General features: G+C 45.6%; 5 protein-coding genes across 5 annotated transcripts; 3 read left to right on the top strand and 2 right to left on the bottom strand.

Annotated features, from left to right (window-relative positions):
- Positions 1 to 20711: 20711 nt before the first annotated feature.
- Positions 20712 to 21338, bottom strand: LOC147963111 (uncharacterized). The gene has a single exon (XM_087529468.1). It carries the CDS (start codon positions 21336 to 21338, stop codon positions 20712 to 20714), a length of 627 nt encoding a protein of 208 aa, XP_087385594.1.
- Positions 21339 to 30585: 9247 nt separating this feature from the next.
- LOC125516331 (uncharacterized) lies at positions 30586 to 31196 on the top strand. The gene is made up of 2 exons (XM_087526780.1): positions 30586 to 30857; positions 30995 to 31196. The coding sequence occupies exons 1-2, from the start codon at positions 30586 to 30588 to the stop codon at positions 31194 to 31196; spliced, it is 474 nt and encodes a 157-aa protein (XP_087382906.1).
- A 2561-nt stretch (positions 31197 to 33757) lies between these two features.
- LOC147963110 (protein FAR1-RELATED SEQUENCE 5-like) lies at positions 33758 to 39500 on the bottom strand. The gene is made up of 6 exons (XM_087529467.1): positions 39343 to 39500; positions 36311 to 36465; positions 36099 to 36212; positions 35930 to 35992; positions 35473 to 35590; positions 33758 to 35201 (listed from the first exon to the last, which is right to left on the bottom strand). Exons 1-6 carry the CDS (start codon positions 39498 to 39500, stop codon positions 33758 to 33760), a joined length of 2052 nt encoding a protein of 683 aa, XP_087385593.1.
- A 787-nt stretch (positions 39501 to 40287) lies between these two features.
- Positions 40288 to 41163, top strand: LOC147963109 (uncharacterized). Its single transcript, XM_087526717.1, has 2 exons — positions 40288 to 40494; positions 40612 to 41163. The coding sequence occupies exons 1-2, from the start codon at positions 40288 to 40290 to the stop codon at positions 41161 to 41163; spliced, it is 759 nt and encodes a 252-aa protein (XP_087382843.1).
- Positions 41164 to 42161: 998 nt separating this feature from the next.
- Positions 42162 to 42803, top strand: LOC147963108 (uncharacterized). Its single transcript, XM_087527899.1, has 2 exons — positions 42162 to 42264; positions 42352 to 42803. The coding sequence occupies exons 1-2, from the start codon at positions 42174 to 42176 to the stop codon at positions 42801 to 42803; spliced, it is 543 nt and encodes a 180-aa protein (XP_087384025.1). The 5' UTR covers positions 42162 to 42173.
- The last annotated feature ends 28726 nt before the right edge of the window (positions 42804 to 71529 follow it).

The following is a 71529-nucleotide window of genomic DNA, read 5'->3' as shown; positions in this document are numbered from 1 at the left end:
GGTTGAGAATGACCTGCTTGATAAAGGGGTCGAACCAGAGAAATTGAACTGGCCAGACCGTTGCCGGACTTGGTTCTTCGGGGTTGGCGGAACCTTGGACCCTGTAACAGGGAAGTGCATTTGGACGAACGAGCAACTGCGAATACCCGTCATGAAGCTTCAGGACTATATCGCTGCAACGCAGTAAGGGACGTTCGTTCCAGACAGTGATAACGACGAGCTCACAATGGCCCTCGGGAATCCTGAGCACCCTGGACGGACATGAGGCATGCTAGGCTCCGTTCCATGGAAGGCTGGTTTTCCGGACACAGGCGGTTACAAATGCCAGGAGAGGAGGAGGAACGTGGAGCATACCCAAATGCAGAAGCTGCACGCAAGGGTACAAGTGCTAGAGGAACAAGAAGCAGTTCACAGCAAGTGACCTACCGAAGCTACCCCGCCATCTCAGCGGAGAAGCAGCGTGGCTTCCACCGAGCTGCTTTAGCTGGAGCCTGTCTTCACGGCTCCTGCTAGCTACTCCGTGGATGCTATCACGGATTCTCAACATTTCCACCTTATGACGCAATGGCAGAAGTTCAAAGTTAAGGCAGCTGTCGGCTCTGTTCGACCTCCTGAACCCGGCGCATCTTTTCACTACCGTCCAATTCCAGAAGGATATGCTAGGGTGACGGTGGATGAAATAACGGAGGGATTTGAGGTGCTCGAGCTTGACCACCCTACCGGTGAAGGGGAGACTCGGCTGGGTTCTGCTCTGAAGACTCCATGCCTATTGCGGATGGAGCTCATCAACCTTCCGAACTGGACGCCTTCGCCGCCTCCTCCTCCTCCTCCGGCGAGTCAGGGCACTCTGCCTCCTCCTCCGGTGAGTGATCGGGGCACTTTGCCTCCTTCTCCGACGTGTGGCGGCACTCCGCCTCCTTCTCCGCCTGTGCCGGCGCGCCCGAGCAGCCAGCCTCCTCCTTCTCCGCCTCGTTAGCAAGGGCGGAAGAGACACGCTGCCGCTCTTGCTGCTCCGGTGCATCGTAGTCCTTCTCCTCCGCCTCATAAGCAAGGAAAGAAGACGGCCGCAGCCGCTCCGTCTGCTCCGGCGTCTAGCAGTACAGCCAGAGGCGGGAGGCAATACAGATTCGGTCCATCTCTCAAGCCTCTAGAGAAGTTACCATACAAGAGGACCGTGGAGGAAAACACGAAGATCGTGGAAGCCGAAGTGAGGGACTTCTTGGAAGCGGTGAAAGCAAAGAAACATCCACCTCCGGAGGAGAAGATAGATCCGGTGAAAGCAAAGCGCACTATCACTACCCTGAAGAAACCACCACCGTCTCCGCTGAAAAACAACTATGAGCGCATTACTGAAAAGTCATATATCGAATCAGAGTGGTCGGGAAGTACTATCATTGATCGAAGGTTAGCAGAACGACGAGCTAGGAAAAAAATTCCTCGCTCGGCCAACAAGCGAACCAATCGTGCCCCCCCGCTTAAGGTGTCTAGCGATATCGCCGTTAATGATCCGAGGATGGTGCCTGGTTATACCAATCCTGGTGATTACCTGCCCGATGATGCACATTATGATATAATAGAGGTGGACGAACACAAATACCAGTACGGGAAGCCTCTCATCAGAGATGGAAGTCCTCCTCTAACAACGATGATGCGAAGATTCCATGATTGGTACATGAAAACCTGCAGAGAGTCAGAGGGGAAGGATACCTTGAGGTTGAGAGTTAAAGAGGAGCAAGACCTCGTTGGAATTGCACTGTTGACTGTTCCATTTGAGGAGTTCTTCCAGTGGTTCAATCAAAAGGCCCTTGATAAATTAATGGTCACTTGCTACTGTCTGTAAGTACTACTTCTGTCATTAAGTCTCTATATATAGCTCAGCTCTTTCATTGCATGTATATATGATTATCCTCACTATATTTTGTAGATTGAAGATCGTCGAATGCAGAAAAGCAGAAATCTATGATATTGGGTTCATTAACACAAATATCATAGATGAATTTACGGTTAAATTTCAAGCCAAAGAAACCGAGGCCAACTTGCTCACATCGTTGCTAATAAATCAAAACAAAGATAAAATACTCTTTCCTTACAAATTCGAATGAGTGTTACTGTCTTGTGCATATTCGGTTTCCCTTATTACTCAAGGTTATAGTAATGTAATTGATGAGTTATGCATGCGTGCACAACTTCCACTATATTCTCCTAGAGATTAAGCTTGAGCAGGGACTAGTAACCGTTTTAGTTCCGAGACGAAAAGATCCCGAGACCTATGCGGACATGACTAAAATGCTCAAGAAGTAAGTTCAATCGATCATTATCGCACCATATCGGCAACTTTTTGTTCATTTCCTGATATCAAGTAATTGTTTTCTTTGTCTCGCAGGGTTTGGAAACTATTCACCGCAGAAGCTCCAGGACTGCCGGGGGGCCTGCGATTTACATACCCAAAAGTAAGTACTACTAGCTAGCTAGTTCCGTGCATCTCCCATTGATTCTAGATACTTTCATCAATGTCATTTATAATGCTTCATCATCAGTTTGATTGACCTCTATTTCTCATAAAGTGCTTGTGGCAGGAACCCGGGAATGATTTCTGTGGATACTACATCTGCGAGTTTATCTACAATGAGACTTGCAAAAATAAGCGGGGCTACTCTAAAAGACAATTTTGATGTGCGTAAGCAATAATATTCACAATTTCATTTTATTACACCATCATTTATGTTGAGTTTCATTTATATATATGTATTGACCCCCTTCTTCAAATTAGACGTGGCAGATGCTGGATGAACTCCTACCACAAGATCGCATGAAAGCAATTCAAGAGGAATTGGAGGGATTCTTTCTTGATCACGTCATCAATGAAGCTGGAAAATACCATGTGAAAGTTGAGTTCAGATGTTAGGGGACTGTAAGAGATCTTATATTGTATATATATGTAGCCAGTAGCATCGGATAGATATACGAAAACTTGTTGCTCGACCAATCTGTCGGAGAAGGAGAGGTCGATATCATTTCTCTCTGTGTGCATATGTTCATGACGAACTTCTATACTTAATGGTTTCCTTCATTAATTTTCTTACTAGCTATAGCGTGTCGAGTACTCTCTATACGTATAGTGCATAGCGTCGACCAAGCACGGATATAAGAGAGGACACTTCTCTCTATTAGCTAGCTAACACAATATATGAAACACCTATAAATTAACCCTACAAAACCCCCAACCCCCCCCCCCTTCAAAAAAAAACAAAAACCCTAGCCACTGAACTGCTAATGCGTGGTAGCATGTTGGTCCCGGTTGCTGCTACCAATCGGGACAAAAGGCCCCCCCTGCCAGGGCAAGCCGCAGCAGCCACGTGGAGCCTCATCTGTCCCAGTTGGTGTAAGAACCGGGACTAAAGGTTTAGGGCTTTAGTACCGACCCTTTAGTACCGGTTCCCCAACCGGGAAAAATGGGCCTTACTAATTGGGACAAATGGCCCTTTTTCTACTAGTGTTCTATCATTCTGAAATTCATTCATACAATCTTGTCATACCACTAACATACTGAAATTCATACAATCCTGTCAAAGTATATTGATTACTAAGTACTAGCAATCCTCAAAATCACGCACGAACATATCACACATGCATTACTTCAGAGTTCAGACAGAAGCGCTGGCGGAGCTCCTGCCTCCGAGCAGTCGACGACGCGATGGGGCTCTTGACGGGGCGATCCGACCGGCAGACACATCTCTCTTTATTTATAACAAGGCAAACATTGTGATTTTTGTGCTCATATATGTTGCATCATAGTTGCAAGCTCCTCACAAAGTGCCAGTAATGCTCTCTTGCATGATCTGAGTTGAGAGATTGCTTGGAAGGATCTTGGTGACTTACATTTTTTCCTAGGTATTGAAGTTAATAATACTAAAGATGGTATAGTGTTGAATCAAGGAAAATATGCCACTGAACTTCTAACTCACATGGGAATGAAGGATTGCAAACCTTCACCCACACCATTGTCTTCTTTAGAATAACTTTCAACATATGAAGGAGAACCACATAATGAGGAGGAGAGCACAAAATATACAAGTGTTGTTGGAGCCCTGCAATACTTGACTTTGACACGACCAGACAAGTCATTTTCTCTAAACAAGGTTTGTCAATATCTGCATGCTCCTACCTCCACTCATTGGACATATGTAAAAAGGATTATACGATACATTAAACACATTGTGAGTTTGGGGCTTCAGTTCAGACGTTCTAATTCTACATTTGTTAGTGCCTTCTCTGATGCTGACTGTGCAGGATGTAGTGATGACAGAAAGTCAACTGAAGGATTTGCAGTGTTCTTTGGTTCAAATCTTATTTCTTAGAGTGCTGGAAAACAAGCTATGGTGTCGAGATCAAGTACAGAGGCCGAGTACAAGTCACTAGCTAATGCAACAGCTCAAATTATTTGGTTGTGAATCATTGCTTCATGAGATAGGAATCAAGCAATATCGTCCATCCTGTTTATGGTGTGACAATTTTGGAGCAACTTATTTTTCTGCTAATGCAGTGTTTCATGGCAGAATCAAACACATTGAGATTAATTTTTATTTTGTAGGTGAAAGAGTTGTAGAGAAGAAGTAGGACATACGGTTCATTCCATCCAAGGATCAAGTGGCAGATGGGTTCACTAAATCCTAGCCAGTCAAGCCTTTTGAAGAATTCAAGAGAAATCTCAACATAAGATAGTTTAGATTAAGGGAAGGTGTTAGAGTTTAAGTCATATACTTCATGTAATCTTAACTACCCTCCCGTATCGTTCTCTGTCTCTCTCTGTAAACGAACCAGGATCGGTCTCTACCATCGATCTTTCTTGTACACTACTGCACAGGTTGTTTTGCCCTCGATATAATAAACACACGGGGTTCTCCAAGGAGAGTAACAACGCTTCCCAACATCCTCTTACAACATAGTCATACGAGACACTTACAAATGATACAAAATAAAGGAAAAAAAAGCACCGCCGGCTGCCAGCCCCTGAATCTCGCCCAACTATGGAGGAACAAGCCTGCAGCGCTACGGTTGCGGACCAAGGGCTGGACAGCCAAGGCAGGACTTTCAAAGCAGCGTCGATGCGGGCCATAGGACAGCGCAATGCATGAGCATGGGAGCTGCAAGATGTGGCACACCACACACTATTAGGAAAAACCCTAGCGGAAAGTAGTGGCTACTCTCGGGTGTAGTACACCCGAGCAGGGGCGGAGCCAGGCTAACACTGCGCCCCGGGCCTGCTTCGTCGCTACAGTGTTAAACAGTGTCCAAACAGTGCAAAATCACTACAGTTAACAAAGAAACAAAACTTCACGCCCCAGGCACAGGCCCCCCCGGCCTGGGTCCTGTCTCCGCCACTGCACCCGAGATAGCAAAAGATTGAAAAAATGTGATCAACCATTGTCCAAAAAATCTAAACTTTTGGGACATAAAACATTATCAGATGTGTGAGGTCCTTGCAAAATTTCATCTAAATATAACATCTGAGGAGCTCTCACCAAAAATAACAAAATCACTGCTCAAACAATGCACAAAACTTTCAGCAGCGATTTTGTTTTTTTCGGTGAGAGCTCCTCGGATGTTATTTTTCGATGAAACTTGACAAGAACCTCAAACATATGATAAAGTTTGATGTAGCAAAATTTCAGATTTTTTGGATTTCGTTTGATAAACTTTTTTCAAAGTTTTTGCTAACTCTGGTGTAGTACTCCCGAGAGTAGAAAATCCAGTCTCAAACCCTAGCTGTAGCACGACCTAACTTTTAGTAGTACCAGGGTCTGATCCCGCGTTACTGCTACTCCTACGTAGCAGCAATGTGGGTCTAACCTGCGCAACTGCTACACCAGCGTTGTTGATATTCACCGTCCCCGCGCTACTGCTAATATTTCCTGTGTTTTCTTCTTCTACGTATTTACTCTGTATTTGTATATATTTTATACAATAGTCTCATCATATCATACACATAGTATATATATACCCCATTAACTATTTTTAAACAGTAGCAATTAAGAGGTTCTGAAAGAAACACGAAGTAGATCAAAGTGGATGGATTTACAAAAGCACGAACCAAACAGCTCCCAAGTTGTAAAGCGTAAGCTTATATATATAGTACTACATTACTTCTACCATACTGAAATTCATACAATCTTGTCATGATACTATAGCATACTGAAATTCATACAATCCTGTCAAAGTATATTAATTACTAAGTACTAGCAATCCTCAAACTCACGCACGAACACGTCACACATGCATTACTTCAGACAGAAGCGTTGGTGGAGCTCCTCGTCTCCACGGGCGTCGAGTCGGCCTCCGAGCAGTCGACAAGGCGATGGGGCTCTTGACGGGGCGATCCGACCAGCAGTGGGAGTTCCGCCGTTGCTTCCTTGGGCGCGTCATCGTGCAGGTGCAGGTCTTCTACTGGGAAGCGGAGGACGTCCGCCATCGCCATGGAAGCGAAGAGACGCATGTTGAAGAACGACATCTCCTGGGAAGATGGATCGATTGGCTACTTGGCTTTGGTCGACTGGGCCCTCGTTTCGTTTCTTGCACGCTGTCAATGGATACGGTGCCTATCGAGCCTGCCCTGCCGTCATATATATATAGTGGGGAGTGCCAGGCATAGGGGAATCCGAAGTCGACAGGGAGAACGGGACGATCGAACCAACATGATCCGGATCTGATCTGAACTCCGAATCCGAAACGGTTCCAACGGCGCGCGGAGAAGCAAACGCGAACGATCGATGTCGATATGATGACGGAAGGAATAATTCCTGATGGGCCACAACAGCCCTTGACTTGAACAGCAGCATGCGTACGCGAAACCAAGGCCCGACCCCGCTGCCAAAATCCGTACAGGTCTCCTGCCTCACGTCTGCCTAAACGTCTGGGCAAAATGGGTGAATGACCACTCGGAATGACCGTGGGGATGGCCCTACAAAACGTCTCATACAAACTAACTCTAATTCGGCCATTTGGTGCATTGAACTTGAAGAGCAGCAGGAAGAAGCTCCTTTTTGGCCTGGGCATACAGGAATCCGAACTCGACAGGAAGAACGGGACGATCAAACCAACTTGACCCGGATCTGATCTGAACTCCGAATTGGAAACATCACCAGGCGGTTCCTACAGAGGCCCAGGCGCGAACGATCGATGTCGATATTGACGGAAGGAATATCTTTCAGTTCACAAACCACCTAGGGTTCGTCCCAATAGACCTATGGTTCACCACCGGGGCTCGGGAGGAAAAGCATGGACGTCAGGCTCAGGCGGGATTGGGACGAAGAGCATATGGGGACTAGGGCGGGAGAAAAATACATTCGAGTTGGAGCTTCAAAGGAAGAGCAAGGGCACCGGTGCTCGGGAGGAGACGAAGCAGCGACGAGGCGCCGGGCTTGGGACGAAGACGGCGATGACTTGAGGTCACCGACTGCAGGCGACATCGACAGGGTGCTCGAGCGGAAGAGTGGTGTAAGATAGTGCGGAAATGGGCGGCCGGGCAGGACGATAAGACCAGCTTAGTAGTAGCGAGGGTCAAGACACCCACGCTATTGCTCAACTACCCCACGCTAAGTGTGGCCCACCTGCTGGCCCCCTGTATATACGGTAGCAGCGCATGTTTGTTAGCCTACGCTACTGTTACTATTTTATTTGTAGCGCGAGTTTTTCCCCAACGCTGCTACTATTGCTAGCCCCGGAACGTACGATGGGGATAACTTAGCGGTAGTGTGGGCATATAGGGTCGGCGTTACTGCTAAATCCTACCTGCAACGCGGTCTACTGGCCCGCGCTATTGCTAATTAATAGTAGCGATGGCTGACAACCCCTCGCTACTACTACTATTCTACCTTTTTTTTCCCTGGTAGTGGCATGGGAGTAAGAGCTGGAGCAGTCAAGCATAAGGCTAGAGCACGAGAATACGGCCGGTCAGCAGGAGCAAGGGAGCCATGGGATACAGGAGGATTGAGTAACCTAGCATGAGGCGAGCACATGAGGAAAGATCAGCTGAACAATCAAGAGGCGGGCGCATGGGGACGGAAGCAGTTGGACAATCAAGAGCGTTCTGAAATTCTTCTTTTTTGATGGGAAATACGGGGAGTTTTATTCAGCAAAGGCTCCGGCAGTATCTGCCAAGAGACTAGGTACAAGAAAGCTAGGTTTCGACTCTAACCAGCAGTCCGTCACATCTAGAGTGCTCGCTTGCCTAGCACACAGATGGGCGGAGGTGTTTGCTGATCTAGAAACATGCTGAACAACAAAAGAAGTAAAAGACAAGGCATGCTCCCCTATTTCATCTAAGATAGGCGCCACTACTGTCCGAGAAGATTGACGAAAATTCCAGAAGTTGACAAGGTCTTGGCAGTCAGTTTCCATGATGATTTTGGAGAAACCTCGCAGCTTTGCAAACAGGACAGCGTCTCGCAAAGCGAGAGCTTCAGCAATTAGCGGATATGAGATCCCATTGTATGGTTTACACCAAGCTGCCAAGAACGCAGAACGAGTTCCCGCGACTCTCCACCGCCACCCCGACGAGCATCCATAGCTATGCTACCATCGGTATTAATCTTCACCCAGTTCTCATCCGGGGGACGCCAGCCATGGCCAGGTAGAATCCGAGCATGCCCACGTGGAATATCAAGTAAAGCAAGTGCATCGCGGGTCATGATCATGGACTGAACAGGGTTGGTAGCTCCTTTGTCATGTGTGATGTTATTGCGGGAGGTCCAGATAGCCCACATGATGGAGACCAACTTTGCCCTTTCCGATTCAGAGAAGCGAGGATCACATAAAATGTCCTTCTTCCAAGTAAGAGGATGTAGGTCCGGTCGTTTGATTTGCAACCACTCTGGCACCTCATCCGAGAATTTCCTTGCATGAGAACAGTGCATGAGAGCATGCATCAAGGTCTCATCAGTGTGCATGCATAACTTGCATGTGCTTTCAGTAGATATGTGGCGATGCTTTAGCAAGGATTCAACTGGTAGAATTCCTCGCAGCACTCGCCACCAAAACACTTGTCTCTTGGGCATTACTTGGAGTTTCCACAACCGAGACCACAACTGTTTTTCTGTCTCTGAGGTTTCCGTATGCGTCCCTTCCTCTAGAGCTTTATGCTCGTTCTGATTCACAAGAGAGCGATACGCAGATTTTACAGTGTAGGTCCCAGACTTCTCAAACGCCCAGGCCAATATATCTTCATGTCCACCCGTTCTGATCGGTATATTTAGGATTGCATCTGCATCAGGGGGAATGAATATTTGTCTGATAACATCGACTTTCCACATACCAATATCATTATCAATTAAGTCTGACACCAAACTTACTTGTGCATTACCGATTCTAGTAGGTATCATGGCCACAGTACTGGGAATCCACTTATCCTCCCATATGGAAATCGTCGTTCCAATACCAACATGCTTTATCAGACCGGTCTGCAGGGCTTTCCTTCCCTCGATAACTGCTCGCCTAGTAGCTGAGGAACTTTTAGGCGCTGTAGCTTGCATAAAATCGGTGAACGGAAAGTATCTCCCTTTCAGTACCCGAGCACACAGAGAATTAGGTGCTGTCATCAACCTCTAGCCATGCTTGCCTAACAAAGCTAGGTTGAACAGTTCTAGGTCCCGGAATCCCATTCCTCCACTGATTTTCGGTTGTGACATTGCATCCCAGGCCAACCAATTCATAGATCGGCGATCTAAGGATGAACTCCACCAGTATTTTGCCATAAGCGACACCAAGCTTTTACACACCTTCTTCGTCAATTTGAAACAGGACATGCTAAAGGTTGGTATAGCTTGTGCCACAGTTTTTAATCTAACTTCTCTTCCCGCACAAGAAATCATGCGTTCTGAGCCTCCTTGGAGCTTGCTACGGATTCTCTCTCGAATATGATTAAAAGTGCCACTCGTATTCCGCCCCACTGCAGTGGGAAGACCCAGATATCGTTCGCTGAATGCCTCAACCGAGATATTCAGAAGTTGCTTTAGCCTTTGACGGGTTGTAGCAGGAGTATTCGGGCTAAAATAAATTGAACTATTTTCCTTGTTTATTGCTTAACCCGAACATTCCCCATAAATCTGCAAAATATCATTCAGCCGGTGGCCACTCTGTTCCAATGCTTGCATAAAAATTAAGCTGTCATCCGCGAAGAGTAAGTGGTTTATCCACGGCGACCGATAACTCACTCGAATCCCTCTATCCACTTGAGCCCCCCCATAATTATTCAGCAAGGACGTAAACCCCTCGGCACACAAGAGGAAGAGGTATGGCGATATAGGATCACCTTGCCTTAAACCACATGAAGGGGTGAAGAAAGGCAGCAGTTCGCCATTAACCCGAATAGAAAATCTCATTGATGTCACACACTTCAGGACCAATCTCACGAACTCTGCACCGAAACCCAGTCTCAACATGATTGACTTGAGATAGTGCCATTCCACCCGGTCGTACGCCTTCATCATGTCTAATTTCACTGCACACACTGCATTTGCCCCCTTCTTCCGTCTCCTCATAGCATGCACACTTTCATGTGCAATTAACACATTGTCAGTGATTAGGCGGCCAGGGACAAAAGCACTCCGTTCATCACCAATAACCTCGTCCAAACACTGTCTTGTACGGTTAGCAATAGCCTTGGCAGCTATTTTGTACAAAACCGGACACAAAGAAATAGGACGGTATTGTGATATTTTTTGTGGAAACTGTACCTTTGGGATCAGCGTAATGGAAGTATCATTCATACCCTCTGGTAGTTATCCTCCATTCAAGAAATCCAGCACAGCCGGAACAATGTCATCTTTCAAGAAATGCCAGTGACGTTGGAAAAAACCCGCCGTAAACCCATCCACTCCTAGGTGTTTCGACGGAGCCATTTGAAAGAGAGCGTGTCTGACTTCCTCTTCGGTGTAAGGTTTTTCTAGCTCATCATTCATGGCATCTGTCACCCGGTGAGGGACATGCTGTAATAATTCGTCAGGTGGATGAAACCCTCTTGACGAATATAAAGCTTGATAAAAGGCTAGAACCTCCGCCTGATCCTCTTCTGCAGAACTGCATTTTGAGCCATCCGCACGTTCCAGCCCCTCAACTTTGTTCATGCGTTTACGTTGTGAGGCCTGGCCCTGGAAGTAGCCCGTGTTTCTGTCCCCCTGTCGTAACCATGTGACTCGGGACCTCTGACGAATCCAAATCTCTTCTTGCTGGAGTGCAAGTTTCAGCTGTTTAGTGACCTTTTTTTCTTCATCGGACGGTCCCCTTCCAACTGACCGCTCCCGCAGCCATGTAAGCTTCTCACGCAGTTTGCGGATTTTATGCGCCAAGCAACCAAACTCTCGTGCTCCCCAGGATGATAAGTCTTCTTGTAGTTGCTGCAACGCTTGGTTAACCCCTTGCAAACCATGAACTCCAGCACATCTGTTCCATTTATCAAGAACTAGCTTGTCATAGTCGACATGCGTTTGCCAAACGTCTTCGTACCGAAACTTCCGAGGCCCTCTCATTCGATTTTCCCCAAGTCGCTCCCGGAGATCCGCCATGACGAAACAGTGGTCGGACTCCGTAGCCACAATGTGTCGCACTTTGATGTTTTCAAACATGCTCATCAAAGCTGCATTGCCAAAAGCTCTGTCAATTCTGGCTTTGACATTTGACCCCCCTGATTGTCTATTATCCCATGTATATTCAACTCCTGTCCAACCCAAATCAGTAAGCATACATTCATCCGTGACTTCCCGGAAGGCACGCATCTGCCACTCAGGACGTGGTGTTCTCGAGAAGTGTTCAGAACCAAACAATGTTTCATTAAAATCTCCGATGCACATCCAGGCATCATGCTGAATTGCATAAAGTGTTCTCATGAATCTCCAACTATGGTGTCTATCCTCAACCCGTGGAGCTCCATAGAAACCGGTTACTCTCCATTCCTTAGCTAAGTTATTCTTGCTCCGCACCATAACATCAATATGGCCGGCACTGTAGTTCTTTAACTCCACATCAAAATCAGCTGTCCAGAACAAGCCAATCCCTCCGCTGAGTCCCACACTGTTAACTGCGAAACAGCCCGCAAAACCCAATAAATTATGTAGGCTTTCCACTCTTGCTGCTGCTATCTTTGTCTCCATAACGAAAAGGAGACCGGACACTTCTTGCTTCACAATACTGCAAAGCTCGCGAACTGCCCCGGGGTTCCCAAGCCCCCGGCAGTTCCAGCTCAAACAACTCATTGACCCGGGTAGGGTTGTCTAGCAGCCTCTGCCAAATTCTCGAGCCTAGCTGGATTCGAAACAGGACGCCACCTTCAAGGTGCCATCACTATTTTGGGTGGCCAAGTGTGGGTTCCCTCTCTATTGAGAGGAGTCTGTAATTCAGCAATGAAAAATTGACATGAATGACTAAGAAACAATACCGAAATACAAAATTGTCTAAGAAACAACACTAAACCTTAAAAGCTGAACAACTTTCAATCCCGACTCCCCTCAAACTAGTTTATTGTAAACCGTTTCACCCACCCGGTCAGCATCCACATTAATCGCTACTTCAACAGCCAAAAAATTCATTAACAAAAATAGATTTTTTTTTCTTCTAAAAATGCTAAATGATCACTACTAGACTAATCATTCTTTGAAAATTTCATAGTTCTTGTCAAAATAGATTAAAACACAATATAAAAATACATATTCAGGTCCTTTTTTTTCCAATTTTTGACGAAAAGATGGAAGAGTCTACAAAATCGAATAGTTTTATAAAATGAACACTACCATGTTGATCATTCTAAGAAATTTCAAAGTTTTACTAGAGAGATTAAGAAAATATAAGGACAATAAATATATATTACAACCTTTTTGGGTAATATTTTGACTAAAAAAATGGAAGTGTCCACTAAAAATTGATAAAATTCTCTAAAATGAAAACTAGAATTCTGATCATTTTTAGGAAACCAAAATCCAAACATATTAAAAAATACAATCAAAATACACAGTCAAGGCCTTTTTTAGTAACTAGATGATGCCCGCACATTGTTGCGGGCATATTTTGCAACATTTCAATGAGGTTCTAGTTATATGGAACATGAATATTTGAAATAATATTTGTTGAAAGTATATAACAATTAATTTGTAAACATCATAAATAGAATGGAATTTTACATGAATGCATGTTTACATGTTGAAGTGGATTTTTAATATGCATAGTCGCATGTTGAGGTGAGCCATTTTCTATGAATGTTGAATGATGAGGTGGCATGCTTGCATGTTGAACGAAATAACACTACCATGTTGATCATTCTGAGAAAGCTTCAAACTTTATTGCTAAAGAGATTAAGAAAATAGAAGGAAAATACATATCTAGTATAACTTTTTTAGGTCATATTTGACATAATAATGGAAGTTTCCATTAAAACACTACTGGAATTAGCTTATTTGCCGTCTGCCAGTTCTTTGCCGTCTACTGCCTGATGACAAAGAAGGTCTTCGCCATCAGATAAGAGAAAGCTGATGTCAAAGAATGAGCGGACGATGAAGACCATGTTTGCCGTCAGCCTGCTCTTTGTCGTCTCGTAGCAGACGGCATAGAAGCTTTGTCGTCTACAAGCGGACGACAAAGAGGGAGGGTGGAGGACTACCTAGGATGACCTAACGGCCACTTTTTTGCCGTCTGCTAGCAGACGACAAAGAAAGTGGCCGTTTTGACGGCCGTTTCCCCCCGGCCCCACCCCACTGGGTAGGCTCTTTGTCGTCTGCTAGCAGACGACAAAGAGCTGTGACCTAAGTGAAATAGGGCCGGCGCCCGCGCCCCACCCCTTTCTCCCTCCCACCTCTCTCTCTCTCCCGGCCCGCTGCCCCCCGCCACCCCGGTGCCTCGCTGCCCCGCCGCCACACCCCTCCACCCTGGTGCCTCGCTGCCCCGCCCCGCCCCTGCCGCCCCGGCGCCCCACAAACCGATACAGTTTTGGATCGGGCCGTGCCCTAGACCTCGGCCAACACGTCGCCTGGGATCGATCGACAGAGCGGCCATCACTGTCGCTGTCACAGAGGAGGGAGGGAGGGGGGCGTTCGTGCTCGCGTCCGGTTCAAGGGAGAAGGGAGGAGTTGTGACGAGAGACCCTCGCCGGCCGGCATGCAAAACGCCGTGCTGGCGTTCCCCGCGCCGTCCGGCGGAGGTGCGGGCAGAGACGGCAGGGTCGGGGGCGGGGGCGGGGGCGGGGGCGTCGTGATGGTGAAGCGAGCGGCCCTAGTGGCGTGCCTGACCTGGCCGCTCTGCTGCCGCCTGCTCCACGACGCCGCCACCATCACCGAGTGCCTCCACACCTATGAATTCCCCCCACCGCCACCATAACACAGCCTCTGAAATCTGCATCCTTCCTCGCATACTTGCCTCCATGGCCGTGAATCCGTGATGATTTGGGTTGGGTCGCACGTCCGTTTGATGTAAAATCGTGGGAGGATCGGGACGACCAGCCTACATGGATGGCAGCTTTTTGTATGTGTGCCTAAATGTGTATGCTGGTAATTTGTTGATTAGAGAATGTGAAATTGGTTTGGTTGGTCTCTGAGTATAGAGGACCCTTTTAGTGTTGAAATTTCGATCTTGGTTACGGGCTTACAGTTTGCTGCCAATTTCTTCTGTGTTCACACCTTGTGTGCATCCAATACAACCAGGGGGTGAATCAGCTTTAGTTATAGAAACATATATCATGCGTTTTTTTAGAGATTTGATCTGGATAAGTGGATACTACTGAAACAATAACAATATCTAATATTCAGTTGATTGTCTTTTGCAGGAATAAAAATATCTAATATCCTATTTGTAGAATCTGCAGCGTCACTCAAAACTCTGAATCACACTGGCCTCCGCACAAAGTTTCAGGGAAACAAAATCTACAAGTCTTGCCGATTTATACTTGAATGTGCGTGTCGATTCCTGGTCATATCAAGGATAACTTTCATGGATATTTGATGGCATTTACACATACACCATTATTATTCTATCATAGCCTACATGGAATTAAAGTTTATCCCTTTGGGAAGAAGAATAGGGATGATAGTAGGATATATTTATGATGTTAGAACTACTAATCTTAAAATTGTTAACTGCCTTTAATAAGAACCCACACCTTCGCTATGGAAAAAATATATTTGTTACCTCGTAGTAATAAAAATGGTGTGCTTTAAACATGGTTGCTACAAAACACATGAGCGGAGATTGAGCTGAGACACACACACACACACACACACACACACACACACATATATATATACATATATATACAGGGTCGCGCTATTCGTCACCCTGGATGAGGAATTCTTATTCCTCACCCCAGTCCACCCCTACGCCACACTAATCCAAAGCATGTGAAGTAAACATACGTCATTGGACAAGAAAGCAGACCCGCAAGAAGTACCGTGAGGTAATTTTATGGGGAGGAGGTGGCGACCAGACCAGCGCCCACTACAGCCAACACAAAAGCGTCAATGTAAATTTACCTCACACAGTTACGGTCATGGATCAACACGCTTGCCCACGATGTGCCTCCAGCCGTCGATGCAAGTAGGGCAGATAGGTTATGCCCATGCACTTACGGAATGCACTGATTACAAATCGATAAACACCTTTTCCAAAATGACAGCTAGCTTGGACTTACAAAGCTAGAAACGTAGTTTACGTCCATGGGTCAGGAAGTTCATCTTACGAAAAACTGGACCCGCTTATGTTAGTATAATATACTACTATTAAATTTCAGGTCTGCTCAATACACATAGAGACCGTGTTCCTGATATTGGGCGTATTTTATACCAGGTCTCCTACCAACATACCAGGTCTCTTTGCAAAATAAAAGACCCACCTCGCCTTGTAAAAAAAAAGATATCCCTTGTTATTGGTGGTTCAATAAGACATTCGAAAGCTAGTAGAATATTCTTCTCCAAGGGGCAACAACTTGTTGAGATGGAATAAATGTTACTAGTAAATATGGCAAAATCAAAGTTAATGCCAACAAGTTTCTTGTCAAAAAATTCACATCAAAGGGATGCATGTTGCGCGGTTATAGAGGTTATAGTGGCAATACACATGAGTGGCTCCATTCTCAATGCTAAAATGCATTCAGTTGATAAGGATTCCCCAAAAGTCGGGGCAATATGTGAAATTACATCAGTATACTTGCAAACATAGACAGATCACACACATTGTAATTTTGCTAATGGAGAGACCTTCAGCTCTGATCCCGAAGTTAATATTCCTCCGTAACAATGTAGTTATGCCCAACCTTTCCGGTCACACACACACACACACACACACACACACACACACACACATGGATCAGGGACTGATTACATGCCACAATTACAACATGAGCACGAACTTCAGCAAACAAACAGGGCGAAAGACAGAAAATGTGTTGACTGCTTAACCTGTATAGAAGACATTTGTACTACAGTAATGTCCCTACGATCTACATACTAAAAATATAGCAAACATCCTGGCAATTGGATTATAAAACAGAACAACGAAGACACTGGAGTATATACTTCCAATCAAACTCAATTATCAACGAAATCGAGCCACTAATTTAAATGGGCAAAAAAGGATTTGATTATGGTAACCAATCCGAACACAAGGTAATGGTGGCTCCCTGCTTGAGGTCGGTGAAACATTGGGCATGCCATTTATACGGCCCTCTCCATCTGAAAGGGAGAACGGCGAGACAACCACCAAGAAAGTCAAAGTGTGACTGGGATATGGAGGATACTTCTTCCCAGAAACCATATGGTAGGTACCAGACACTGTGCGATAGGCAGAAACGGCTTACCTCGTATGAGGGGACGTGTTACGTGTTATATAGCAGGGGCGCAATAACCTTGAAGCGCATACAATCGGTTGGAGAGAATCCAAGTTACATCTTGAGGAAGAAGAAAGGGAGGAGATAGACCTAGCTAGTTACAACAGATAAGAATCCGGCTAACTACCTCCTAACTAACTATCACGCATATCTCAGATCTCTCCTGTCACGTTATAACGTACATGCGCCATATATATGTATTGTGTTTGACACACTCCCTTAATCACAACTTGGACAAGTTGAGATTATGTTTGAAGTCTTCAAAGCTTCGTACAGGCAAGGCCTTTGTGAAACCATTTGCAACTTGATCTCTGGAATGCACAAAGCGAATGTCAAGTTGTTTCTGAGCAACCTTTTCTCTGACAAAGTGGAAATCAATCTCTATATGCTTTGTTCTTGCATGAAAAACTGGATTGGCAGAAAGATAGGTGGCACCAAGATTGTCACACCATAAACATGGAGCTTGTGTACTCTTAACACCGAGCTCCTTTAACATAGACGGAACCCATATTATTTCTGCTGTAGCATTTGCTAATGCTTTATACTCTGCTTTTGTACTTGATCTAGAGACAGTAGCTTGTTTACGTGCACACCATGAAATCAGGTTAGGTCCAAAAAATATTGCAAACCCACCAGTTGATCGTCTGTCATCTAGGCAGCCTGCCCAGTCAGAATCAGAAAAAGCACTGACAAGACTGGAGGATGATTTGTTGAAGTTCAACCCAATGCTCAAGGTGTTTTTGATGTATCTGACTATACGTTTGGCAGCTGTCAGATGAACAGTAGTTGGTGCATGAAGAAACTGACATACTTTGTTAACAGCAAAAGAAATATCAGGCCTAGTAAGAGTAAGATATTGCAATGCTCCTACTAAACTTCTGTATTTTGTACTGTCCTCTTAATTCAAGAGTGTTCCTTCTGTAAGAGATAATTTTTCTGAGCTGAATAAGGGAGTAGGTGAGGGTTTACAACCTTGCAGACCAGCCTTTTTAACCAAATCAGTTGCATACTTTTCTTGAGAGAGATGAAGTCCTTCTTTGTGTCTCTTCACCTCAATTCCAAGAAAATAGTGCAAGTCTCCAAGATCCTTCAAGGCAAAATCTGCACCTAAATCTTTCAACAGTCCTGTAATGGCTTCATTAGATGAGCTTGTTACAATAATATCATCAACATAGATGAGAACAAAGATGCAAGTATTGGACTTGTTGTAGATAAACAATGAGGTGTCAGATTTTGATGGAACAAACCCAAGTGTCTGCATTTCATGGCAAAGGCGAGAATACCATGCCCTTGGAGCTTGCTTCAACCCATATAGTGCCTTGTCCAATTTGCACACATATGAGGGAACACTTTTGCTTTCAAACCCAGGTGGTTGTTTCATGAACACTTCCTCTTCCAGAACACCATGAAGAAACGCGTTCTGAACATCTAACTGTCTAAGACTCCAGCCTCTAGAGATAGCTATAGATAAAACAAGACGGATGGTAGCAGCTTTTACAACTGGACTGAAAGTGTCGTCATAGTCTATACCATACCGTTGTTTGAAACCCTTTGCAACGAGCCTGGCCTTATAACGATCAATGGTTCCATCAGATTTTCTTTTAATTCTGAATACCCACTTGCAATCAATTAAATTCTTACCATGCTGTGGAGGAACCAAGTGCCATGTTTTGTTTTTCTTTAGAGCCATGTACTCTTCATGCATAGCTTTTATCCATTTGTCATCACCAAGTGCTTCTTCTACTGTATTCGGTTCACCTGGTTCTTCTGTGGAACAAATCATGCCATACTTAGTCATGTGTTTGTAATTAACGGGTTTTGTCACACCTTTTTGTAGTCGAGTGCGTCTCGGAGATGAGGAAGGTAAATCTGTAGCTGCAGAAGATCCAGCATGCTGCACAGGAGATCCCGAGACCAAATCAGCATTGGAGTCAGCGGACGCGAGGCCAGTCTGATCTTATGTGGCCAGCGTTCGCGACTCAGCCCTTGCGATGGCCGTAGAAGATCCCGGCCGCTCATCATGAGCCGATGATTGCAGATCAGAGTGGAGTTCCGCGCCAGTCGGCTGGGTGGTGTGCGTAGGAATATCTGCGCCGGATCCCGCGCCCGCGCTGGGCCCCGCTTCGGTGGAGCGTGTCGGAGGCCGCCGCTTGTAGCACACGGGCTGGCCACGGAAACACGCACCGCTCGGGCCAGCGGCTGCATGCCACGTGTCTTCCGTGGGTTCGGAGCCGGCGCGTGTGCCCGCAGTAGCTGTGCCCTCGCCTGCGGCAGCGGATCCCGAGGGAAATCCTGCAGCTGCTGATCCCGGGGAGAATCTGATGTCCTGACGCGGAACAGATCCCGAGGAGAATCTGTCTCCTGGTTCGGAACACATGAAATAAGGCCCGATTTTTTCACCATTTGGGCCGTTTTCAACTTCATTTTCTTCGCTGTTTCCTCCTGTTTCATCAGCACATACTTCATGTTCACCATTAGTAAGGTTAGTCAACAATGGATCATTAATATTGTTCCCCCCATGATCAAAACCAGTGAGGTGAGGTGGCAAAAGAAGAATTTCTTTTCGAAGTAGTGCGCCGGCATTTGGATGAAGATCAGCAAAGGGAAATTTGGTTTCGTCAAAAACCACATCTCTAGAGATATAGACACGGCCAGTAGAGACTTCAAGGCATTTTACACCCTTGTGTTGGGCACTATAGCCAAGAAACACACATTGTGTGGACCGAAACATGAGTTTGTGGTTATTATAAGGACGGAGATTTGGCCAACATGCACATCCAAAAACGCGAAGAGATTTATAATCTGGTTTGGTGTGGAGAAGCCTTTCAACAGGAGTTTCATTGTTGATGACGTGACTAGGGAGCATATTGATTATGTGAACAGACGTGAGGAAAGCTTCATCCCAAAATTTGAGAGGCATAGAAGCTCCGGCTAGAAGAGCAAGCCCAACCTCAACTATGTGGCGGTGCTTGCGTTCGGCCGAGCCATTTTGTTGGTGAGCGTGAGGGCATGACACGTGATGTGAAATACCGAGAGTTTGGAAGAAGGAATTGAGTTTCTCGTATTCCCCTCCCCAATTAGATTGTACGACAATGATTTTGCTGTCAAACTTGTGTTCAACAAGAGCTTGAAAGTTTTGGAAAACTTGAAAAACCTCGGATCGTTTCTTGAGAAGATAGATCCAAGAGAATTTGCTATAGTCATCAATAAAGCTAACATAGTATGTGTGTCTACCAACAGAACTGGGGGCCGGACCCCAAACATCAGAAAAGATTAATTGCAATGGTTTTGTGGAGACACTAGTGGATATAGGATAAGGTAACTGATGACTTTTAGCTCTTTGACAGGAATCACAAATTGTTTCATCATGACGCTCACCAACAAACGGGAGCTTATTCTTCCTAAGTAATCTCTCAACTAAAGAAAAAGAAGCATGTCCTAATCGATTGTGCCACCGTGTTGACGAGACCTTGACAACACCATAGACTTGTTTATTGAACCTCCTACGCTCTGGAATCAACGGGTAAAGCCCTCGAACACATCTACCTCGATAGAGGATTTTCTTTGTTGCCTGATCCTTGATCAAAAAGAAATAGGGATGAAATTCGAGAAACACATGATTATCAATGGCAATTCTATGAACGGAAAGGAGGTTTTTGTTGGCACTAGGGACATGCAAAATTTTCTTAAGATGGATGCTACGTTTAGGGGTACTAAATATTGAATGACCAATGTGACGTATTTTCATACCTTCTCCACTGGTTGTTTGGATCTGATCTTTTCCACGGTATTTTTCCTTCATTGTGACTTTTTCAAGTTCACTTGTGATATGGTTTGTGGCGCCGCTATCGACATACTAATTGGTGACAACCCCGTAGGAGCCTTCTGCAACCGCGGCAATTCTGTCCTCATCTTGAGAATCATCGTCATCCTCCTCGTAGCGGTACCAGCAGTCTTTGGCTGTGTGGCCCACCTTGCCACAAATCTGACAGTGCGGAGCGTCCGGGCGAGTCCTGCCAGAGCCACCACCGCGATGCCCCCTGCTGCCAGATCGCCCGCCGCTGCCGCTGTGTCCACCACCTCCTGACCTCCCCTTGCCACGAGAGGAGCCACGCGAACGAGAGCTACCACCACGCCCACGAGACGCGGCGTTGGCAGAGGACTTGAAACCGCCACCGGAGCCGCCATGGAACTGCGTCATGCGCTGATCGAAGTTGCTGAGCATGGAGAAGAGTTCATCGAGGGAGGCAGGCGTGACGAGGGCGTCCAGAGCCGAGACCAGGGGCTGGTAGTCCTGATCAAGGCCATGGAGGATATAGGAGATGAGTTCATCGTCTTGAATCGGCTTGCCGGCCGCTGCCAGTTCATCGGCCAGTCCGCGCATAGTGGCGAAGTAGGATGCAACGGACTGGTGCCCCTTCTGGGCGTTGATGAGGGAAGTGCGGATGTTGTTGACGCGGCTTAGGGACTGAGACGAGTACATGTTCGCCAGCGTTGTCCAGAGCACCTGCGCCGTGGTGACCGTGGTCACCGCACCTCTTTGGAGAGGTTGGCCAACAGGTAGCCGAGCACCTGTTGATCCTCCCTGACCCAGATAGGGTGGAGAGGGTTGGGCGTGAGTGTCTCCTTGCCGTCCTTGTCCTTGGTGGAGAGGATCTTGGCTGGTTCCGGCAAGGTGCCGTCGACGAGGCCGAAGACACCGGTGCCACGCAGTTGCGGCGTGATCTGCGTGCGCCACAGCACGTAGTTCGTGCGGGACAACTTCTCGGTGACCTGGCCATTGAGGCTAGGTTGGAAGGCGCCGGAGGAGGAGGAGGAAGACATGGCTAGGCACGATTGGAATCGGTAGGGTTTTAGATTGGAAGAGAGAGAGCTCTGATTACCATGTGCGATAGGCAGAAACGTCTTACCTCGTATGAGGGGACGTGTTACGTGTTATATAGCAGGGGCGCAATAACCCTGAAGCACATACAATCGGTTGGAGAGAATCCAAGTTACATCTTGAGGAAGAAGAAAGGGAGGAGATAGACCTAGCTAGTTACAACAGATAAGAATCCGGCTAACTACCTCCTAGCTAACTATCACACATATCTCAGATCTCTCCTGTCACGTTATAACGTACATGCGCCATATATATGTATTGTGTTTGACAGACACAATAAATAAATGAAAAAATAGAAGCTACTATTCAACAAAAAAATCTCGGCCTAACTTCTGTGATAACAAGTTCAGTTTGAATGTGAAATTTTAGCCGACAACAGTAAGAAACATTAATATGAACAGCTGAGGAACATATCCCTCCAGAAATATCATCAAATAAGATTACTAAAATGATTATCGCAGTTACAGTTATGTCACTTGGTCTTCCCTACCTGAAGTCATTATCTGAGGCTACAAGGAGATGGTTGCAGGAGGCACTTAGATAAAGACAATGTCTTCCCTCCGACCAACACGGAATCCGCTGCCTTCAGTCCGTCCTCGTTTTGCCATTGTACTTCCTACCATGCACCGATTATCCATGACTGGCTGACAAGCGACAAATCAGCAGGAGCACCACACAGAAGTACATCTGATTCATCAGGAAGCTACTTTTCTGTTTGAGAAAACCATGTGATAAACTCATAAACATGTTAACTCACTTGTACAGCTGCTCACACATAGGACATGATAACTATCACATATAAACCTCCAAAACTAGCAACAACTTTGTCCAGCGTCTATTGCCAAAATAGAAGCTTCTCTTCTAGATCGTGCAATAAATGCAACTAAAATATAGAGAGTAATTTGCGCTGATTGAAGTGCACACGTACCATAGTATAAAATCCATTGCAGCCTCCTGCTCCACTTGTGCCGCTATCTATAAATCGAATAAACCTCCTAGTAAGCAATTCAACAAGCACGGCATGAGCACAAAACAGAAATGAATATATAGTTCAGTAATTCTACGAATTAATCAAATAGTGGAATCCTAATCATATTTTTTAAATACAAATAGATCAAACAAATAAGGACATTGCTGGAGTTATAGGAGGTTAAAAAAGAAACGGAAATGTTAACGCCCACACGTGTGGGCGTTCACCACCCCGACCACACGCAAGCATCACCGTTGGCAGGTGTGTGCACGAATCTTGGAACAAACCAGGTGGTTTTTTGTGCCACGTAGGATGAGGCGCGTGTGCGGTGTGCGAGTAGGTTCGCCCGCACGTTGGTTGCCATCCCGCGGTCAGCGGTTGCCATCTGAGTCATGCGGTGGAACTGCAATGCGCCCGCACGCCACGCTTCGACTGCGGTCGACGTCGCACGCCTCTGCCCCCTCCCCCTCACGCTCCCATTTACTCTTCTGCACCGCAGTTACTGGCAGAACCCACTCGCATTTCCAACTATCGAAGGAGAAGGAGAGGGGAGAAGGCGACGGTGAAGGCAGAAGAATCGACGGTGCTCGGGACCGTCGGTGGTGCTCGCCGGAACGGAGCGGCTCGCCGGAGCGCCTGCGGGTTGAAGGTACTGCTCGATGCACCCCTCGCAATCCCTTCCTGCATTTCCTCCCCTTCCCTCCCTGTTCGATTCCTCGATCGAGATTTGTAGAGATTCAGGCGATTCGTCGATGCGTCGGCGTTCCCGCCGGCGCCAAAGTCGTCTGCTAGACGTTTTTGGTTGCATTGGCCAGTTTCGTCGTGGCCGCAGCGGCGGCATCGTCGGCGTGGTTCTGCTTGTTCGGAGGCACGCACTAGTTTTTGCATATGGATTGAGCAGGTGTCTTCCGAGTAGTTTTTGATGCGCGTTGGTTCGATTTTGTGTTTTGCAGTGAGTTCGTGGGAGAATTTCGAGGGTGAATTTGAAGTCGAAGTAGTTGCCATTGAACCCTAGATCTAGTTAGTTTGGTTTTTGAAAATGCAGAATGAGGCGAACTTGATAGTTACATTAACTATCATGATTGCGCGACCACTTACTCCCTGAACATATTTGATAGTTGCCACAAACGTGTTTCCCCTTGCGGCAACAAATTACTGAAAACGACTGTGTTAGTTGCCACATGTTAGCTTTCGCACATGGCAACTAATTTTGCTGAAGTAATGCGATACTTGCCACACACACGCTCTTCCATGTGGCAACTAATTCTGCTAAACTAATGTGATATTTACCAAACACACGCTCTTTTTTCCGTGTGGCAACTAAGATTGCTGAATTCCTGTGTTAGGTGCCACAACCATTCTATTTTCATTGCGGCTAGTGTGTTTTCTGAATGTTATGTGACCGCAACCACGGTGTGACAGTTGCCACAATTGGTAGTCAGTGGGCATTCAAGAACCAAGTGCCATTGCGGCCAGTGTGTTTTCTGAATGTTATGTGACAGCAACCACGGTGTGACAGTTGCCACAATCGGTAGTCAGTGGGCATTCAAGAGCCAAGTGCACTGGATGGCAACCACTGCGCACTTAAAGTGTGCTTGTTGCCATCTAGGTAGTATATTCATATGGCAAATAGAGTACGAACACACTGCCTGTTGCCATTCTGCATATAAGACAGTGTGGCAAATAGAGTGTGAACAGACTGCCTGCTGCCATTTCTGCATATAAGACAGTGTGGAAAACTGTCTGCACAATGTGGCAACCGAATTTGCATATCAAATGTTTCAGATGCCATACGTATGCGTTGCATGTGGCAAGTGTTTTTGCTGACCCCCTTGCATTTACGTTTTCCACCATGACAATTTGGTATGTTCCCATCTCAGTAGAATGGCTCGTGGCGATCGTCAAAACGATGATGATGATTTCATGGATCCACCACAGCGTAATCGGGCAACTGGGCGGAGAAAGGAGGGTGATGAGGTAAATGTTCACACACACCCCCCTTCTTCCTGATGTATGTTAATGGTTGACACCTTTGATCCCGCAATCGTCTGGCACGAACTAAAATTTCATTACATTGCAAAATGCGGCAACAACTGATATCCTGTTTTTGTTTGTAAAAACATGGCAACAACTGATCACTTTATGTCTGTTTTTTTGCAGAAGAAGAAACGTATTTGCAACAGAGCCTCCCAAGAACGACTGACTGCGTTGACCGACAAATTCAGCGACGATCAGAAGGGGGCCGCTGCAGAGATGGGTATGCAGTCTATGATGGCTGTCCGGTGCACAACCTTGTCAACCCTGTATGCGATTGGCTTGGTGAGATCTACGACCCCGCCTCCGGAGAATTCGTGATTCCGGGACGCGGAAGACTACCGCTGAATGAGGAATCCGTGTTCTGCATGTTGGGTGTGCCCTGTGGACATATCAAAGTCCCGTACGAGGTCAACAACGAGATCGAGGAAGCGCTGTTCCCCCGTTTGTTTCCTGGGTTGGAATCCATGCTGAACACGACTGCAGTGGCAGATTCGTTGGAGGCCATGACGACGCACGGAGATGTTTTCAAGATGAAGCTACTCATGTACCTCATCTCAGCCGTTTTCGCGCCGACCACTTCTCTTCGCCCAAGCAACAAATGCTTCCCCATCCTGGTGAATGATCTATCTTTACTACATTATTTTTCCTTCAATTTTTTTGCTCCGATGTCATGTGCAAGCTAGTCACTGACAGTTTTTTTGTTGTTTTTTCCATTGGAATTCTGACGCGGCAACTCCTTGTCCTGAATTTTATGCGGTGCAGGAGAAACTGAAAGATGTGAAGAACATGAACTGGTGTAAGTTCATTGCCGACTTCCTGCATGATGCATTTGCAAGCAAGGTGTACCAGAAGGGTTGTCGACTGCATTTAATGGTATTTTTTTACCGGTCCTTTATGTGAACACTATTTTTTAACACATCTTTATTCATGCATGTCAACATGATCATAACAAGATGGCAACTGCCATGTTGATTATGTGGCAACTGCCATCATGACTATATGGCAACTGCCATCGTACTGTGATGGCAACTGCCAACATGACAACATGGCAACTGCCATCATACTATGATGGCAACTGCCATCACTCTATGATGGCAACTAACACATGCAGATGGCATATTTTTCGTAAAATACCATATATTTTATCCTGTTATTTGTCGCAAAATACCATGACCGCAACTGATTTTTCTTTCTTTTTAAAACTGTTGTACATCAGCTCATGTACGTCGACTGCCTTGATCTGTCCACCGTGGACTTCACTGGGACAGGAGGCCCGCCGCCTGCGCACAAGTTTGTTTTTTCTGCATGGACTATCGATGCTGTCAAGGCTGTGCTTGCTGCAGACAGGGTAACTGATAGGAAATATGGTAAACTGCAGGTTAGTTCTGCTTTTTTTTTGCAACACATGAACTGCTAGTCAGTGTTCATCATTCTCTCTCGTATATCATTGCTACTTTTTTTTCTTTCTCCCCAGCTGATGGCCAAGCATTCTATAGACTACAGCGTGTTTGGGGGGCCTCAAAACTTTGAAAAGTGGATGGACGTGCACTCAGCTCCATCTTGTCCTTCAGAGGTAATCAAAAGATCTACATATATGGTTTGTCGTGGAGTATTTTTCGATGTCGTGCAAGTGATTGCAATACAGGGTTGTCATTGACGCCTCTTTGTTTTGTGTACAGGCGAGGGCACCTGTTGAGCAGCTAATAGGGCAGTTTGCATCTGGAATGACTGGCTTGCTCGGGAAGTTGGTTGAGGGGTGGACGTCCCTCAGTGGCTCTGACGGCGACGCGGTTGCGAGGCAATTCACTTCATTCGTCCCAGAACGTACACACCGGCCAACCGGTTGCCGTGGCCGGTATGACTACAACAGTTCCCAGGAGCCCGCTAACACACAAGATGAACTAGGTGGAGACGCTGGTCTCAGCAAGGATGACGATGATGTCATGGATAATGTGCAAGAGGACACCGATGATGATGAACACGCTGAAGTTCGCGCAGGTGGTAACAAGGGCAAGGATGCAACAGATGTCCCCCAACCGGATAAAGTCAAACAACACACGGCTGTGAGAGGCGAAGGGGTTTTGCCATCAAAGAGGGGGATGGCTCCAGAGGGTGCTGGGCAAGTTTCTGCTGGCAAGAGGTCTAGGACCGACCCTGTAGCTGCCAGGAAGAGGTTCGACTTTCATCTTAGCTTTTTGCTTTGTCTATTTTCTTCGAACAGACTCATCCTCTTTTTTGCACTTGTGTTCTGTCAAACGCGGCAACGAGATTGCTGACTGACAATTGCCACCTCTTTTTTTTGACCTCGATCTCATACGTGCAGCGAGCCGACAGCTGGTGGACGAGCAATTACGAAGAAATAGGCGCCAACGCCAACCCGTGTTTCTGCTCGGTTGAACAAAGGTGCCCCCATTGCCGGTGATACCACTTCCACCAGGACATCTCCTTGCACGACGACAACCAACACCGGGGATCCTGTCGTGTTGCCAGACCTGAGGAAGGCAGTCAGGAAGTAGGTTTCTTCATCCGCTTTCATTGACATAGCGCTATATTTTTTGATTTTCCAATGCATTCATTTAGCTTGTCACATTGTCTTCTGTCATCGCCCCCCACGTGGCAACCGCTGTTTTACCAAATGATATTTTATTTACTTTCTAAACGTGTGGCAACTTCTATTTTTGTTTTTCACATGGCAAGTGGAATGTAGGCCAAATGGTAACTTTAATGTACCTTATGGCAACTGCCATCTTTTTACCGTTGTGAGCTCATCCCACGCCTAGGTTTGAAATTGCATTCATGGCAGATCAGACATTTTTATCATTCTTTCAAGGTTGCTAACATGGCAACTGCTGCTGGATGGCAACTGCTAGTTATGACACATGGCAACTGATGTTCCCCTTACATGGCAACTGCCAGCTTTTCCACCTGTTTTTCCATTTTCTTAAGATTTCTACCATGGCAAACATAATTTTGTTTCATTTTTAAATACTTTTTTCATGCGCTTCATTTTTTTGCAGGGTGAAGAAGACTACTACGCGTGGGTCCAAGCATATCAGTAAGGACCCGCTCGAACGCATGCATTCAAAGTTGTCAACAGGGGGCAACTCAGATGTACAGGAGGCACCAGTCGATAATACTGCTGCTGCACCGTTGACCACTCCCACCAACTCTGATGCAAGTGGCAGACCATCTCCGCCGGCTGCAGATGTGCAGCCTACAACAATAGGCATCCGTACATCGGGGAGTGACGAGTCGGTATCTGCCAGGACAGCTGAAATACTGCCAACCCTTCTGGCAATGAAGGATGCTGCTGTGAGTCATGCCACCCCATCAGCAAGCGTTGAAGTGGACGCTCCCGAGACGAACCTAGGCAAGGAAGATTCCCGCTCATCTGACACTGATTCCAAGCGCGTGCGCGGTGGCACTCCTGTGTCCACGACGGAAGCGGTCGAGGCGGCAGTTCACAAGGACATGCCATCTACAGGTGAGAGTCCTGGCACAACAGCTCCAGCTCCTGGCGGTGCAGATACTGCTAAGGCGACTGTTTCGCGTGTTGGTCTACCACCTAGGCGTCGTAGCCCCCGCAAGCAACCAACAGACATACCGAACGCACCGACAGTAGCCAGGAGTAGGAGAGACGAGTCTGGTTTTGTTCCTGCGTCCACACTGTTCCCGCCACCTGCCAAAAGCAATGTGACGGAGAAACCTGAAGACCGGAGCACAACTGATGCAGGTGTCAAGCCGGGCACGAGCGACGCAGGTGAACACCCGGAGCAGACTGCGCCTTTTCCTGCAGTGGAAATCCCCAGCATAAATCTGCGCACTTGCAGGCTCCCAGTCAACATCGGTGTCCCCTACAGCCCAAACAAGAAGATTGTCATGAAAGCTACGGTTGATACCACTGACAACACGCCCCGCCCTGCAAATAAGGACGATCATTCTGCAGCGGCCGATTCAGATATGTTTGTTGATCTTTCACCCTTGGATTCTGCCCCGCAAGTCGTTCGTGGTCCAGCCAGCAGGAATGAGAGGCACCCAATGGCCTTTACCCCATCGAGTTTCAACCTTAGCATCAGTCAAGATCAACCGGTTGTGCAAGATCCTATGCCAGTTGCCTTTGCATTCCCAGGAGGCATGCCTGCAATGATGGCGCAGCCAATGGTCGAGGGCAGGAAGGTTGTCAAGTTCGCAGAGCCGATTGTGGCAGGTACACTTGCCATGTCCATATGATTTTTCTTGCACACGTCTGTGTAGTTTCACTGTTGTCCCAATCATATTTTTTGTTTTGGGGGGTTCTCACTTGTGATGGCAACTGACATGCGATGACATGGCAACTGGATTTGATGCACCGTGTCACCTACTTTTTTTCTGCCATGCTGCATTTTACATTTGGGCAACCATGTGGCAACTGAAGTTGATTCAATATGGCAACCGTAGTCTCCGTAACATGGCAAACACAGTGCATCACACATGGCAACTGGAATTGATTCAACACCATGTCACCTGCATTTTTTTTGTTTCCATGCTGCATTTTTTCATAAAGCAATCACATGGCAAGTGCAGTTGACACAACATGGCAACTGTAGTTGCTGTGACATGGCAACTACATTCCAACTACATGGCAACTGTAGTTGCTATGACATGGTCACTACAGCTGGACCACACATGGCAACTGCCCCACTTTTTCCTACCTACAACTCACATCATGCACCCCATCTTTTCTCAGAATCCATCTGCTTTTGATTTCCTAGGTATCCTAACCCACTTTTTTTATCACTGCAGCCACACCCGAGGAGATTTCACCGTCTCTTGAAGAAACTTACCGCATGCTTGAGGAGGCAGCATTGCAGAGGAAGTCCTCACGAGGGCAAGGGCAATCAAGTTCCAACGTGCCTGCAGACACGGTATCTGAGGATACCATTAGGAGTGCCACTCCTGGTTCTGTGAGGCAGCAGAGGGTAGTGCACCCACCTCCCGCGGAAGACTACGAGCCCGAATTCAGGGCCACTAAAGAACAGACCCAGCTGTACGATATCGTCAAGCGGTTTGGAAATGCGAGGTCCAGCGACAAGCACATGAAGGAGCTGAAAGCGTAAACGACCACACCCCATAACATCTCATTTTGCTTTGCTCCTTTTTTACCATTCACATCCTTCGTACTTTCTATGTTATATTGTTTTAGTTCTTTCATAATTTTTTTTACTTAGTAGGCATGATCCTTCCATGTTATATTGTTTTCATACAGCTCATGTTTGGACAAAACCAAAGTCATTCAATGCGGAGCGACGTACGTCGACCTTGGTGATCTTGCTGAGTCCGTGAGGCCAAACGGCAAAATTTCGACGAACGTAGTTGCATGCGAGATTGACTACATCAACAACCACACCGATGTGTGCGCTGACAAGACAATCATGCATTACAGTGTGACCTGCAAAATATGGGACGGTGACTTCCACCACAAAATCCTGAGGAAGAACTTTGCCCAACACGGTGATTTCAAGCTCACAATGAAGAAATATGTGAGTACTCCTTCAATGTCTGCACTTTTTTTTCACAAGGTGTGCTTTTTGTTGCCATCACCTGCAGTTGTGTTTTACGTGGCAGCTGTTTTCATGTGGCAACAGCTGCCGTGCACACTGACTTATTTGATTTTTGCATGCCGCGCAAACTATGTGGCAACTTGACAGTAAAATACATGGCATACTTTTGTTCACACATGGACGGCAACTTTATTTCAACTACCCCCACCCATAACCAGAGTTTTTCTACATGATTCTAATTCCTTTGTCCCTCTGTTGTTCTTTACGTGAACGCTGATTCTCATTTTCCTCACTTTTTTAAATGCAGGTCATGTTCCCCATGTTCCAGGAGCTTTCACCACATGACCCACACGACAAGTGTGGTCACCACTACGTGATCTGTCTTGACCTGAAGAACCAACGTGTTGAGGTGCTTGATTCAATCCGTTCGGAAGATGATGCAGACCTCACCACGCATGCTGAATTCTTCATTAAGAACCTTAAAGAGACATGGCACCGTCACTATGAACACTCAAAGGTCCAGATCAGTCATTTCCCGACTGAGTATGTGGCGACTACAAAGCAAGGGAACACGTAATTCCTTCCTCCCTTTTCGTCTGCCATTTTACATCAATCCAATTCCTGTTTTGTTTGTCAGATCTGAAATTGAAGTCTGTCTTTTGTTACGTCTGAGCTCTTTGCGTGGTCATGTTACTCTTTTCCTCGTGCAGAACGGACTGTGGCTTTCACGCGCTAGAGTACCTTGCGAAGTGGGAAGGCAGAATTGTCCCCGCTATCACAGCTGCAACGGTCATTGAACTCCGGAAAATCCACACATGGAACTGGTTGACGAATGAAGATTTCAACAAGCGGTCGGGAGCACGTGAGTTTGTGCAGGAAGCTGTCAAGAAAGTCACCAAGAAGTACAAGTGATCACGTGGCGTTACAGACTGGACGCACACCTTACATTCTGTTGCCGAGGAATGTAAGGTATTATCTCGTTGTTTATCGTTGAAAACTATGTCTGTGTGCTATGTTGTGGCTACAACCCCGCGTAGGCTACTATGTAGTGGTGGTGTGCGAGTGACATTTGAATAGTTTCATGTAATATATGTGTGGACGTGAACCTACTTTTAGGCTTACAATGGTTTCGTCGTTTCTAGCACCGGTTTGATGCTTTGAACGCGTCTACGTTGTTTTAAAAACGATGGCAAATGTAGTTCATCAGACATGGGTAGTGGAAGTCATTGTCGTTTTACATTTTTGGCTGTTTTGCTTCTTCATTTTCATCGGTAACTGCACGGGGGTAGGTTGATCATGCAGCCACAACATTTTTGCTGGAGTTTATGCACGTTACGCTGTTTTCCAACTTGTTTCCCATACACTTGCACACAACACACTACGTGCCCGTAAACCACGTCATTTTTGTCATGTGAATACATGCCATGCAGAGTCATCATGAATACCATGGCATATGTCCAGTACATCTAACATGGCAGATACAGTACAAACAACATGGCAGCTCCAGCATAATTAACATGGCAACTACAGCACAACTAAGATGGCAGATCCAGTACAATTAACATGGCAGATCCACTACAACTAGCATGGCATATTCAGTACAAAACAGCATGGCATATTTAGCATAAATTAGCATGGCATGTTTAGTATCAAAAATCATGGCAGACTAACTACACATAACATGGCAAATTAAATGCATACATCATGGCAGATTAAGTACCCATAACATGGCAACTGCATTTAACCATTCAATGAATTTTCCCTTGGACTTCTGATGCCCCTGAAGAGTTATTCCCCCAATTGTTTCAAAAAAGAATTCTCAACATCTAGGGTACAAAACAAAATGTCCAGAACGCCACAATTTTTGCTCATGGATTGGCTGCCCCTTTCTTCGTTTTCTTGTGTTTTGCTTGGATCTCCAATCCCGACTTGTACCTTATCTCTCTTGGACGACCCTTTGTGATGGAACGGGGTGGGTTCCTGACCTGGGTCTGTGTGCTTGCTGTTCCAGATCCTATCTCTGAGTTTTCAGACGACGGCCCCGTGGATGAAGGCACGCTTGATGTGCGGGGGAACCGGTGTAAGGCTTCCTCGGCTTTCCTCTTCTTGATCTCATCAAGCTCTCTTTTTAGTGCTTTCCTGTGTTTTTCTGCGACTCGCTGTGTCATCACTCTTGCACGCTTCATCAATTAGCTCAGCATAGTTCTTTGTCAGCACAACGTGCCTCACGGCTTCCATGGTTGACTCTGGTCTCTCGTCATGCACAGCCAGAACTGCGTGTGTTGTTTGCGGCGCCAACGCATCGTCAGCGTCCCAAGTCCATCGCCGCCTTATGAAATGTCGGGGCATCCGTGTCACAGCGTTCACGTCCATTGCTTTTAGTATGTGACAGCACACAATGTCGTCCCGTTCGAACTTGCAGCATAGGCAGTAGAACTTGCAGCATTCCGGGTCTTCAGGTTCTGAATCTGACATGCCCAAAATAGAACACACCTTGAACTTACGTTCGTCCACCTGGAAAGCCGTGAACATGCTGGCACGCTTTATTTCTTCCTGGAATCTGCATTTTTTGTGTGTTTTCTGTTAAACTATTGTGGGCTTTTTTCTTGTAGCACCTTATGTTGTCATGGAAAATAGATATACATTTTGTTTGAACATGGCAAACGTAATTCATTGAACATGGCAAATATAGTATGTTGAACATGGCAAATGCAGTACGCTATACATGGCAAATGCAGTACAATAGACATGGCAACTGCATTTTCAACAAACATGGCAGATGCATCTTATTTAAACATGGCAACTGCATTTTGTTAAACATGGCAACTAGAGTTTATTAAACATGGCAATTGCATTTCAGCAAACATGGCAGTTGCATTTTAGTAAACATGGCAATTACATTTCAATAGACATGGCAACAACATAACATTTTCCATTTGACACTAGCATTTGCACACCAACATGTCCAGTGGAAGTACATTGCATTAAACATGGCAACTGCATTTCATTGAACATTGAAACTGCATCCGGGTAAGCATGACAAACAGATTTTCTATTGAATATGACAACTGCATCTGAGTAAGCATGGCAAACAGTACTTTATTAAACATGGCAACCGCAAAATCATGGCAACTGCATCGCACTCTATAAGGCACATACTGACTTGGTGCTTTTTCTGCAAATAAGACTGTAACGCAACTGACTTACTTGTTAAAGATCTTGTTGGTGTATATCTTGCTCATTTGCCTCTCCATCGGTAAGTACGTTAGCAATTTTGGCTGCTTTAGCGCGGTGTTCGCTTCTTGCTGCAGCTCAGATCCCAGAATTTTTTGTTGCAAAGCTGTGTACTGCTTGGCAAACTATAGCAATGAGTTGCCAGGACTGACGTACCGCTTCAAAACAGCATTGAATCCCTCGCTGCGCTGCATAGTCTGTAGAAAGGGGAAGAAGCACTGCATGAAGTAGGCCGGCACCTAGTACATTCGCTTCTCCCACAGGCTTACAAGAGTCTCGTTGTCTTGGACTTGATGTGTTTCAGTCATGGCCATCCAGCTCCTTTCAAACTCCTCCACCGTCAAGCTGTGGTCCACGCACAGTTCGAATGCCTTGTGCAGCTCTAGATGGTCAGCAAAGAACGGTCCTAGCGTCTCCTCAGCCTTCTTTATAATGTGCCACCTACAGTGCCTGTGCACTGCCAACGGAAAGACCTCCTCTATGCCTGCACGCATGCTGAAATCCTGGTCCGTTATTATGTTCATCGGAGCAAGTCCATCCATGCACTCCAAGAAGGTCTTGAACAGCCAAACGTACCCATCCGTGTCTTCGTTCCGGACGAGCCCGCAGCCGAACTGCAACGACTCATTGTGGTTATTTATCCCTATGAACGGAGCGCACGGCATCTTGTACATGTTGGTGAGGTACGTCGCGTCGAATGAAATGCAATCTCGGAAATGTTTGTAAGCTCTCCTTGCAGCACCATCCACCCAATACATGTTCCTGACACGGTCCTCATCGTCCAACCTTATCCTGTAGAAGAAATCTGCATCTTCTTTGGCTTTCTCATCGAAGTAGGCAATTGTGGCCTCTATGTCTGCCAACTTGCTCTCTCTACGGTACCTTGCCCGTAGGTTTGTGACGTCAGCTGGTATGTACGGCATGCTACTCAGAGTCCCCTTTTTGCTGTGGATGAGAGATAGTATCTGCACCATTCTCGATGGACCGACGTTACAATCATGTAGCAGCTTTACGAATTGCCTTTCGACGGGGGTGAACCCTCTGTGGGCGGTCAGAAATTTCACCAGGTCGAACTTCTTTATCAGTTGGTGGTTGTGCTCATCAAAATACTCATTGACCACCCACTGTGCTCCATCTACATTTAGCTTACACCGGACAGGGCACTCAGTCTTCTGAATGATACCTCTCTTTCGTTCCGGAACGACAGGCGCATCGCCTTTCCCCTTCTTGTTCATGCGTGCCTTGTGGCACCTCATCTCACCTCTGCTGTACTCGTTAGTTTTCTTAATTTTCCTACGGTACTCGGTGTTGACCGCAAACCCATGGAACTTTGCATATGTCTGGTAGTATTCCTTTGCTGCTTCGAATGACTCCAATCTCTGCCCAATGTACGGTGGCTGAGGCACCACGATCTCTGATTGCCCACCATCTTCATCCCCTTGCGCGTCATCGTCAGTTTCATCGTTCACTTCAGTATGGGCGGCAGTCCCATCTACCTGAGAGTTGCCAGTGCTTGTGTTCAAAGGGGTGCTTGCCGACATTGCTGGAATGATTGCCATTCCCGACTCTGACTCGAAATTGTTTGCGGCATGTTTGTCTGCTGTCTGGTGGAACGCGTCTTCCGTGCGCTCAGAGCTCCCCGCAGTAGATGTGCCGGCGCCGCTGTGCATTGTAGTTGTAGGTTTTGTAACAGGGAAAAATAGGTACGAGATTAAGAATTTTGTGTTGGATAACATGTGGATCGCAACGGATCACACCATCTTCGAGTGATTTTCCATGACATCTTTTACAGACAGCAAGCCGTCAGTCTGTGGGTGGTCATTTTTATGGCAGCTGTAGGTGTGCAGACATGGCACCTACTGTTCAACAAACATGGCAACCATTGTTTTGCCTACAAATAACTACAAATAGCAAATGTAGCGCTGTTTTTTGTGGTTCAGATATTTTCCCTCTACCTTGTTGTGCTGTATTTGACCATCGTGTGTGGTCTGTTACACCATAATGACGTGATCCACCAGGAATTTGCGAAGCTTGCCAGGAGACGTTTGCCGGGTCACCGCCAGCGTAATAACCTGCAATCATAGTAGTGGTTGGTCAAATCGCGGCAAACGCATTTCGTGCTAGCACGGCAACTGCAGTTGCCCTTATGTGGCAAATGCATTTTTGCTTGCATGGCAACTGAAGTTGCATCGGTAGGGCAATCGCAGTTTGTTATTAGATGGCAATTGCAGTTGTCATGAAATGGCAACTGCAGCTTTTCCTACATGGCAACTGCCGGTGTGCAGAGATGGCAAATGTTGTTTTTAATACATGGCAACCGTAGAAGACCACTCATGGCAATTTTTGTAGTTGTCAACTATGCTCCTTGTGCTGACTGAGCATCCGCATCTTCACTATGTTTATGGACTCACCTGTGTACGACGTCGATGGCAGGTACATGGGTGCTGCCCGATTCCACGTGCTGCACGAAGGCTCTGCATTTTACACCCGTGATAACTCGTGAGTCCTTTTGCCATCTTTTTTTCATGTTCATTTTTCATGTCCACAGCATTATGTGCTCTTTTTTCATTTTTGCATTACCTTGATTAGCCATACTAGCTAGTTGGAGTTGGCTTCCCGTACATTTGTCAGCGTTAGCGCCTTGTGACTGCACTTGCCACGGGGCCCCCCTAAGAGTGTTCTGGTCATAAGAACCTGCAAGGCAAATGACAGTGCACGACATAAGTAGAATGGCATGTCCATCGTCGCGAAGATGGCAAATGTTTCTCTTCATTTTTTAGCACGCATCGTACCTACGCCTGCATACTGTTCTAGCAGCGGCAGCAACGGCCCTGCAGAGATGAGCTGACTGTACTCTGATGCATCGAAAGGTGGCGGCGTTTCTGGCCTTTGAGAACCCCAATCATCTGCACCATCTTCGTGATTCATTCTTTTCCGTGTCTCGCTTCTGTTCTAATGTGCTCTCAATCACTGGATGAACAAGAAGGCATCAACAATCCAAATTTTTTTATCATTGTGCTGCTTGCATGTAGAAGTTAACACGTCAGTGCTATCACATTTTCATGCGTTGGCAACCAACATATCATGGCTAGTAGGACATGCACATCCACTATCCTTTTCTAAAATCTGGTGCTAGCTATCCGTTTGATTCAATGGCATCAGGCTCTACAATAGGATGGCAAGCAATAAATTGACATGGTGGCAGTTGACGACAATGACAGGTGGCAACTGACGTTATACACCAATGGCAATTAATTTTCACACCCCCCATTATTCCAAATTTATCAATTCTCTCTCCCTTTTTATGGATTCCTGCACATCCATTCATTCACCAACTAGGAGCATCAACCTACTGAGAACTCACGGTTATCTCTAGCGTACTACATGGCAGATCTAGTGTATTCTGCTTGGCAACTGCGAAGTCACACAACGTATGTAGTGTTTTAACCCTGTAGGATGGATCTAGTTGCCAACTTCGTCGGTAATTTTGCAATTTTCTGCCCAGAAGGAGGATGAGAAACAGTAGGGAGATCGGGAGATTCACCTGCTTTTAGCTGGTCGTCTCTGGAGGGCGTTGTTGGAGTGGGGGTTGGGGGGTGGGATGGGGTGGGGGAGATAAGGGGTGTGGTTTGCGGTGGGAGCGCCCTACAGATCCTCCCTGGTTGCCATGGCAACCAGAGATGGCCAGCAACGGAGGTCGGGGTTCGACAGGCGGGGGGCGAGGGCGCAGACGAGAGAGGGGACGGATCGGAGGCCCGGAACGGCTGGGTCGTGCCGGCAGCGGCTCGTATGGCCCGGACGAGGCAGTGCGGGCGGGTTTGCCATGCACCGGACTTGCGGGCGCGCTTTTGTGCGCGCGGACGGGGTCGTGCGGGGCGGTTCCCGTCCATGCCACACGATGCATGCGGGCGGGTTGCCCTCCACGCCACACGTGTGGCAGTTATCGGCTTCCAAAAGAAATGATAGGATGAGAAATCAGGGCTCACCTGAAGCAACAGAGGTGAAAGCTGCAGACCAAGAAAGGATGCCCCTGCCTCTCCTGGCAAGGAGCATGCCTTCGTGAGGCGCCGACCTCAAATCTGTCGCTGGAATCTCCTGCCTTTGTTGGTTAGCCATCTAAGTACAAATTCCCAAAAAAAAATATTCATATAAAGGAGATTACTTTCCGATAGTCACAGGCAAAATACAGCCATGACACACCCATTTATACGTGTGCATCCACCTGTCGGAGTGATAATCACTAAAAGGAAGTAGGAAATAACCAAATAGTTGTATTACTGCTAAAAGGTGAATATAGTTAATTAGGCTTCTGTAACCAATCGCAAGAAACAAATATGTGTGCACCATGTTGCTGATTCGCGGACTAAAAAGCATACATGATCAATACCAGTACAAAAAAATATGCAAACAAACTAATCTGCAAAAAATGGGAGTCAAATTAAGATGCAATTGATGGGAAGACCACAGGGATATTTGTGGAGATGGATAATTGGCTCTTGTAGGTATTCTATCAAACAGGTTGTGAGCAAACCAGTCTGCTACAGATTCAAATAAATTGTGGAGGGAGCAGACGTGCTAGATTGATTTCTATAAATATGCAATGATGAGTGATGGCAGGGCTATCTCACCTCCGAAAAGGGATGTGAATCCCGACTCGCCTGGCTCCAAATTAGCTTCGTACTGAATCCCTGATTTGTTGGAACTACCAAAGACACTAGTTCTGAATTACAATCAGATAGCTGCATAGCCCAGCTAGCTAGACTAGGAGGTATGCCTGCTCATACTATCTTCAGGTGAAGCTAATTTCGTGGTGCACATGACTATCTCCTGAAGCAGATGATGCAACCAACTTCGCACTAATAAACTGAAGAACAATAAAACCACGCTCCTAACCAATTGGAGTACAAATGGTTCTTGTTTTGCCTCAGGCCACCCGAGCAACTCGTCTATAGCCTATTTGGCGATAATGGGAAGAGGGATATGACTTTAGAGGAGGGAATCAGTAGTGTATTGGGCAAGGAATTAGTTTTTACTCCCAATCCTTTGCTTGGTTTCTTTTGGGAATTACTAGTAGCAAGTGAAGGATAAGGATTTCGTCGCTTTTTTTTATTATTAGTGGGCCAGAACAAGAACTGAATTGTGAAATTGACCAGTAGTATGTTTGTTCCACATTAAGCAACGATACGGATAAACTAGCTGCCGGATCAAGTATATCGTGTGCAGTGAAGTGTTGCCTGCATGCGTCTGATTTATTGTTATATGTGTTTGCTCCTGAAGAGATGGTCCAAGATCTGAGGTAACACTTATAAGGCTACGGCCATCGGCCGGCAACATCGAGGCAATAAAGTGAGGCTACTGAAGCATATCTAGCCATGGATGCCAGCCTGTGGGATCTTGATCTACACAGGTAGTCAGGCATAATAAAGCAATCGATGGTGAAGTTGTAGTGAGAATCAATCATAGCTCCCGTAAAATAGAATCAAATTGAAAGGGCTGGATCCTGAAGCAAAATCATATGGGGGCATCTACCAAAAAGCGACGAAGTACCTCTTCACGCAGCAGCCACGACGCGCTGCCCGCCTGACCATGGCCCTGTTTGGATCAAGGGGTTAGAGTTAGTATGGGTTAGTTGAGATAGAAATAAGCCTAAAATATCCAAACATGTGGGTTAGAGTAGAGTTATTTGCATCTAACCCAGCAAAAAAAACCAACCCGGTGGGGAGCTGCTTATTGGGGTTAGATGTGGTGGGTCCCATTAAAAAATATCCATAGCCCGCATCTGGATCGCATCTCGCTCCCCGCATCCCACCACATCTCGCATCACATCTCGCTCCCCGCCGCCGTCGTTCGCTCCCCGCCCTCCGCCCCGTCCTCCGCCCTTCGGCCCCGTCCTCCGCCCTCCGCCACCCGCCCTTCGCCCTCCGCCCCCGTCCTCTGCCCTCCGCCCTCCACCCCCTGCCTCTGCCCCTCCGCCCCCCCCATTCCCGTCCGACACCGGCGCCCCCAGGCACGCACTCCGGCGGCCACCGCACCGGTCGTCCCACCTGCCATGGATGGCGACGGCTTCGAAGGGTGGGGTTCGCAGCCCTCTGCAAGCGGCCCAGCTACCCACGCCAATCTCGACCTCAACTCGCAAGCTTCGCCGTCGAAAGGGTTCCCAGGGCTTGGGTTGTACGGAGCTTTCCTCCAGAGCGATGACGAGCAGGTCCTCCCTGGGTGCGGCAGGGGCTCCGGGCTCCCTCACTATCGCCCACCACGTGCTGGAGCGGGAGATGGATGGGCGAATCCGTCGCCACCCTTCATTCGGCAACTGAACTTTGGCGGCTCCTCGTCAGCAGCAGCCGGTCGTGGAGGAGGAAATGGTGGCGTGTTCCTCAGCGGGTCGTCCACGGGGGCAGGCGGCGGCTCCTCGTCAGCGGGTGCCGGTCGCGGAGCAGGCGGCGTCGTTCGGCAGCGAGCCAACTCGTCCGCCGCGGCACCCGGCCGCCGTAACCAGTGAACCGACACGACGAGTCGTGGCAGTGGTGGCGGCTATCGCGTACCGCCTCCCCGGGCACCGCGGAGTGCCCTCCAGGGGCAAGCATCCGGCTTCGGCGCTCCCTTTGACAATGGTGATGAAGAATTGGAGGACGATGTGGAGGAGTTAGCGAGCTCCGGAGGTCCCCTGGTGAGCCAAAGCAATCGAGCCCACTGGAATGATGCTAATAGTGCTTGCTTGTTAGAATTGTGCATTCAGCAACGTGCAGCAGGAACTTATAATGGTACAGTGATGAGTGGTGAAGGGTACCAAGCCGTTATCGACGGCTTACTTGCTAAAAGGGGGTTGGTATATAGCCGTTTGCAGGTGAAGAACCAGATAGTCGTACTCAAAAACACTTACACTTTCTGGCGATACATGCAAGTGCATACAGGGTTGGGGAGGAAACCAGATGGAACCATTGATGCCGACTCTGAGTTCTGGATAACACACACAGAGGTAGTCTTTTCACTAAATCTAGTTACTTGAATTTTGATGTGTGCTCTCATATCTTAAATAGTTTCTTTCACAAAAATAATAATATCATAAGTAGTTTATTTGTTCATTATCCTGCAGAAGAAACCATACCTACGGAAGCTGCAGTGGGGTCCTCCAGCAAATGAGGAGTTGCTTGATCAATTGTTCAGAGGTTACATTGTGGATGGAAGCACAACCTTTGTGCCTGGAGATGATTACGGTCAGAATCAAGGGCAAGATTTAGGTGCAGGAGAGGAAGAGGAGGAGTTTCAAGGAACACCTACAAGCAACCAGAGGATCCAGAGATGCAAGAGGTCAACAAGCACTTCGAGCACTTTGACCAGTCCATTGAAGAAGAGCAAGAGCCCAATGGTGAAGATTGTGAAGGACATAGCTAGTACCTTCAAGGAGTCTGTCGCAGCCAACACTAAGCAAATGCAGAAACGTGCAAATGAGAAGGCTGCATTTTTTGTGAAGAGGTGTCAGGAGCTAGCATTTGAGTGTGGCATTGAGCAAACAATTGACTCTTTCTATGCTCTGTCCAAGATGTTAGAAACGGAGTACCAAAGGGAGTTCTTCTGTGGCCTATTAACACACGAGCTTAGGTTGGGTTACTTCAAGAAATGGTGCAGGGACAACAATTTGGAGTAGTTCTTCTGTGGCTGAATAGTTGCTTGGGAATGTGTGTGTTAAAATGTTGAACCTATTTACATTGTTGTATGCTAAACCTATTTACATTGCTGTATGTTGAACCTATATGTGTTTGTGAGGTGTTGAACTATTATCTATGTTACGTGTGGGCAAAATTATTTTTATTTGGTGAACCTATTTTATATTATATGCGGGCTGAATTAATTTTATTTGGCTAAACTATTTTATAATATATGCATGCTGAATTATTTTTGTTTGCTTACACTCCTTCAAGTAGTATGCTATGTGCTAACAATTTGGTACATGTATTTAAGCAGGAAGATGATCATGGCCCCATGACCGAGAAAGAATATGATGGAGGTAGCACAAGTGAGGATGAGATCATATCCATATGCCGCAACAATTTGGTGCAGTCCAGAAATTTAATCTTGCAGTTGGTTCCTATCTTGGGTATGTACTCTGATAACTACTTTGTGAAACTACCTAGGAGGGTCAGTGGATATTCTGGTTTGGATTGGGTGCAGGAGACACTAGCCCGAGATACCCAATGCTACAACATGTTTAGGGTTGAGAGACCTTTGTTTAACAGGCTACATAATACTTTGGTGCAATCATATGGGTTGAAGTCCAGTAGAAAAATGACATCTGTAGAGGCTCTAGCTATGTTTTTATGGATTGTTGGATCACCACAGTCAGTTAGACAGGCTGAGAACCGTTTTAGGAGGTCTATAGAGACAGTAAGTAGGACATTTAACAGAGTTTTGGCATGCCTCCTTAGGTTAGCACATGACATAATTGTACCCAAGGACCCAACATTTGCAGAGGTGCATCCAAACTTAGAAAATCAAGCATTCTGGCCACACTTCAATGGCTGCATAGGAGCTATAGATGGGACACATGTGAAGGTTGTGGTGGATAAGAGTAAGAGGGTTCCATACTTGAACAGGCACAATGAAACCAGCCAGAATGTGCTTGCTGTTTGTGATTTCGACATGAGATTTACATTTGTGATGTCGGGATGGCCTGGTTCAGCACACGACATGAGAGTTTTCAAAGATGCCATAACTACTCATCATCACAAATTTCCACGTCCACCACCAGGTTTGCTACTTGAACCGTCTTGCACTAATTTTTATCCAATTACACTTGTTCATCTTAGTCTCATTGTGTGCCTTTGCCAATATGTAGGAAAGTATTATGTGGTTGATGCGGGGTACCCAAACCGTCTGGGCTACCTTTCACCATACAGATGTACAAGGTACCACGTGGAGCAATGGCAAAACGGCCCGCCGCCACAAGGTATGAAAGAAACCTTCAACCATGCACATGCCAAAGTTAGGAATGTCGTTGAGCGATCCTTTGGAGTGTTGAAGATGAAATTTAGGATTTTGTTGAACATGCCAAAATTTCCAGAGGACAAGCAAACTAGAATTATTGTTGCTTGTATGGCTCTTCATAATTTCATTCGAGAGAGCAGAATTCCGGATAGGGAATTTGATGCATGTGATGCGGATGAAAACTATAATCCAATGCCTAGTTCTGCTGCATCTGCATGGCCAGAAGACGAACCTCTTGTTGAAGATACCAACATGAATGACTTCCATGAAGAGTTAGCTCGTGCTCTGTTTCATGGAATGTGATTTTTTTAAGCTTGATTGAGGACTTATACGTTTAAGTGGGACGTCTCAATTGTATGGACAAAATAAAATCTTGGGTACTATCTCTCTGGTGCAAATAAGTTACTGCTATACACTTTTGGTATTTTATTTTGAACACATCTTAGTTTTTTGCTGTGAGCAATCTCTGTTTATCTGCATGTGTGTTGCTCCCCTGTCCACTGATTTTTTTGCACCAGATAGTCGTCTCTCATGCAAAGTGAATTATTCAGTATAGGTTAATTACATGATTTTTGGATTGAATCCGTCCGGAGTCTACGTTAAGAACTGGTTATATACTAACTTTGTGCCGTGCTACGATGATTTTTTTAGTGGAAGGATCAGATACCCAAATTTGAGATACATCGTTGCAAACTGACCATAATGTTTTGTATGGACAAAATAAAATTTATCATGTTTTTGATGCTTGATTTGTAAAGATAATTTGTTTATGTCATTTCTGAGCGGGAGGAGGCCACACAAGAGCCGACCACAACGAATCCGGCTGAAAAGAGGGCCAAATGATTGAGAAAGTGCATTTATTGTCAATCTAACCCTCTCATCCAAACATCACCAAAGTTAGAGTTAGTTTAGGGTTAGACACAAGTTAGAAACTAACTCTAACCTCTAACTAAGTTAGAGTATCCAAACAGGGCCCATAACCAGCTCGTCGGCTAGACGAGGACGCCTCCAACCCCTGAGTCGCGGACTGCGCCCGACTGTGGCCAGGTGTTCGTTGCTGGCGAGGCGTCGTCCCACCACACCGGGCTTGAGAGAATGGCGCTGGAATCCGAGCTCCCTCCGGGCCCACTCGTATCGCTGCCGGACGACGGCCGCCGCTCGCCTAGCCCCAGACCGCTCGCCGCCGCTGTTCGTCCCTGGGATCTTTTTTTTTTGTTGATTCGGCTGGTAGTGGGCATGATCCAAACCGCACGACCAAGCAAAAAAAAGCAAAAGGAGGAACCGTCATAAAGAAAAGGTAAAATTACACCACCCCACGGTGCGACGGAGGAATCGGCTATCCAGCTCGATCGACCGACCAGGGTGAATTCATCACCCAGTGTGCAGAATAAGTTATTCTTCACCCGAGGTAATTTTACGATCATTTCATAATTAAATTACGTTTCGAATTCAAATAGTTACATTCCGATTGATTCACTATGTAAAATTTGACATAAGAAAATAAAAATATAGGTCATAAGACAAGAAAATTTACAGTTTATGTGTATTTTAGACTATGTTTTTATGTTTGTAATTTTACATAACATAAAATATTTTTTACGGCGATTATGTATTTTATTACGGCCATTTTTTGTGTCGGAAATAAGACAAAACTTACGAAACGTAAAATTACGGTGCATTGATGCTAAAATAGAGGGGGGTGAAGAATAACTATTCCTCACCTAGGATGAAAATGCTTGTGTACTCCTGGGAGTACGTACTCCCGCTCCTCATATATATACTACAGTATTTGTAGCATACTGAAATTCATACAATCTTGTCATACTACTAGTGCTAGCATATTGAAATTCATACAATCCTGTCCAAGTATATTAATTACTAAGTATTAGAAATCCTCAAACTCACTCACAAACACATCACACATGCATTACTTCAGAGTTCAAACATTAGCGCTGGTGGAGCTCCTGCCTCCGAGCAGTCGACGACGCGATGGGGCTCTTGACGGGACGATCCGACCGGCAGCAGAAGTTCTGCCGTTGCTTCCTTGGGCGTGTGATCGTGCAGGTGCAAGCCTTCTACTGGGAAGCGGAGGACGTCCGCCATCGCCATGGAAGCGAAGAGACGCAGGTTGAAGAACGACATCGTGGAAAGATGGATCGATTGGCTACTTGGCTTTAGCCGCGGTCCTCGTTTCTTGGACGCTGTCGATGAATACGGTGTCGATCGAGCCTGCCCTGGCTTCATATATATAGTGGGGAGTGCCAGGCCTGGGCATACGGGAATCCGAACTCGACAGGGAGAACGGGACGATCAAACCAACATGATCCGGATCTTATCTGAACTCCGAATTGGAAACGAAACATCACGAGGCGGTTCCAACGGAGCTCGGCGAAACAGACGCGAACGATCGATGTAGATATGGAATTCCCTATTGGCCGCTTACTGCGGCAAGTAGTCGCTGCTTCGCACAGGGCGCAGCTCACCCTGGGCCGGGCCATTTTAGTGGTTTCGACTCGCGAGATGAACCGCAAAAAACGATCGCGCTAGGGATCCAACCTACGACCTCCAGTAGCGGAACACACCACGCTAGCCACAGCGCCTGGCCCGTGGATCTATTATAATAGCAATGCTAAACTTAAAGAAACTAAAACCGAGGAAAAAACCATCTGTTCCTTCTACTGTTTTTTCTTTAGTCTTATTCTGTCTTTCTTTTTTCTCGTTTTCTTTGTCTTATTCTGTTTTTTTTTGAACTTTTTCTTTGTAAGCTTTTCAAAAAGTTCAAATATGGTTCAGAATCTACAAAAATGTTCTTTTTGTCAAAAATTGTTCATATTTCTGAAATAGTGTTCACATTTACACAATTTTGTTCATAATTTCGAAAAATGTTCCTGATTTTTTCTTGTTTTCTTTCCTTTTCCTTTTCTTTTTCTTCTCTTTTTCTCAAAAGAAATTGAAAAAATTCAAATTTTGTTCGTATTTTCATAAAATTTTCAGTTATCAATTTTTTTCTCCAATCCAAAATTTGTTCCTGTTACACAAAAAGTTCAAAACTTTCGAAATGCAGAAAATATACCGGATTTCATAAAATGTTTGCACTTCCAAATTTGTTTGGGATTTTTTGAAATTGTTCTCTATTTCAAAATTTGTTCTCTAGATTCAAAAAAATGATTGTGCTTTAAAAAATTGTTCACGCTTCCAAATTTGTTCAGGATTTTTCAAAATTGTTCTCTATTTCAAAATTTGTCCTCGAGATTTAAAAACTGTTCGTGCTTTAAAAAAATTGTTTGCGCTTCCAAATTTGTTTAGGAGTTTTCAAAATTTGTTCTCAAGATTGAAAAAATGTTCGTGCTTTAAAAATTGTTCGCGCTTCCAAATTTGTTCCAAAGACTCAAAAAATGTTTGTGCTTTAAAAAATTGTTTGTGCTTCCAAATTTGTTCTCCATTTCAAAATTGGTTCTCAAGATTCAGAAAATGTTTGTGCTTTAAAGAAATGTCACAAATTCCAAAAATGTTTGGGAAATTCAAAAGTTGTTTGTGTTTCCAAATTTTGTTTCCAAATTTGAAAAATTGTTCCTGTTCAGGTTTTTGGGTAGTTTAAAAAATGTTTCCGTTCTAAAAAGTATGTTCACGTCTCCAAAATTCGTTTGTGTGTTGAAAAATGTTTGAGTTTTCTCAAAATTTGTAAAAAAAACTAATAATGTTCGTGTTTGATAAAACATTCACGTTTTGTTTTTGCTATTTGGAAAATCGTAAAGGATGTTTTTCAAACAGTCTTATACTTTCTTTAGTTCTTGTAGGTTTGCGCTGTAGTTTGGTCAACTGAGCGCTTCCATCCTTGTGGCTAGTAGGGTGCTAGTGCAAGTCTGCAGTGCTTTGTTCGATTCCCAGCTATCACGCCCTGCTATTTTTTTGCAAATTATCACCTTGTATTTGCAGCGCACTTCAATGGGCCGGCCCAATCGGCGCACTGCGGCGACGTGCTTGTGCAAAAGTCACGTTGCCTCCTGTGCGTCGGCACCCTGTTGGACGCAACGAGCATCAAGTAGGAGCTCCCTGTAGATATGACGACGGAAGGAATACCTGATGGGCCACAACAGCCCTTGACTTGAAAGAGCAGCAGGAAGAAGCTCCTTTTTTGCTTCGATGTGCACGACCGACCCACCCAGGCCTGCTGCAGCATGCGTATCGCGAAACCAAGGCCCATGCCCGCTGCCAAAATACGTCCATGTCTCAGGCCCGGCACTCGAAATGACCGTGGGGATGTGCCCTACAAAACGTCTTAGACAAACTTCCTATGATTCGGCCATTTGGTGCATTGAAATTGGGGATTTCTTTCAGTTCACAATCGACCTAGGGTTTGTCCCAATCGACCTAGGGTTCGCCACCAGGGCTCGGGAGGAAGAGCATGGACATCGGGGCTCAGGCTGGATCGGGATGAAGAGCATATGATGAGGGACTAGGGCGGGAGAAAAAATACCTTTGAGGTGGAGCTTGGGAGGAAGAGCAAGGGCGTCGGTGCTCTGGAGGAGACGAAGCAGCAACGAGGCACCGAGGCTCAGGAGGAGACGAAGCAGCGACGAGGCGCCGGGTGATGAAGCTATGTACCTAGGGTAGGGTCATGGACCTGTCCAGCATACCCTCCCCAAGACATCTTTACAAAGAATCAGAAGCAGTCGAAGAGAAAATATCATCCACTCGACATGAAGATGTGCTCACTCGACCACCTTGAAAACACTCGACCACCAGAAGACGAGAAGCCCTCCACTCTGCAACGGCCGTGACTTAAACCATAGCATTATGGGCATTTATAACACTTTATTGTAGACGTTACCAGTAACGCCCCACCTTTATGAACATTGAACCCTGTGTAACGGAGGGGAGCTGGGGTCCTGGCGCACTCTATATAAGCCACCCCCTCCTCTGGGACAAGGGTTCGCACTTCTGTAAACACACACACACACATAATCTAGTCGACCGCCTCAGGGCACCGAGACGTAGAGTTGTTACTTCCTCCGAGAAGGGCCTTAACTCGTAAAACTCGTGTGTACAACTACTCCATAGCTAGGATCTTGCCTCCTCATACCTACCCCCCATTCTACTATCAGTCTTAGATCCACGACAGTTGGCTCCCACCATGGGGCTGGTGTCTTAGCGACTTATTGGAGAAGCTGCAATTTTTCTGATCCCTATCATCATGGTTCCAGGCGAAGGTTTGGCTGAGGGCCGCGAGATCCGTCTCAGCGCGCTCATGTTTTTCACCGACGACTCCGCTTGGCTTCAGGAGGCACCACTCAACGTCGACGCACTCCCCACCCGTGGGGCGACGCACTTTCGCGTGTGCGTCCGCGGTGTCCTCCTGCGGCAACCGTCGATCCAGTACCAGTCGACTCCAACGGCTTTCCCCTCCCCGCGACCCGCCGGAACAAGCGCACCGGCCGGTCTAGGGTTCAACGGTGGGTGAAGCATGCGGTGGCCCGCCAGTCGGCCACCCCTCAAGTCGCGGCGCTCGAGCCCAACGAGTCTCTCTACGACCTGTTCGATCTGTCGACTGGCTCCGTAGAGACTACATCCGAGTGCGGCAGCAATGACTCGGCAGCGGAAGTCCTGATGGTCAATGGACCACGCGGTTCTCCTGGCTTCGATCGTGAAGACGGAGGTGACGGGAACGGTGATCCGTCGCGCGTTCACGAGGAGTACCGCCCCGAGCCTCTCTCCTCGCAGCAGAGATAAGAACTTCATCAACGAAACATGGATGCCCTGCATACTCCTATAGTTGGAGAAACGCCCGAGGCCCAGGCCTTGGAACAGGCTCGCTTGGCAATCTGGCTGAGCGCACTCGGCTGGAGAACCTACAGCGCGCACTCTATGATCGCGCTCGTCAACGTGCTCCTGAGTCCAGCCGACGCCAACTTTTTCCACCTCCGGCTCAGGTATACCGGACACCGATCCAAAACCTAGCAGCTGCGGCCCGGATAGCAGAGTCGATTCAACCTTCCCAGTCAGAAGCTGGCCGAGGTCTGGCGCAGATGATCAGGGCCTTGCTCCGGGCAGCAGGAGAGCAGAATACGGCCATGTCTAAGTCGCGGGATAGGATCCATAGCAGATCTGTGGTCGCAGATACGGTCCAGTCGGCCCATAGCCCGAGATCGCCCCCGAGGCGTGAGGGACGTGGAGAGCGGCGTGATCAGTACAGAAACCAGGAGCAGTATGATCGTCGAGCCGATCACGATGGTCGTCGTCGAGTGCCCACGCCTCCTCCAAGGAGTGGGTCGTACGTGCCGCGGCCACATGAAGACAGGCGCCCTAACAGCGTCGGAAGAGATATTCCAGTCAACCCCAGGGAGCCAGGCTTTGATGCGAGATCTATTCTCGTACAAGGCTTGGTCGACAGAAACAGAGCTCACTGAGATGGCCATGACAGAGGCCCGCAAACCAGCAACAGGGTGCATGTCTCTGGCCCAGAGTGCTTCAGCAGAGCTATCAGAGCTGCAGTGATTCCCCCCAACTTCCGGTTGGCGACTGGAGTCAGTAAGTTCACCGGAGAGTCCAAGCCTGACACCTGGCTCGAAGACTACCGAGTGGCTGTCCAGATTGGTGGCAGTAATGATGAGGTGGCCATGAAACACCTTCCTCTGATGTTGGAGGGCTCGGCTAGGGCGTGGCTGAATCAGTTGGCGCCTGGCAGCATCTATACTTGGGAAGATCTCGTCCGAGTGTTTGTCAGAACGTTTGAGGGTACTTGCAAGCGGCCAGCAAGTTTGACAGAATTACAGTGTTGCGTCCAGAAACCGAATGAAACTTTGAGAGATTATATCCAGAGGTGGATCACCCTACACCACACGGTGGAAGATGTGTCTGATCATTAGGCAATTTGTGCTTTCAAGGAAGGTGTCAGGTACCGGGAGTTGAATCTGAAATTCGGTCGGACAGGAAACATGACTTTGACTCAGATGATGGAAATCGCCACCAAGTATGCCAATGGTGAAGAGGAGGAGCGACTGCGGAGCGGCAAGCACAAAGCAGTCGCCCACGAAGCCGGGGGAGGAAACTCCAGTCGGAAACAAAAACACAAGGCCGAACCAGCTGCTCCGGGTGAGGCCTTGGCTGTGGTTCAAGGAAAGTTCAAGGGGAATCCCAAAGGGCCGTGGAACCCCAAGAAAGTAAAAGATCAAGATGGAAATGACGTGTTGGATCTGCCGTGCCATATCCACACCAAAAAAGGAAGAAGGTAATTTCATTTACCCGAAGCATACCACTCGACAGTGTCGGCTCCTGATCCAGCAGTTCCGAGAGAAACAGCCCAAGGAAAAGGAGAAGGAGGCAGACAAGGCTGAGAGTGAAGGGGAAGATGATGATGGTTATCCTCACGTGAATTCCACTCTGATGATTTTTGCTGATGTTGAAAACAAGAGTCGATTGAAAGTCATCAACAGAGAAGTGAACATGGTCGCTCCGGCGACACCCAATTACTTGAAATGGTCGCAGACTGCCATTATGTTCGACCAGTCTGATCACCCAGCGCACATCGCCACCCCTGGGAGGCAAGCGCTGGTGGTCGACCCGGTGGTCGAAGGCACTCGACTGACAAAGGTCCTGATGGACGGTGGCAGTGGCCTGAACATTCTGTACGCAGAAACGTTGAAAGGAATGGGCATTCCGATGTCCAGACTCAGTGAAAACCATATGAGTTTCCATGGGGTCATCCCAGGCAAGAAGGCTGCGTCCCTCGGTCAGATTGCACTCGACGTGGTTTTCGGTGATGCCAAAAATTACCGCAAAGAAAAGTTGATGTTTGAAGTCGTGGATTTTCAGAGTGCGTATCATGCAATTTTGGGCAGGCCAGCTTATGCACGATTCATGGCTCGACCTTGTTACGTGTACCTCAAACTGAAGATGCCTGGTCCCAGAGGAGTGATCACTATCTCTGGTAATCGGAAAAAGGCGGAAGAGTGTTTCGAGAAGGGCTCAAAGATCGTCGATGCCCAGATGGCCGTGGCAGAATTGCAAGAATACCAGAAAAATGCAGACCCAAGTGACTTATTGCGAGCCAAGAAGCCAGCCACGGATTCAGCATTCCAGTCATCTGGCGAGACGAAGTCTGTTCACATTCACCCGACGGACCCCAATGCAGCTTCGACCCACATTTCGACCACACTCGACTCCAAATAGGAAGAAGCGCTCATCCAGTTCCTCCATGAGAATTGGGACATCTTTGCATGGAAGCCTTCTGACATGCCAGGTGTTCCCAGGGGACTGGCTGAGCATCGCTTGCGAGTTGACCCGAAAGTGAAACCAGTCAAAGAGCATCTTCGACGGTCTGCCATCCAGAAAAGAAAAGCAATCGGCGAAGAGGTGGCTCGGCTTTTGGCAGCTGAGTTTATCCAAGAGATTTACCACTCCGAGTGGTTAGCCAATGTTGTCGTGGTCCCAAAGAAAGATGACTCACTCCGCATGTGCATCGATTTCAAGCATATCAATCGGGCCTGCCCGAAAGATCACTTCCCTCTCCCTCGCATCGATCAGATAGTCGACTCGACTGTTGGGTGCGAGCGTTTGTTGGATGCCTACTCCGGGTACCACCAGATCCGTCTGTACGGACCCGACGAAATAAAGACAGCTTTTATCACCCCGTTCGGGTGCTTCTGTTATGTCACAGTGCCATTCGGCTTGAAGAACGCCAGAGCCACATTTATGCGAATGATTCAGAAGTGCCTGCTCACTCAAATCAGTCGGAATGTGGAAGCATACATGGATGACATTGTGGTCAAGTCACGTAAAGGTTCCGACCTGCTGACCGACCTCGCTGAAACCTTTGCCAACCTCAGAAGGTATGATATCAAGCTCAATCCAGCAAAGTGTACGTTTGGAGTTCCAGGAGGAAAGTTACTCGGTTTTCTTGTTTCCGAACGGGGAATCGATGCTAACCCAGAGAAAGTAGGCGCTATACTCCGAATGAAACGCCCTGTGCGTGTGCATGATGTCCAGAAGCTTACTGGTTGCTTGGCCGCCCTAAGTCGATTCATTTCTCGCCTCGGTGAAAATGTGCTGCCTCTTTACCGACTGATGAAGAAAACAGATACGTTTGAGTGGACTCCAGAAGCTGATACAGCATTTGCAGAGCTAAAAGCCCTGCTTTCCGCCCAGCCGGTGCTTGCTGCTCCAATCAGCAAAGAGCCTCTTTTGCTTTATATAGCATCCACTGGACAAGTCGTCAGTACAGTACTTACGGTCAAGCGGGAAGAAGAAGGAAAAGCGTACAAAGTTCAACGCCCAGTTTATTATATTTCTGAAGTCTTGACCCCGTCAAAGCAGAGATATCCTCACTATCAGAAGCTTGTCTATGGAATTTACATGACCACGAAGAAGGTTGCACACTACTTCTCAGATCACTCGGTTACAGTCGTCAGCGACGCTCCATTGTCAGAGATTTTGCACAACAGGGATGCAACTGGTCGAGTGGCAAAATGGGCGATTGAACTCCTTCCCTTGGATATCAAGTTTGAGGCAAAGAAAGCTATCAAGTCCCAAGCAATAGCAGATTTCCTCGCCGAGTGGATCGAACAGCAACTGCCGACTCAAGTTCACTCTGAGCACTGGACCATGTTCTTTGACGGATCCAAGATGTTGAGTGGTTCTGGTGCTGGAGTAGTTCTGGTATCCCCCCGAGGAGACAAGCTCAGATATGTCCTCCAGATTCACTTTGATTCTTCCAACAATGAAGCAGAATACGAAGCACTCCTGTATCGGTTGCGCATGGCCATCTCACTCGGTGTCCGTCGCCTCATGGTCTACGGCGACTCAGATTTGGTAGTTAATCAAGTGATGAAGGAGTGGGACGTCAGAAGCCCAGCCATGACTGGTTACTGCAACGCGGTGAGAAAGCTTGAGAAGAAGTTTGAGGGGTTAGAACTCCACCACATCCCCCGATTGAAAATCAAGCAGCCGATGAATTGGCAAAGATAGGTTCCGAGAGAGAAGCCATTCCCAGCAATGTGTTCTTGGAGCATATTCACACGCCGACAGTTCAGGAAGACCCTTTCACTGAAGTGCCCCCACAACCCAAGAGCACCACGGATCCGACTGAAGTCGAGGTCCCAGCTGTGGTCGACCTAATCATGGAGGTTCTGGCCATTACTCCCGATTGGACGGTGCCCTACATTGCGTACATCCTCAGGAAAGAGCTCCCAGAGGATGAAGTAGAAGCTCGACAGATCGTCCGCCTATCTAAAGCTTTTACTGTGATAAGAGGACAGCTGTTCAGAGAAAGTGTGACTGGAGTCGGTCAGAAGTGCATAACACCAGAAGAAGGTCGAATGATCCTCAATGACATCCACTCGGGGACCTGTGGCCACCATGCGTCCTCTCGGGCCATCATGGCTAAAGCATACCGAGCTGGATTCTATTGGCCACGAGCAAATGAGATGGCGAAAGATATAGTCGACAGATGTGAAGGCTGTTAATTTTACTCCGATATGTCTCACAAGCCAGCGTCAGACCTGAAGACCATTCCCCTCGTCTGGCCCTTCGCTATTTGGGGACTGGATATGGTTGGTCCGCTGAGGACCGGCAGAAGCAGCTTCACTCACGTGCTCATTGTAGTAGACAAGTTTACCAAATGGATCGAAGCCAAACCCATCAAGAACCTTGACGCTAGCACCGCTGTCAGTTTTATCAGAGAATTGACGTTTAGATATGGAGTCCCACACAGCATCATCATGGACAATGGATCGAACTTCGATTCCGATGAGTTCAGAATTTTCTGCGCCTCTCAGGGCACTCGAGTCGACTATGCTTCTGTTGCTCACCCGCAGTCGAACGGACAAGCAGAAAGAGCCAATGGCCTAATTCTCAAAGGACTGAAGCCCCGACTGATGCGTGATTTCAAACACGCAGCAGGTTCTTGGGTTGATGAACTTCCGTCAGTTCTGTGGGGTTTAAGGACAACTCCTAATCGGTCGACTGGAAGAACTCCTTTCTTCTTAGTCTATGGAGCCAAAGCTGTTCTGCCAAGTGACCTGCTCCACAACGCACCCCGAGTTGAACTCTTCTCCGAAGCAGAAGCAGAGCAGGCCCGGCAAGATTCAGTCGATCTCTTAGAGGAGGAAAGAGAGATGGCCTTGATCCGCTCGACCATTTATCAACAAGATTTGCGTCGATTCCACGCCAGGAATATGAGGGGTCGGGCCTTTCAAGAAGGAGACTTGGTTCTTCGAGTGGGTCAGCAGAAACCACACAAGCTCGCTCCAACTTGGGAAGGCCCCTTCATCGTCACCAAAGTTCTCCACAACAGAGCATACCATCTTTACAGTATCGAGCATCAGAAAGACGATCCACGGGCTTGGAACGCGGAGCTGCTCCGCCCCTTTTATACTTAAACACTCGTTCGAATAAAATGTAATAAGCAACACCTTTTGTAATTCATTTATCAAAGACAAGAGCTTACGGTTCTCTCATTCGATTGTGTTGTTCTTATTTACTCCTGAAATCCCCCAGTGGGTGGGCTTAGTCGCGAATCCGTTCCGCCTAAGTTCGAAAAAATCCTACCGAGTGAAGAGCAATCCTTCCACTCGGGGGCTTAGCTGCAGCCGAGCACTCGCCTTAGCTCTCTCACTAAGAGGCTTAACGGCAGTCCAGCACTCGCCTAAGTTTGAAAAAATCCTACCGAGTGGAGAGCAGTCCTCCCACTCAGGGGCTTAGCTGCAGTCGAGCACTCCCCTAAGTTCTCTCACTAAGAGGCTTAACGGCAATCCAGCACTCGCCTAAGTTTGAAAAAATCCTACCGAGTGGAGAGCACTCCTCCCACTCGGGGGCTTAGCTGCAGTCGAGCACTCGCCTAAGTTCTCTCACTAAGAGGCTTAACGGCAGTCCAGCACTCGCCTAAGTTTGAAAAAATCCTACCGAGTGGAGAGCAGTCCTCCCACTCGGGGGGCTTAGCTGCAGTCGAGCACTCGCCTAAGTTCTCTCACTAAGAGGCTTAACGGCAGTCCAGCTCTCGCCTAAGTTTGAAAAAAATCCTACCGAGTGGAGAGCAGTCCTCCCACTCGGGGGCTTAGCTGCAGTCGAGCACTCGCCTAAGTTCTCTCACTAAGAGGCTTAACAGCAGTCCAGCACTCGCCTAAGTTTGAAAAAATCCTACCGAGTGGAGAGCAGTCGTCCCACTCGGGGGCTTAGCTGCAGTCGAGCGCTCGCCTAAGTTATCTCAGTAAGAGGCTTAACGACAGTCCATCACTCGCCTAAGTTTGAAAAAATCCTACCGAGTGGAGAGCAGTCCTCCCACTCGGGGGCTTAGCTGCAGTCGAGCACTCGCCTAAGTTCTCTCACTAAGAGGCTTAACGGCAGTCCAGCACTCGCCTAAGTTTGAAAAAAAATCCTACCGAGTGGAGAGCAGTCCTCCCACTTGGGGGCTTAGCTGCAGTCGAGCACTCGCCTAAGTTCTCTCACTAAGAGGCTTAACGGCAGTCCAGCACTCGCCTAAGTTTAAAAAAATCCTACCGAGTGAAGAGCAATCCTCCCACTCGGGGCCTTAGCTGCAGTCGAGCACTCGCCTAAGTTCTCTCACTAAGAGGCTTAACGGCAGTCCAGCACTCGCCTAAGTTTGAAAAAATCCTACCGAGTGGAGAGAAGTCCTCCCACTCGGGGGCTTAGCTGCAGTCGAGCACTCGCCTAAGTTCTCTCACTAAGAGGCTTAACGGCAGTCCAGCACTCGCCTAAGTTTGAAAAAATCCTACCGAGTGAAGAGCAATCCTCCCACTCGGGGGCTTAGCTGCAGTTGAGCACTTGCCTAAGTTCTCTCACTAAGAGACTTAACGGCAGTCCAGCACTCGCCTAAGTTTGAAAAAATCCTACCAAGTGGAGAGCAATCCTCCCACTCGAGGGCTTAGCTACAGTCGAGCACTTGCCTAAGTTCTCTCACTAAGAGACTTAACGGCAGTCCAGTACTCGCCTAAGTTTGAGACCCATCCCTATCCGCAAGGACGACGAGGTGCAGGTCGACTGCAATCTTCTCCTTTGGAGTTGCGGGACAAATACAACGTCCGCTCCATCCTTATCCGCAAGGACGACGAGGTGCAGGTCGACTGCCACCTTCTCCTTTGGAGCTGCGGCACAAATAGAATGTCTGCTCCATCCCTATCCGCAAGGACGAAGAGGTGCAGCAAGCAAAGTCCATCCGAAGGCAAACACAAGCACATTCGGAGATAAACCAAATTCAGATAAATACTAAAAGGTTCCAAGCAGCGAATCAAAAGTACTCGAGCACCAAGCCCGAAGGAGTTTAACGGTTACAGAAACCACTCGGCATTCCGAGGCAAATTTAAAGCGTATCCAAGTTTCATAAGATTGTTCACTCGGCCGGAGGAGGACTGGCAGGCTCCACGAATGAGTCCAGATCGATCCCGTTAGCGATCCGAGTGGCAGCAGCAATGAAAGTCTCCATGAAGGACTGGAAGTCGTGCTTTTTGGTGTTAGCGACTTTGATCGCAGCCAGCTTGTCTTCACGAACCTCCTTGCAATGGACTCGCACCAGGGACAGTGCCATGTCAGCACCACACCGGGCGGAGGATTTCTTCCATTCTTGCACTCGGTCAGGCATCTCGTTCAGTCGAGTCATCAGAGATTCCAGATCATTCTGAAGCGTCGCCTCCGGCCAAAGCATCGAATCGATTCGAGAGACAACCTCCTTCAGGCGTGCGAGGTAGCTTGTGGCGCTGGCGATACGGGACTCCAGTCGGAGCACATTCATCGCAGTTTCGTCGCAGACTGGGGAAGCGATAGGGTCCAGACCCTTCTCGACCCTTCCAGTTTCTTCATCAAAGTCTTGACAAAGTTCTGCAGCCAAAAGTCAGTTCAATCAACCGAGCAAAATCCTATGGCAAGCATCAACACAGTCGGATTAAAAGAAATACCTCCCAGCACGAGATAAAGCTTCTTGGTGAGGGTCCTCAGATAAGCTTCTGTGTCGTTCCTCTTGCAGATCGCAGACTCCAACTTTTTGTTCAGAACAACCTTATCCTTCTTCAGGCTGGTCACTTCGCGATTAGCTTCATTAAGACAAGATGTCAGTCTGGTCACCTCTCCTTCAACCGTTCCGACATAAGCAAGCTTCTTGTCTGCGAGAGCGGTTTTGTCTTGGGCTGCTTTTTGCGAGGCGGCGAGGTCCGAGTCCTTCTTGTCCAGAGCCAACTTAATTTTCTCTGCAAAAGAGAAATAATCGAATCAAAAAGGAGATCAAAGAGATATATTGAAATTCAGTCGGCAATCAGTTACCTTCCATACCAGCGGCCTCATCTTGAGCTTTTTTCAGATTTTGCTGAGCCAATTCCAAGTCTAAGTTGAGTTGCCTCTGCTTCTCTTCGAGTCCGGCAAACTTGGAGATAAGAGTACAAGACTTCTGCAGGAGGCAAGAGACAGATCAATCGATAGGTTCGAAAGCAGTTCATTTTCGAGTGAATAAAACCTAAAGAAGTGGACAACAAGCTGTTCAAACCCCAGTCGACTGCCAGCAGTCGACCGCGGTCTCGGAGACTGCACCCAGTGGGTGCACTTGGCGTGCCCCCACCGGTTCTGATCCCACTCACCCGGCCCGCCGGAGTCGAGTGCAAGGAGCCCGGTTCGCTGGAGTCGAGTGCAAGGAGTAAAAAAAAGAGAGAGAGAAAGAACAATTGCGTCGTCAAGAAAAGAAGAACTCAGACCACAGCCGACTGCCAGCAGTCGACCGCGGTCTCGGGGACTACACCCAGTGGGTGCACTTGGCGTGCCCCCACCGGTTCTGATCCCACTCGCCCCGACCGAGTGGAAGAGCGAAACTACCAAAAACGACAGCAACGCCCAGTGGGTACTCTAATTCAACGCGAACAACAAGAGATTGTGCAGAAGAAGATTTTTCGAGAACAAAAAACAGTCAGAAAGTCTACTCACCAGGACGTTGGCCCGAAGAGCGACACTAGCGTCGTAGGCAGCCTGACTGCTCTCGTGCACTATCTTCACCCGCTCCATCATCATATCAGCCTGTCGGATGGCTTCCGCAGCCGCTTCCGACTGGTTGTCTGGGATGGGGTCGCTGGTGAAAAAATGTGCAGACGACCCAGGTGCGGCTACTTGAGGCTCCGTGGTGTGGAGTTGGATAGTTGAAGGAACCACAGGCGCGGTCAACCGCGTGGGATGCCCACTCAGCAAGGGTGCAGCGAACGTCACAGTGGCCCTTCCCGCATCTTCATCTTGACAGACGGGAGGCGTTGCAGTCGTTTCTTGCCGAGCCACCCTGCCAGCTGTTACCTTCTTGCTCTTCCTAGGCCTAGGGGCCACATCTTCGTCGTCGTCCGGATGGTCAATGATGTTGGGTGGAGCTGCAAGACAGAACATTCGACCCCAAGTGAACCACTCGACCCTAAAAGGATCAAGAATCGAAATCGCAAGAGTTCATTCCTGGGTTAGAGGTTACTGCATCCTCCATTTCCTCATCCCGGTACTGGTATGAAGAGGTCCCTGACGTAGCAGCACTGCAAAGGCCCGCATTCAATCGGTTACACCCAGTTAATCGAATCCACATAAAGGACAAGTCAGATGGTTACCCGGAGATAGTAGGAACGGTCACTTTGATCCGAGGCAAAGCTTTGGGCGGTTTGGAAGAGCTGGCTTTCGGCACTTTCGGCGCTGGAAGCGGCGCGACCTTGGATTGCTTTGGAGGCTTCTCAGTCGGCGTCGGGGAAGACGTCCTGGGGCGCTTCGAGGATTGCCCGATCAGCGCAGCCACCAAGTCCGGAGCACTTGCCGGGTCATGAATGAGCTTGGACCTCCTCTCCCTGCTAGGAGGCGAGTCGACTTCTTCCTCCTCGGTCGATTCATCGCTCTCCTCGTCCTCCTCGGCTTCCGAATGCTCCTCGCCGCTCTCGCCCCCGCTTCCTTCTTCTTCAGCGCCGGGGTCCTGCACTCCGTTGGGCATCGAGTACATTTCAATGAGGGCCTGAAAGGATAACAATCAAAAGACATTCAGTCGACCACAAACGGGACATCACGTGGTGAGTCGAAAAGATATTTGATAAAACAGAAATATACCTACTCCGGCTGGCGCGAGTTGTCGAATGGAATCACCCTCCTGGATCCCCGAGGGTTGTCTTTGTTGCCACTGATTCCCCTCAACCAGTTCTCCAAGATATCCTCGTTGACCTCCTCCGGGTGGATCCGAGTGGTATCCTCGAGCCCAGAGTACATCCACATCGGATGATCGCACGCCTGAAGAGGTTGGATGCGTCGACCGAGAAAGACCTCTAGCAGATCCATCCCGGTCACTCCGTCGCGGACAAGCTGGACGACCCGTTCGACCAGCTCCTTGACCTGCGCCTTCTCTTCTGGAACTACCTTCAGGGGAGTAGGCTTCTCCAATCGAGCCAAGGAAAAAGGAGGAAGTCCTGTCGACTGGCCAGGGATTGGCTGATCCTTGCAGTAAAACCAAGTCGACTGCCAGCCCCGGACCGAGTCAGGGAGGATCGTCGCTGGGAAAGTACTCTTGCTCCTCATCTGGATCCCCAGGCCACCGCACATCTGGATCACCCGCGTCCTCTCGTCACGACTTGGCCTTTTTGACCGACTGGGAAAGGCAAGTGAAGATGTGTTTGAAAAGCCCCCAGTGCAGTCGACAGCCCAAGAAGTTTTCGCACATGGACACGAAAGCGGCCAGATAGACTATGGTGTTCGGAGTGAAAAGGTGGAGTTGAGCCCCAAAGAAGTTCAAAAAACCCCGGAAGAAAGGGTGGGGAGGCAGTGAGAATCTGCTATCTACGTGGGTTGCTAGGAGGACACACTCACCCTCTCTAGGCTGCGGTTCGGTTTCGTCCCCCGGGAGTCGAGCCGACTTGTGGGGGATCAATCCCCCCTCCACCAGGTCGTCGAGGTCGTCCTGCGTGATTGCCGAGCGGATCCAGTCGCCCTGGATCCAGCTCGCCGGCAGGCCGGACCTCGACGAGGATCCGCCCCGGCTGGTCCGCTTTCCCTTCGCCTTCGCGGTCGCCTTCTTCGCGTGTTCCAGCGCCGCCGTCTTATCCTTCCCCATGATGGCAGATCGAGCTCGAGCGGAGGTCCGGCGATGAGGCAGAAGAGAGAGTGGCGGAGAGATCGGGAGAATGAGAAGAGAGAATGGGGGCGTGCGGAGCAGAGGCCTGGCCCGAGACCTTTTATAAGGCCTTCCACCGAGTGGCTGACTAGTGGACCCAAGCGATCTAAACAAATCCCGCAACAGTCGCGCGCGCAGTACTTGGCGAAAAAGGTGGCGCGGGGATCGAGGAGACTTACCTAATCCGTCCTGATAACCTCGTTTCCTCCCGTCTGGCGCGCTTCCCAAAAATCGAATCCCGCGAGATCCGCGGAGAGCGGAACAACCTGTAAGACTGAAGACAAACACCCTCTACATCATCATTCGGAATTCAACCATGAAAGTTCACTCGACAACAACCAAGAATGGAGCAAGGCGACTGAGAAAGGAGTCGACGTCGTCTCCTCAACTCATTGTTTCAGGACAAGGCATATTCATCGCACAAAGAGTGGGTCGGAAGTGTTCTCAACCCCTTCCTCACTCAAACCCTGATCCATTCGGGGGCTAATGATGAAGCTATGTACCTAGGGTAGGGTCATGGACCTGTCCAGCATACCCTCCCCAAGGACATCTTTACAAAGAATCAGAAGCAGTCGAAGAGAAAACATCATCCACTCGACCATGAAGATGTGCTCACTCGGCCACCTTGAAGACACTCGACCACCAGAAGACGAGAAGCCCTCCACTCTGCAACGGTCGTGACTTAAACCATAGCATTATGGGCATTTATAACACTTTATTGTAGACGTTACCAGTAACGCCCCACCTTTATGAACATTGAACCCTGTGTAACGGAGGGGAGCTGGGGTCTTGGCGCACTCTATATAAGCCACCCCCCTCCTCTGGGACAAGGGTTCCTACTTTTGTAAACACACACACACATATAATCTAGTCGACCGCCTCAGGGCACCGAGACGTAGGGCTGTTACTTCCTCCGAGAAGGGCCTGAACTCGTAAAACTCGTGTGTACAACTACTCCATAGCTAGGATCTTGCCTCCTCATACCTACCCCTCATTCTACTGTCAGTCTTAGATCCACGACACCGGGCTCGGGAGAAAGACAGGGACGACGCAAGGTCGGCGACGACGGGCGACAACGATGGGAAGCTCGGGCGGAAGAGTGGAGTGAGAATGAGGAAATGGATGGCCGAGCGGGACGATAAGACGAGCTTAGTAGTAGCGAGGGTCAACACACCCGCGCTACTGCTAAGGAAGATACCTGCAACGCTGCTCAACTGACCCACACTGCTGATAAGTGGGGCCCACCTGCTAGCCCCTTGTATATACAGTAGCAGCGCATGTTTGTTAACCAGCTACCATGGTAGTTGTAGCGCGTGTTTTTACCCAACGCTGCTACTATTGCTAGCCCTAGCTAGGGTGTACGGGGGGGGGGGGGGGGGGCACTTAGCGGTAGCGTGGGCTTATAGGGTCGGCGCTACTGCTAAATCCTACTTGCAGCGCATGCTCCTGGGCCACGCTACTGCTAATTAACAGTAGCGATGGCTGTGAACCCCTCGCTACTACTATTGTTCTACCTATAGGCTTTTCCCTAGTAGTGACATGGGAGCAAGAGCCAGAGTAGTCGAGCATAAGGCTAGCGCATGAGAATACGACTAGTGAGCAGGAGCAAGCGAGCCATGGGATACAGGAGGATTGAGTAGCCTAGCATGAGGCGAGCATATTAAGACAGATCAGCTCAACATGAGGCGGGCGCATGAGGATGGAAGCAGTTGAACAATCAAGAGCGTTCTGAAATTCAGCATGGACTCAAGCCTAGCTGGATTCAAAACAGGACGCCACCTTCACTGTGCCGGCACATTTTGGTCGGCCAAGTGTGGGTTCCCTCTCTATTGAGAGGAGTCCATAATTCAACCATGACAAATTGTAATGAACACTACTATACTGACCATTCCACGAAAATTTCATAGTTCTTGTCAAAATGGTCAGTTTATTGTCAATTTGAGTGCTTTTAACCGGTTCACCCACCTGGTCAGCGTCCACATCAACCACTACGTCACCAGCCAAAAAATTTCATAGAAAAATATTATTTTTTCTAAAAATGCCAAATGAACACTACTATACTGACCATTCCATGAACATTTCATAGTTCTTGTCAAAATAGATTAAACCACACAATAAAAATACATATTCAGGTCCTTCTTTTGCCAATTTTCGACGAAAAAAAATGGAAATGTCTATAAAAATTGAATAATTTTATAAAATGAACACTACCATGTTGATCATTCTGAGAAATTTTGAAACTTTTTTTTACTAAAGAGATTAAGAAAATATAAGGATAATACATACCTAGTATAACTTTTTTGGGTCATATTTTCACAAAAAAATGGAAGTGCCCATTAAAAATTGATAAAATTCTCTAAAATGAAAACTAAAATTCTGATAATTTTAGGAAACCAAAATCCAAACAATGAAAATACACATTCAAGGCCTTTTTTAGTAACTAGATGATGCCCCGCACATTGTTGCGGGAATATTTTGTAATATTTGAATGAGGTTCTGGTTATATGGAACATGAATATTTGAAATAATTGTTGTTGAAAGTATATAAGAATAAAATGTCAACATCATAAATAGAATGGTATTTTACATGAATGCATGCTTGCATGTTGAAGTGGATTTTTAATATACATAGTCACATGTTGAGGTGAGCCTTTTCCTATGCATTTGAATGATGAGGTGGCATACTTGCATGTTGAGAGAAATAAGAGTACCATGTTGATCATTCTGAGAAAGTTTCAAACTTTTCTTGCTAAAGAGATTAAGAAAACCGAAGGATAATACATATCTAGTACAACTTTTTCTAGGTCATATTTTGACTTAAAAATGGAGGCGTTCATTAAAAATTGATAAAATTCTCTAAAATGAAAACTAGAATTCTGATAATTTCAGGAAACTTTAAGAAAAATCCAATCATATTAAATAATCCATGGAAAATACACATTCAAGGCATTTTTTAGTAACTAGATGATGCCCCGCACATTGTTGAGGGAATATTTTGCAATATATCAATGAGGTTTTGGTTATATAGAACATGAATATTTGAAATAATAGTTGTTGAAAGTATATAGGAATTAATTCATAAACATCATAAATAGAATGGAATTCTACATGCATGCATGTTTACATGTTGAAGTGGATTTTTAATATGCATAGTCGCATGTTGAGGTGAGCCTTTTTCTATGCATGTTGAATGATGAGGTGGCATGCTAGCATGTTGAGAGAAATAACACTACCATGTTGATCATTCTGAGAAAGTTTCAAACTTTTCTTGCTAAAGAGATTAAGAAAATAGAAGGATAATACATATCTAGTATAACTTTTTTGGGGTCATATTTGACTTAAAATGGAAGTGTCCATTAAAATTTGATAAAAATCTCTAAAATGAAAACTAGAATTATGATAATTTCAGGAAACTTAGGAAAAATCCAAACATATTAAAAAAATACAAGGAAAATACACATTCAAGACCTTTTAAGTTACTAGATGATGCCCGGCACATTGTTGCGGCAATATTTTGCAATATTTCAATGAGGTTTTGGTTATATGGAACATGAATATTTGAAATAATAGTTGTTGAAAGTATATAAGAATTAAATGTAAACATCATAAATAGAATGGAATTTTACATGCATGCATACATGTTGAAGTGGATTTTTAATATGCATAGTCGAATGATGAGATGAGCTTTTTTCTATGCATGTTGAATGATTAGGTGACATGCTTGCATGCTGAGAGAAATATGTTAGTGGGGGCTAGCTAATTAGATACAGAAGATAGGGTTTGGATACTGATTATTGTAGTTGGAATTCAGCATGTACTCGAGCCTAGCTAGACTCCACCCTCATGGCCCCAGCCCTCTTTGGACCGACCGAGTGTGGGGTTTCACCCCGTTTTTGAGTTGATTTCTATTAATTTTTTGGTTCCCGCAGTTTTCATATTTTCTTAATATTATAAAAAAATCATGAACAATTTTGAAGTTGTGATTTTATTTGAAATTTAGGAATTACATATATATTAATTTGTGATTTCCCACCTTTTTAAATATTGTTGAATTAAAAACTTCCTTAAAAAACAATACTAAACTAGCTATTGGTCCGGGCCATTTATCTTAAAGCACCCAACACCTGTGCCTAGCACGGGGGATATGAGCTCTTATAGGAGGCCTCATATTTGACCTGTTTAGCGAGGGATAAGTGGAAACATGCACTGTGCAAGATTAATTCGGGCGAGTGACTGTTTGGGGAATCTGCAAGAAAAACTATATTTAGGATGGTTTAAAGCTGCAAGATGAATTACCCGTTTTTTAATTTTGAGAAAGTATTATAGTTAATCTGAAAATTAATTTGGAAAAGTATATTATGAAAACAAATGTTATAAGAATTTTTTTGTCCTAAATGTTAGAAAAATCACGATTTTGTGAAAGGATCACCAATCAGCAACAAGAGGTGACACGTTATCATTCCTATTCCGTGCGAGAGTGCCTCTTCAGTGCCTAAGCTAGTGCTGGTGCTCGCACAAAAATCTTGGTTGCACTGCTCAATTGCTTGCTTGGTCGCATAGTTCACTTGCTCGATCGCAATAGGTACTGGCTCAGACAAAATAACCATATCTGTTTTTTTATAAATTCAATGAAACGTTCTGAAAATTTCAAATGAATAACATATTTGATTTAAAAAAATTCATATAATCACAAACTTTTAATAAGCTCATTAACTTTGGAAATTTACATAATTTCAAATAATATTCTTGAATTTCAAATGATGTTCCCAGAATAATATTTTTACATGAAATCATAACATGTTTGCAAAATCAAAAATATTTGCACAATTAAAAACTTTTCGTGAATTAACAAATGTCCCTCATCTAAATTAATGTTGGCAAATTCAAAAAAACTAATTTAAAAATGTCAACAATTTCGAAAATAAAGTCACAAAATGGAAAAAAACATCACTTCGAATAAAACATCATCACTTTGAAAAAAACATTACTTTGAAAAACAAATATGCATCTATATATTTCAATAATGATGATTTTAAAAAATAATACATGGAAAATAAAATTGTAAAATAAACATGCAGAATATATAAGAAATAAAAATTAATGAAAAAACCGAATAGAATTGTAAAATACATGGAAAACCGGCCCAAAATCGGCGGGATCCATCTAGAATGTTCCAGAAGCTTGGAGAAATGTTATATGGGCTTGCCTACGGAAAACTATGGAAGAATGTTATATGGGCCTGCACATTTAGCGCATCATGTGTCGTCTGAAGCTTTTCCCGCACCGTGCAGCTTCTACTCTCTCGTCTGAATGTTATATAGTGACGTACTGGTTGCTTTCAGGTTTTTTAATTTTTTTTCTTTCTCATTTACTTTTAATTTTTCCTTGCCTTTCTCGGTACCTTCATCAGCTTTTTTTTATCATTTTCTGTTTTTCATCATTTTCTAGCCGCTTTTACTCATTTGTTTCCAGGTTTCATTGTTTTTTTCCTTCCTTTTTTCATTCATTCTTCACTTTTATTCATTTTTGTTAATTCGTTTTCATTAGTTTCCTTTCCTATTGCTTGTTTCTTTCTTGGAATTCTCTATTTTCATTCTTTTACATTGGTTTTTTATTGCATTCTTTGTTTCTTCTTTTTTAATTTTCATCGTACTCTGTTTTGTTCAACATATCAACATGTTTCAGTTCACATACAACATTTATCCATAAGAAAATAATTTTATATACATGTTAACATTTTGAAATACATGATTAACATTTTTAAACTTATAATTTTATTTATGCATCTGTCCATACACATAATATATTTTTGGTATGTCTATTAATTTTTTCATACCTTTTTGACATACAATATTAACATTTTTTCAATACATTCTTAACATTTTTCAATGCATGATGAATATATTTTAATGACAATTAAGAAATTTTCACATAGATTGTACATTTTTTATTATACGCCAGGAGCATATATATACAAGTTTTAACATTTTTGACGTATGGAATTGAATATTTTTAAATACTTGTTTTTTGACGTCTACTTTTATTTAATGTACATTGTATGTTTTTTATACAACAGTAACATGATTTTTTTACACATTTTTTTAATTCATGAACAATATTTTCTCGTACACATTGTTTATTAGTATGTAGTTTTATTATATATAGGACAAATATTTTTCTATACATATTTCATATTTTACAAATTATTGATTACCATTCTTCAAATGCTTGACTAACATTTTTGAAATACATGATAAACTTTTTCATACATATCGCTTATTTTTTCTATACATGAAAAAAAATTATATACACATTTAACATTTTCAAATGCCTGATTAACTTTCCTTAAATGTTTTTATAAAGTGTTTTAGTATGTATGTGTGTCTATATATATATATGTATATATATATATATATATATATATATATATATATATATAGTGTTATTATTCATCATTCAGGGTGGAGAATAAGGTATTCTTCACCAGAGATAATCTTATGGTCATTTCATAATTAAATTACGTTTCGAATTCAAATAGTTACATTCCTATTGATTCAGTACGTAAAATTTGACATAAGAAAATAAAAATATAGGTCATAAGATAAGAAAATTTGCAGTTTATGTTTATTTTAAACTATGTTTTTACGTTTGTAATTTTACATAATATAAAATAATTTTACAGCGATTATATATATTCTTACGGTCCTTTTTACGTCGGAAATAAGACAAAACTTACGAAACGTAAAATTATGGTGCAATGATAGTTATTCTTCACCCCCGCTCTATTTTACCATCAATGCACCATAATTTTACGTTCCGTAAGTTTTGTCTTATTTCCGACGCAAAAAGAGACCATAAGAAAATATATAATCGCCGAACAAAATATTTTATGTTATGTAAAATTACAAACGTAAAAACATAGTGTAAAATACACATAAACTGTAAATTTTCTTGTCTTATGACCTATATTTTTATTTTCTTATGTCAAATTTTACGTAGTGAATCAATAGAAATGTAACTATTTGAATTCCAAACGTAATTTAATTATGAAATGATCGTAAGATTACGTCGAGTGAAGAAGTAATCTTACGTCCGCTTCATAAATAAATTATGTTTGAAATACAAATAGTTATATTCATATTGATTTACTACGCAAAATTTGGTATGAGAAAACAAAAAAAATAGGTTATAAGACCAGAAATATGGCATTTTATGTATGTTTTACACTATGTTTTTACGTTTGTAATTTTACGTAACATAAAATATTTTTATGGCGCGTATATATTTTCTTATGTTTTATTATTACGTATGAAGTAAGATAAAATTTACGAAACCTAAAAATACGGTGCGTTGACGTCAAAATAAAGAGGGGATGAAGAATAATTATTGCTCACCCAGGGTGACGAATAGCGCGACCCTATATATATATATATATATATATATATATATATATATATATATAAAATTTGGAAGTGTAAAGAATAGTAAAATAGTAAGCAAAAAGGGGCTGTGGCCTCGTGCGCTCACCTTCTAGCGAAACTGTGATACTGGCTCTAAGTATGAAGTACGTGTGCCCGCCACCGGGTTCCTCCCTGTTTTTCTTAGTTTTACTAATTTTTCTTTTTGTATTTGTTTTTTTTTTGCTATTTAAATATATCAGAGTATTGGAAAGTTATTTTTTTCCATACTCGTAGATTTTGAAAAATGTACAGAAATCATAACATATTCGTGGATTAAAAAACAATTCGTGAAACAAGGTTCGCAATTTCAAAAAACTTTCACAATTTTCAAATGTTCATGATTTTAGAAAAATGTTTGTGAGTTTGGAAAAATATTTAAGGATTAAAAAAAAGTTCATGAATTCGAAGTTTATCCATATATTTAAAAAATGTTCGTCAAAGCTAAAAACATTCACAAATATCAAAACAATAGTCGATAAAAAATTGTCCATGAGTTCCAGAAATTGTTATTGAATTACAAAAATGTTCACAAATTTAAAAACATGTCATGAATTAAAAAACTCATAATTGTTTTTACTATTTAGAAAATATTGAAGAATTTGCTAAGATGTCTGTAAAATTAAAAAGGAAAAGAAAAACTAAATAAATGTAGGTAGCAAATATAAATAAATAATAGAACCAAAAAGAATATAAAAAATAAAATAAAAATAAAAATGGTACCCTACTAAAGCTGTGTCAATTAATTTGGATCAAATGAAGTAGGAAATACGAAAATGAGAAAAGCAAAAAGAAAAAACTATAACCCCAAAAAACAAACAAAAAAAGTGAGAAAATGCGGTCTCGGAAGGAACCTTCCCAGCGACCTACGCACCCAATAGGATTGACAGAATAGGATGTGCCCGCGTGTGTAGCCTGATAAATCTTTGTTTAACTATAGTGAGTCAAACACTGGGTTAAATACAAGATTAGTGAGTCAAATACTATATCTGTTTTTCCTTGGATTTAGTGATTGTTTGGATACTGGTAATTAAATGTGAGACTTTAGAAAACAAGATTGAGGATGATTTTTAGGAAAATGAGTTTGGCTATTTTTTTCATTAAGGCAAGTCTACAAAGTTCCTTGTTTGATGGGAAAATAAAATAAGAAAATAGATTATGTAGCTCGCATCGAGTTTCTCTCTCGCTCCTCTCGTCCAGCTTTCATGTTCATTATCACGGACAACACTAGAAAAGCTCGGTGCTTGACGTTCAGTGCGCGTATCATCGGTGTCACCTAGTCAAAGCTCCTATAGTCGTAGGAACATGTTTGCATGAGGGACAAGGCCTCTCTATCCCGATGAACAAACCTCGTAGGACACCTTTCATATACCAACGATGCTACAACCCTGACTACTCATACTAGCCTCACTAGAGAGCATTCACCCTGGTGCTGATTGTCGCCGCCGCCATCCTCTTGAAGAACCACATGATCGCTCAAGGGTGTGACAATCATTACCTTGTCAAACTTCACCGTCACCTCGGGACATCATCCCCCAATTTAACTACGGCTACCCTTGTTGCTCGAAGGCCTACCCATATAGAAGGCCAATACCACCATGACATAGACTGGTTCTCGTGCATCTCAGCCTCGCTACACAAACCGCCTTTTTCAATTAGTACTACATCGACCTTTTCTCTTGCGACTACCATCTACCGCCCGACAAGGTGCTGGCCTCGTCTTCTTGCACTCAGCTAGAGGACATCGCGTCTCTGCGCAAGCCCTTCTTTTCTTCGACGACTTCGACCCTCTGTACATAAACTCATTTTTTCCAAAAAAAAATTCTATAAGTGTTTTTTCTAAAAACTCGGTTTTGGGATTTTATTCGGTTGGAAAATGAAATCTAGGTTTTTGGTTCCTATGAGTGAGCCATCTTCACGATGAATTTGTCTCGAGGAGGGCGTCTATACGAGTTCCCAAGTTAGCATGTTTCAAAAAGAAAAAAAAAGTGTTGCCACCAGTTACCAGATTTATAGTACACGGTTGCCATATTATGCACATTGAGTTACCTAATTATTTCATTCTTAGTTAGCAGATATCTCTCTCACTAATTACCTTGCGTATGACATTCTGCCATCTGGTAACTATGTTGGTTATACTTTCATAACTCCAGTGAATATAATCTGGTATCTAAGTGACATCAATCCGATAACTACTGATGGAAAAAGTTGGTAAAATATATTAATGAGTGATGTAGTTTCAAAGATCACATCATAAAGAAACCACCAATGGAAAATGATTTGTAGTCAGATTAGCGTTCTAGAGACACCTTTTTTAGTGTAGTTCCATGTAAGACACCTTGGAACACTCCCCCACGTAGTACAGTCCATATATGATTGTACATCTGTATTTTTAAGTTTTCTTTTAAGTTTAGTATTTGAAAGCTAAGCACCAAGCTAAGTTTAGTATTTAAAGGTTTTCTTTTGCGACACATTTTTATATTCGAGGAACCTAAGTGAAGCACCTATCATCCACTGTGATTCTTTAAAGCATTCCAGGAGTAGGCTTCCTAATCTCCATTCCTTCCTATAATATTTTGGTTGAGCCATGCGTCAGTACAAGGATTCAAAACTCAAAAGCTTACACAAAAGGCCCATCTGCTGCATAGTGGACAATCTAGACAGTTAACTTTGTACCCGCACTAGTCACTACAGCAAAAAGAACATTAAAATTCTGATCGCAATCTCGCCTAGAGTTCCATAATGTCAGCACGAATCAATTTCCAAGAAAGTTCACATTGGTGTTTATCCTCCTCAGTTTCTTGTCTGTTGCTTTTCTTAATATTACTATTATGTGCAGCATGCGAGCTCAAAGTTCCACTAAAGGCATTCCCAATGAAGCCAAAGAGCTCGTAGCAAAATATGTATGAAACAAAGGTGCACAAATTTGGTACATCCGTAGAGATGGGATCTTTGTGAATATATATATAATTCTAGGGCTTGGTACCATCCAGGTGTACGCACGTAAAATGATAAACGCACCTTTGCCAAAAGGGTGGATCACATCACGTGAAAACATAATATCTCAATGTACTTTTCATTCATCTGAAGTTAAACATGGATCCTCCACGGTGCTTTAGAACTTACACTAGTCTGAAAAGTACACTATTGCAGAAATCAAAAGCAATTCACAATGCCATTAGTCGATGGCCTAATCTTGGACAACACACATGCAACATCACAAATTTTCACTTGCGTGTTAATAGAATCATCCCATACACACAATCATTTCTGAGCATTTGGATGTGTCTCATATACATATTTTGGTCTTTAAGAACATTACAGGAATAATTAAAATCCTAGAAATATTTTTTGGGAACTAATGTTAAGGCCATAATAGCTTTATTAAATAAAATGAATTTACTTCAACATGCATATGGGATGGAAATATTTTCCTAGGATCTACTATACTGTTTTAATTTTACAAGAAACATTTTTTTGGGAAATAGCAATTATATAAGCTATATTCATTTTCCTGCATAATAGAAATAAAGAATGGAATTCAAATAACTACTACCTAGGCTCAAACTACCTTAGCTAATAGACAATGCGGCCTGCTCGGCCTTTAGCCTCGGGCCATCCTTAACTAGCACAAGCAGTACACAATACCAAACATTGATCTGAATCCTACATTGCCATGCATCCCTTCCCTTCTCGATACCTTGCACCGAAGTAAGATTGAGGTGAAGTGGAGTGTGTCCAGGAAGCTTAGAGTATCTCTACCCCTTCCCTCATAATCCTTCAACTCCTTAATTGTTTATTTAAGGCATTAAGCCCCACTTAGCTCTTCGGAAAAATCATTTTACTCCTAAAAAATTGGAGGACTAAGTCCTTAAATCCACACTTCTCAAACATTGGCAACTCCTAATCCACCACAAATAGACCACATCAACCATGCACACCCTTGTCGTCGCTCTTCTATACCGCAACTTCTCTCTGATAGCGCCTTCGATCTTCCTGAGAACCAAGCCTTTCATCCCAGGCCCTCCACATCTCCTATCGCCCGAGACGCTACACATAGGTCCCTAGAAATGTTGTCATCATTGGGGAAGAGCATGGCCATGTCATGCAGGTAGAAGATCGGCTTGCGGGGGTGGAGCATGTTTTGGACAACGAGGTTGAGAAAGAGGGTGATGAGGATGGCAGTTAGGATAGCGACACATCATTTGAAGTAGAACCTTTACCATTGTGTGGGAGCTTGGATGAGAAATAAGAGAAGAAGGTAGTGGGGGACAACGTAGTGCGGGTTGGCGTTGTCGGTGAATTTGAAGGAGACGACAAGGTATAAGCTAGAGGCGCATGCGTCTAGCCTGTAAGCGTGCTGCTACTTTGGGGAAGAAAGGGGAGAGACATAGTTCTAAACGGGATCCAGGTTTATTATTATTTTTTAGCAAAGGGCAAGATGTAACAAAATTTAACTCGTCTA

This window comes from Triticum urartu, chromosome 6A (genome assembly GCF_056163025.1).
Source record: "Triticum urartu cultivar PI428250 chromosome 6A, HENAU_Tu73, whole genome shotgun sequence".
Taxonomy (NCBI): Eukaryota; Viridiplantae; Streptophyta; class Magnoliopsida; order Poales; family Poaceae; genus Triticum; species Triticum urartu.
Note: the sequence above shows the minus strand (reverse complement) of the source record. Positions and strands in the feature narration are given on the sequence as shown.

Excerpts from the sequence above, each read along its gene's own strand:
- LOC147963111 (XM_087529468.1), bottom strand. The coding sequence starts at position 21,338 with ATGTACTCGTCTCAGTCCCTAAGCCGCGTCAACAACATCCGCACTTCC.
- LOC125516331 (XM_087526780.1), top strand. The coding sequence starts at position 30,586 with ATGCAGGTCATGTTCCCCATGTTCCAGGAGCTTTCACCACATGACCCA. Across the intron at positions 30,858-30,994 it reads ACTACAAAGCAAGGGAACAC|AACGGACTGTGGCTTTCACG; the intron begins GTAATTCCTTCC and ends TTCCTCGTGCAG.
- LOC147963110 (XM_087529467.1), bottom strand. The coding sequence starts at position 39,500 with ATGGGGGGGGCGGAGGGGCAGAGGCAGGGGGTGGAGGGCGGAGGGCAG. Across the intron at positions 35,993-36,098 it reads AGCTAGTATGGCTAATCAAG|AGCCTTCGTGCAGCACGTGG; the intron begins GTAATGCAAAAA and ends TGTAAAATGCAG. Across the intron at positions 35,591-35,929 it reads GCCATCGACGTCGTACACAG|GTTATTACGCTGGCGGTGAC; the intron begins GTGAGTCCATAA and ends CTATGATTGCAG.
- LOC147963109 (XM_087526717.1), top strand. The coding sequence starts at position 40,288 with ATGAGTGGTGAAGGGTACCAAGCCGTTATCGACGGCTTACTTGCTAAA. Across the intron at positions 40,495-40,611 it reads TCTGGATAACACACACAGAG|AAGAAACCATACCTACGGAA; the intron begins GTAGTCTTTTCA and ends ATTATCCTGCAG.
- LOC147963108 (XM_087527899.1), top strand. The coding sequence starts at position 42,174 with ATGTCGGGATGGCCTGGTTCAGCACACGACATGAGAGTTTTCAAAGAT. Across the intron at positions 42,265-42,351 it reads ATTTCCACGTCCACCACCAG|GAAAGTATTATGTGGTTGAT; the intron begins GTTTGCTACTTG and ends GCCAATATGTAG.